Below are 72,089 nucleotides of genomic sequence, written 5' to 3' on the forward strand. Positions count from 1 at the left end.
CCTGGCTGTTGAATTTTGCATGTTTCTTCAGGCACGTTCCTCAAATTGCGTATCCCCTCTCCTGTTCATTGCAGGCTTGTTTTGTTGTTCTTTGCAATTAGTAAGAAGGATTAGTTTTACGTTTTGGTGTCTCATGCTCTTGTTCCTGTTTCTGTTCAGATGGCTCAGTCTGGTGTGTTTACCCTCCCCCTTCACCATCATCTCCTCCTTCTCACCCCTCCCTCACATACCATGCAGCCCCAACCAAGAGGCTGGCCACTGGGTCTGTGGTCACAAAATCCTCCTCTAGGCAGAAAATCTGTACACTTCAGCACTCGCTCCATAACAGTATTGAGAGCTAGTTGACAAATTTTCATATTACCTAACTGTAAAGTGCAATTGTCCGAAAGTCATAAATGTCAAGAATATTGGTCAAATTTGTTCAATAAGGTTACATTATTAACATTTTTTATTATTTATTTATGATCATCAACATTCAGTATTGGGGGGCACGGTGGCTTAGTGGTTAGCACGTTCGCCTCACACCTCAAGGGTTGGGGGTTCGATTCCTGCCTCCGCCTTGTGTGTGTGGAGTTTGCATGTTCTCCCCGTGCCTCGGGGGTTTCCTCCGGGTACTCCGGTTTCCTCCCCCAGTCCAAAGACATGCATGGTAGGTTGATTGGCATCTCTGGAAAATTGTCCGTAGTGTGTGATTGCGTGAGTGAATGAGAGTGTGTGTGCCCTGTGATGGGTTGGCACTCCATCCAGGGTGTATCCTGCCTTGATGCCCGATGACACCTGAGATAGGCACAGGCTCCCCGTGACCCGAGGTAGTTCGGATAAGCGGTAGAAAATGAATGAATGAATGAACATTCAGTATTTCTTTTTTTACTCCTCCACATGAATAATCCGTTTCTTTTAACATGAAGTACGATCTGCATATGTTTTCTTATCTTATGCATGGAAGGATTGACCAGTCTGTTGTTACACTGATAACAAACGATGAAAAAATCTTTAAAAAATGAATCAGAAAATACTGATCAGAATGCAAGAATCCACCCTGTATGGGTCGTTAGTCACACACAGACACACTCACACTCGCAATTTCACACCCACTGGATGTTTAGCCAGTTAACCTAACATCATATTTCTGGATTATGGAAAGTAACAGGATAACTCACACAGACATGCCAAGAAATCTGAGCTCAGTGTGGAACCTAGGGCTCTTAAAGGTGGGGTCTCCGATATTTGAGAAACTCAGTCGGGACGACAAGCTAAACAAAAACAAAACTAAAGTGTAGCCAATGAGCAGAAAGGGGCGTGTCCTGTCAATATGCGGCGGAGAGAGTGTTCAGTGCACATGTGTGACATTAGCAGAAATCGGTTTTAACATTAACATGGAGGATAAAAACAAAGAAAGAAAGCGAAGAAAGGCTTACGATAAGGTAAGAAGTAGGACCGTGTTAATATAGGATCAGCTTTCCAGTGCTGGAGAGAACTGAAGGAGCGGGAAGTTGGCTGCATATTCACAGATTGGAGTTTCCCCGAGTCAATAACTCCTGAGCTAAACGCTGTTACTACACAAATAACACCTCTTTTCTATCGTAGTAATGTAGAGAGGCAGCTACAACCGCGTTTTGTGTAGTAACAGTGTTTAGCTCAGGAGTTAAACTCCAATCTGTGAATATGCGCACTGAACACTCTCTCCACCCATATTGTCAAGACCCGCCCCTTTCTGCTCATTGGCTATACGTTTGTTTTGTTTTTTGTTTTGTTTCTTTGATTTAGTTTTCAGAAGCATTTCTCAAATATCGGAGACCCTACCTTTAAAGCTGTGAGGCCTCTATAGTGTAGATAATTCAACATTATTCAAAAACAACATTAATAATAATAATAATGATAATATTTTTTGTCAAATATATGTAAGCTCCATAGTCCCCAGTTTTAGTTTTAGTGATTAGCACCTAACAAACACTATATTTGCTACCATACTTTATCCCCAGGTGTAAATGTGTGTACATGGTGCCCTGCCATGGACTGGTATCCCATCCAGCATTCCAAGAATAAGCTCTAGATCCACCATTATCCTGACTGGGATAAAGCACTGAAAACGAATAAATGAATGAATGAATGAATGTTTATCAAAGGTTTTATATATAGCATGTTAGTATATGCTCCAGAATATCAGAACCTTGTGGCTCTTACTAAAAGATCAGCAAGAATTTACAATGATAGTTGTAACTAGCTTAAAAGGGAATCCCACAGTCAAGAAGAAGAAGAAGAAGAAGAAGAAGAAGAAGAAGCATATCATTTTAAATGTTAAAACAAGCAAAAAAAAATCCAAAAATCTGACAAACATTCAAGATATAATGGGAGTCAAAAATAACACATACACACATATTGGTGGTAGAGTGAAACATTGGGTAGCAATCCCAGCCCAAATCTTCAGAGTCCGAGGGTTCAAACTTCAGCCCAGGTTACTGTTAGTGTGGTGCTTTAGTATATCGTCGCTGTCGGGCGGAAACCTCGTATGTCCAAATTTGGTCAATTTTATATTTTTTCACATATCGATGCTATTGATCAGTCCCCACGTGGGTCTATTATTTTTACAAGTTATTAACCAATCTAAAGTCTTGAAAATAGCTTGAGCGGAAATCTCATAACTCCATTGACACTTCAACTGTCCACCTCTTCCTCACTCCGTGGGAGAGCTTCGCGGCATATTTCTCCTCAAGAAGAGTCGCAACGAATCAACACGTCTTCTGAGGTACTGTAAATGTCTTCAAAACACTGGGCTCAAAGAAAAAAAATCTTGACCCCCGCTAGTTCTGGTGCTCGTCTGAGGACAGGAATTTAAGGCAAGACAATCCACTGCAACGCGGACTAAAGCCTGTTCACTGCAGATAAGGTACGGCGTTTTTTTCATTTCCTGAAAAATAACGGTTTTGGAGATACGAGGATTCCGCCCGACAGCGACGATATGTTCTTGTACCTGCATAGACTTCCTGTGGGTTCTCCAGATTCCTACCAGCTCTACTGGGTGAATTTGCTATTTTCTAAACTGCTTAGTTAGCCATGTCTATGTGTGTACTAACTAAGGAGTGTCCTCACGTGATGCCCGGTGTTCCCAAGATAAAGCTCTTACTGAAGATGATTTATGTAAATGATTTGACGCATCAATTTTAAATGTCTTAGAATCAGTTTCTAAATCAGTCCTGAATCAAATTCCTCAGTTGACTTTCCTCATCCAAAAACAAATGATCTCTTCCCTATAGAGTGCATTAGCTTCCTTTCGTAGTTCATTTTATTCAAACCACATTACACATTCTCAGGACTGTTTCCATGGAAACCAGGAGGACTAGTAAAGTGTTGAACATATGTATGCATTGCAATATCTCTATTTCCAGCCTTTTCATGCCTGAAACGACAAGGACCAATGCTTTTCGCACACTGAGGTTAAAAGTGTGAAGAAGTGGCTGTGTTTGCTGCCAGACTCAAAGGATGTTTATTTATCTTGGCTGATTCAAATAGATCAATCGATCGCTTAGTTCTGCAATCCCATTTTATTTTGTGAGGCATCCTATAATCTTTCAGTTTACAGTTGACTCGCAGCCTGCATCTGACCTTGTTCCGTCCAAAATCACCTTGGCACAAGTCTCCACTGGGGCTCTGGCCAAGAGGCTTCGTTCAAAATCATTTGTTTGTTGAGGCTTTGTTAAAAACCTCAAGTTTGTTGATTGTCCTTAAATAGGTGTGGGCTGATATTCCATGTCAGCGATATTCAAATTCTATTCAAATACTTGAGTATAAAGGCCAGTGTGTGGGTGTGTAGCTGACATGTTCTTGAAAATCAATGCATAAATTTGGGATGTGCTGAGGGACAAAAGATGTCTATTAATAGGCATCATAGTCCACCTAAACCACTTTGATAAGATAACAGACATTCTAATTCAGAGCCTTTGGGTTCACCAGTCTCTTTTCCTGGCATTCTTGCTATTGTGAATTTTTGACCAGTACTTTTGGGATCAGTGGGACAATGAATTTTTTTTTGCACCGTTCCAAGCTTTATTTTACCGTCATCTTTATTTCTGGCATCATTTAAGACGGTGGGATGGATAGAGGTGTTAATGATTAGAGGGGCAGCATGTCACATATCTTTCATTTCGAGAGGGATCAAAAATGAAACTTATTATAATTTAAATTTCTATAGTTTTTCCATTATATTACACGGCAGTAAGAATGGATAAATTGCTTTATATTTAACTTGTGTGAAGCCCTTAAGACCTGATTAGCTGTCAATTACAAGAAAATGCATTTCCTTACAGGACAAACATGGATATGTGGCAAGGGCGTTTTCAGGAAGTTTAGTGTAAATTATTATATCATGAAAGGTAGAGAGAGTAGAGGCTTTGTTTAGAAAGGTAGAGAGTGGAGGCGAGTCTCCATCCTAGTACATCCCTGTGTTTTGTGTTCTAGAAGCATATGACAGAAAGATTCTGATGCCGATAAATAAAATAGAAAGGGTGGGGTGGGAATGAATGAGACAAAAAGGCACCTAATATTATTTTATCTTTTGGTTTATAGGTTTGTCACTTTAGAGAAAGATCAGAAAAGTTCACAGTACTGCTGCTAGTAAAAATAATGTCTTTCAAACAGTATTTCATAATTATGATATTATGACTTTCTGAAAGACTGTTAATATTGTAGACCATTCAATAAAGAATGATGCACAACAAACGTACACATTAACATATTTAAATGTAATTCAATTATTAATTAAATAATATGAATTATATATAATATTCATTCATCTTCTACCGCTTATCCGATAATTGAATTACATTTAAATATGTTAATGTGTACGTTTGTTGTGCATCATTCTTTATTATATATATATAATTTCTGACAGAAAGGCCACCATAAACACGCAGTGTTTAACCTGATTAATAAATTAATATTTGTTTACATCCACAGTAAATATTATATAAAATGTACAAACCAAATGCAATTAATTTTTTTAAATTATTTTTTTCTGAAATATTTTAAGCTAATTTACATATTTAAAAGCTTTCCACAACTAGCATACAGATTAGCATACTCGGTATTATACTTTTATTCTTTTTATTTTTACAGTATTGTTTTGTGAATTTCTTATGCAAATATTTGGTTTTATTGATTCAAATTCAAATATATATCAAATTTATTCACACATATGTATTATATACATCATATATAAACTGAGAGGTTGTTGGGCCACCAGCAGTGTTGCCAGATTGGACTAAAGATTTCCAGCCCAACTACAGCTTAAAACCCGCACATTTCAAAAAATACCAGCCCAAAATACATACTGTTATTAAAACTGTTATAGAATAAAAACACAATTTTTTTTTCTTATTAAACAACCAGACTAACAAATCGCACATTGGAGAGCATCAGGCTCGCCCCAAGTATATCCAGTGCATCTTTTTTTTTTTTTTTTTAAATATAAATAATAATTTTAATACAACACAAGGTCTACATCGGAAACCTCAGAAGGGGACAACATTTTTTATTGTTCTTGTGCTACTATTGTCAGAACTACAGTTCTTTTCTAATAGGCCAATTCTCGAATCATTTCATTATACTTTTCTTTTTGCATTAGTAGGCTACTTACAAATTGGTGCTTAATTACCAACTAATTGTTTTTTCATATTATTATTATTAAAATTATTATTATTATTTAACTTATAGACCACTGGGCGAATCAACATGAATTCTCGTTTTTTCCTTCTTTTCATTTTAAATAAAATAATGACTGAATGATACACTGAATCGTCACTCGACACTATATCAGCTATTACAGGGTTCCCATTCTTTTTCAGAGATCATTTTCCAGGACTTTTCCAGGACATTTCAAATTTAGCAAAAAAAGACAAGGATCACAGATTCACGGCCTAAAGTAATATGTTCTTCTCTCCAGAAGTCTTAAAAACAACGTACACTTTATGGCTATTACTTAACTATACTTTTAAAGACAATTTGTCATGTGAATGAAATATCAACCTTTATAAAATAAAAAGACCGCACATATTAATACCCTTTCCTTTCTCAGGCCAATGCCGTCATGCATGCTTTAGTTTGCTGTGCATTCCCCTTGCACATGATATTCAGATTAACAAGGTTAATATAACCTGCTTACCCGTCACCATTTGCTGAAAACATTCAAGCACTTAAACCATTCCTGGCACCTGAAACCGCCAACACAAGACAGCGTCATCTGTCACAGCGAGATTAAACAGCATAACAAAAACTCAGCGTCCCTGAACAGACCGCTTTCTTTTACTAACGTTAATTGTTTCGACCAGTTGTAAACTGTTGTACCATTTGTACATTTTCCAGGACAACAAGATTTTTTCCAAGACAATTTATGTTTTCTCTCATTTTCCATGTGTTTTCCAGGACTGGAACATTAGTCATTAATTTTCCAGGATTTCCAGGTTTTCCAGGACGTGTGGGAACCCTGTATTACGTTTCAGAAATGATCAAACATCAGAATTGTACATCAAAATAAAACTGTAGGCTAATAGCATAAACACGCTTATCTTTTAATATGAAGTTAACGTAGATAATATCCCCACAGAACTGATGAAAACGTCTTTATTATAGAACAATTCTAGAACTATTTAATAATAGGACCAACTTTGTACAGTCACAACCAGTTTGATTAATAGATCGTTGAGTCAAATCTCAGGTTTTATGGTTTATGGAGGTTTGAATGTTGTAATCCATGTTTTTAAAGACGGGTCGCTCTCCCATTTCTTTCTGTAGGACTTTTTATATTTACCCCACTTTGGCATGATGATGATGATGATGATGAATGATGATCACTGATGAAGATAATGCAGTTTTGACGATATAACGAATTAGCTTACAACAACCCGCCAATCAAGCTTGAGGTCTGATTGTGGTACCACATGTGGGGATGTGGTAGCTCAGTGGTTAAGGTGTTGGGCTACTGATCGGAAGGTCATGGGTTTGAACCCCAGGTCCACCAAGCTGCCACTGCTGGGCCCCTGAGCAAGGCCCTTAACCCTCAGTTGCTCAGTTGTAAGTCACTCTGGATAAGGGTGTCTGCTAAATGCTGTAAATGTAAATGTGATTGGACAGGATTCCCCTGAACCTTATTGACTAACCTAAACCATACCTAATTTAAACGTCATCCTACATTCATTCATCTTCTACCGCTTATCCGAACTACCTCGGGTCATGGGGAGCCTGTGCCTATCTCAGGCGTCATTGGGCATCAAGGCAGGATACACCCTGGACGGAGTGCCAACCCATCACAGGGCACACACACACTCTCATTCACTCACGCACTCACACACTAGGGACAATTTTTCCAGAGATGCCAGTCAACCTACCATGCATGTCTTTGGACTGGGGGAGGAAACCGGAGTACCCGGAGGAAACCCCCGAGGCACAAGGAGAACATGCAAACTCCACACACACAAGGTGGAATCGAACCCCGACCCTGGAGGTGTGAGGCGAACGTGCTAAGCCACTAAGCCACCGTGCCCCCCGTCATCCTACATTATATAATTTATTTTATAGTGCGTTTTCATTTAAAAATAATAAAGAATACTGTTTATAGTCAAAAATAAAAACCCGCCTGTTGCATCAAAAACCAGTCCAAATTTTAAAGACCCGCCCAATGCATTTTTTTCCGGTTGGACGTGACCAAAAGGAGCCCAATTGTGCGGGAACCCGCCCAATCTGGCAACACTGGCCACCAGAACAGCTTCAGAGCTCAAATCCTCTAGCGTTCCTAATTCGCTGTAGGAATATTGTGTCTCCTGTCCACACGGAGGCGCTGTTTTGTTTGCAGCTTCAGCTCCTCTTAGAAACCTGTTTTAGAATGGAACTTTTTCCGGTTGGAGACGTGGCTCTGCTTTTTTGTACCGCTGCAAGTCAGACTGCTTGAACCGCACAAGAAATTAACAAAGACCGTGTTTTATTAACCAGGCGTTTATTGTTTTTACTGAAGCTATTGGGTACCTTGACTGCTGAATTAAGCACCTTAAGACGGATCCAAAATGGTAAGTTAGTAGTTTTATCTGTAGCTATAAAGCGGAACAGAGTTAGTGAGTTAGCTTGATGCTAACACAGAGCCAGTTAACTCCTGACAGCAGACTGCGCAACTGACACAACTATTCAGTCTTACACTATATACACTAGTATTTTAATAAACAATTTCCTCCAGCACGTTACGTCAAGAAATAATAAACAAAATAAAGGAATTAGCCGGATGTCATAGCGAGCTAGTCATACGTCAATATCGGGTAACGTTAGCTAGCTGTTCGTAGCTCGGTTGCTAATGTAGTTAGCTTAGGTAAGAAAATGCAATATTTGTCATTTTAAGCGTAAATAGTTATCGTTATTTTAACCGCTTAAATATATAAAGCTGTATATCGTTGTATGTTAATGTAAAATATATGACTTTCTGTGTTTAAAGAGTGACAAATGATTTATAAGAAGCTGTGGTGATTTAGCCAGCTGTAGCTAAAAGTCATGTAAATGACACTGATACATATTCAGTACGTAGATATTTATATTCAGATCAAGTTTATTGACACTTAGAATGCTCAGGTACACACAAAAACACACACCATCACACTGTAAAAAAGCCTTTTATGAGACGTTCATTAAAACTGAAACTTAACCTGTTGGCATACATGAAGGATTTATTTTAATTAAAAATGTATTAATAAATACCAGGCAGGAGATCATGAACATGTACTAAATTGAACATCTCGTTTACTTAATATAATTAATGGATTTTTCTCAGATTGGTTGTTTTATTGTTAGCCATAATTGTGTTTTTTATTTATTTATTTATTTATTTATTTTTTATTAATGTTTAGACATTATTTGTTTGTTTATTTTTTAGCAGGGCGCTTTTGAATACTCAAATCTGATTGGTCAGAAGGCGTTGATGAATTTTCTATATAAGGTGTTGATGAATTGTATATTTTAATGAAGTAAAAAGTAAAAAAAAAATCAGAAACTTGTGTACGTTAACACAGACTTTTTAATACGTTCGATTTTTTTTTTAAACTTTTAATTTGTGCTAAAAAAAAAACCATTGTAATTGTTTACAACTTATAAAAAGATGCCATAAAACGCTTGAAGACTGCTGTTTTAGGATAATCATCAACTTCATTTTTAATTGTTTTTCTTTTTTCTTATTCATTTTTAATTATATTTCCACAATCTAAGTTTGTGTTTTTTTAGTGTATATAATTTTTAAAAAAATAACTACTCCTGTCTGTGGTAAGTGCACATTACAACATAGTTTTGTACTAAAAAAATTAAGATTAAAATATTTATATAAATTTCAAAGTCTGGCTCTGTAACAGTGAATTAATATGTAGATGTAAATCATCTGAAGACCGAGAACAATAAACTGTTGCCGGGAGAAAAGGAATTACTGATAAACATCAGTAGCATGAAAATAGTCGGAAATGATCATTAAGCATCGTTGAGACTTTGGCCAGAACGTTTTATGTTATAAGCTTTTCAGTTTTTTTATTTTCTATGGCGTGTAATTAAAATGCCTGTTGTTGACATTAGAAATGTAAAGTGTCTGAGATAGCTAGCTATTTATTTGTTTATTTATTTTTATCATTAAAAAAAGTTATACAAGAGTCAGATCAGAAGATTAGGACTGAAGAACTTCAATAGATCTTGTCTAATAGTGTATTTATTCATGCGTGTATGAATTTTTTTTTTCTTTATTTTTTTGAGGTGCTCTTGGCAGCTGCAGTATGCACCAAGACAGGAAAAGCCATAGTATCACGGCAGTTTGTGGAGATGACACGCACTCGCATCGAGGGTCTCCTGGCTGCCTTTCCTAAACTGATGACCACGGGAAAGCAGCACACCTTTGTAGAGACAGACAGCGTGCGCTACGTCTACCAACCGTTAGAGAAACTTTACATGGTTCTCGTCACCACAAAGAACAGCAACATTCTGGAGGACTTGGAGACGCTGCGGCTCTTCTCTCGTGTGGTATGAAACGATTTTCTGCTTTTATTTTTCTCTCTCTCTCGCTCTCTTTTGCCCTTAATTGTATTCCATTCAGTGTGGGCTTGCAGTGAATATAATCATGTCTGTGATTATTTTTCAGATCCCTGAGTACTGCCGTGTGCTGGAGGAGAGTGAGATCTCTGAACACTGCTTCGATCTTATATTTGCTTTCGATGAAATTGTCGCTTTGGGATACAGGGAAAATGTTAACCTGGCCCAGATCCGAACCTTCACTGAAATGGACTCGCACGAGGAGAAGGTCTTCCGTGCAGTCAGAGAGGTGAGGTGGCTTTGCTTGCTTATTAGGACATAATAATCCTTCTCAGTGTGTTGTCTCTAACAACGGTGTTACGCAGTCCCATGTTTATTTTTTGGGGAAGGGACCAAAAACCTAATTCACTTGGTTAGAATAACTTGCATAATTAGTTAACTGATTAGGTACATTAACACAGATTATATTAGATTTTGTCTCTCTCTTGGTAAATTTAGTGACCAGATGATTTTATTATGCATGTTGTGCTAACAGTTATGTGGCAGCTTTTATTTTGCTCAGTTTCTTCTTTATTCGCACATACTTGTTTCTTCCGTCCTTCAGACAATTCTCATCACGGTCGGTGTATGTGGCGAAGTTCAGAATGTAGTTAATGTCGTTCCAGCACTGAGACCACTGTTAAGCACAATGAATTTAATTTTACCAGATGTAAACTTTTATTTTAGAAATGTCATTTGGCATTCATGTTTCTCCTCTGGATATTGGACCGAATCAATCAGCCACTTGGAACACAAATTTAATAATTAGAAACAGCTCCAACATGAAATCTGTTTTTTCCTCTTTTTTTATTTTTTTTAATTTATTTTTTATTATTAAGTTTATTTATTTTCTGGGGAGAAAAGGGCTACTGATTTATCTGTATCTGATATTTATCATTATTCTCCTCACACCAGACCCAAGAACGAGAAGCAAACGCAGAGATGAGGCGAAAGGCTAAAGAGCTGCAGCAGGCAAGACGGGACGCAGAGCGTGCCGGCAAAAAGGCACCAGGTTTTGGAGGCTTTGGAAATTCAGCAATGAGCAGCTCGGCTACCATCATCACAGACTCGATGATGGAACCAGAGAAGCCTAAATCAGTTCCTGTATCAGTTAGGTATGTGTACTGCTATTTACAGGCAAAAGGCATGACTACATAACAGCACATTTCTTTCTTGCTCAAACTTACTTTTTTGATCAGAATTAATGTGATTGTGTCTTGTTAATGCTTGTGTCTCCAGAGCAAGTGGTCCTAGTAAAGCCCTGAAGCTGGGTGCCAAAGGAAAGGAGATTGACAATTTTGTAGACAAACTCAAGTCGGAGGGAGAAAATATTATCATGCCCAGTGCAGGAAAGAAAGCTTCAGATGTATCTAAAGTTCTCCAGCCTCCAGTGAACACAGAATGGTATAGTTTATTGTCTAACCATAATTCTGCATGATCATTAAGCTTATTTTAGATTTATGGCTCATTTAGTACTCATACATTTCAGTGTACATCTGAAGATAGAGGAGAAGATATCTCTGACCTGTGGACGGGACGGTGGGCTGCAGAACATGGAGATCTTGGGTATTATCACGCTGAGAGTCTCGGATGACAAATACAGCCGCATCCGCTTGCAAATTAACAACAATGACAAGAAAGGCGTGCAACTGCAGGTAATTTCGTATTTTGGTGTTTCAAATGGCATGACGTTTATTTTGCCATTAAAGGCATCTCTGGATGCAAAACGCTTGAGAATCCTTGGTCAAGAGTGTCTGCAAAGTTATTTCTGTAGTGAGCAGGGGTTTGGGGAGAAAAAAAAAATATGCCAACATATTGCTTTGTCTTGGATGTTTTATTGTATATTCTCTTTTTTTGGCTTGAGTACAATGCCTACAGGGTTTAAAACATTTATCTGTGAAAAATCAAGTCAAACTATGTATGTATATATACATATGAATGTTCATGTGTGTGTGTGTATTGTTCTAGACCCATCCTAATGTAGATAAGAAGCTGTTCACTGCTGACTCTGTGATTGGACTGAAAAACCCAGAAAAGTCTTTTCCCCTCAACAACGATGTGGGTGTCCTGAAGTGGAGGCTACAGACCACAGATGAGTCCCTCATCCCTTTAACCAGTATGTTCCTTTTGAATTACTACATGAATTAGTTTTGAATTAGTACTTTATCTATAAATGCATCCCAAAACGTATGTTCACGACTTGCCTATTAATGCGGTTAATATTTTATCTGTAGTAAACTGCTGGCCTTCAGAAAGTGGCAGCAGCTGCGACGTCAACATTGAGTATGAGCTCCAGGAGGAGGGCCTCGAACTCAACGATTTAGTCATCACCATCCCTGTGCCGTAAGTTTCTATTAAAGCACATCCAAAGCTCTCCAAGTGGCACAGCAGAAAAGATTTTGCTTTGTCGTACACTTTCTCTAGCCAATCGTGGGTATCTGTGAGCTCATGTATGAGAAAGCGGGCAGATAGCACATGTTAAACTGCCTTATGTAGTAGCACGAAAAAAGTGGTTGGCTTCAAGTGTCCTGTCCTGTGATAGGAGACAGATGGCTGGTTGACAGTCACAAAGTAAACTGGGGAGAAAAGTAAGCAGATGCAAAATGTGAATAAGAAATGTATGGATTTTTCTTGTATGATGTGAATCTCTCACATGGCTGGTGAATGATCAGTTTTGATTTGTCAGAAGGTTGTTGAAACACTCCACAGGGACAGACTTTAACAGTTGATATGGTGAGATGTTCTCATTAATTCTAAACTAAAACGGAGATGCACTTTTAAAATACTCTAAAACTGTTAGTGCTCCCAAACTGCAGTAATATAAGATAAACAGATGTAAGGAAAACCTTATATGATAACAAGCTATGCTTTGTATCAGGCCACATCTTAAAGGTGGGGTCTCCGTTGTTTGAAAACCAATGTTGACATTTGAAATCACCTAAACAAACACGCCCCTAACACAAATGGGTCCCACTCCTGTATTGATGGCTCCGCCCACACATACATATGTAACCCAGGCAACTAATGGAAAGAAATGTGTCTATCATAGCTGAAGGGAAGAACAATACGATTGCAGATAAACAAACAAGCAAAAATGACACACAGGTATAATCAAGCAAAGGACGGCATATATTAGTTCTGCGTAACAAAGCAAAACCAACGTTACTCACCTATCGAGAAGGAAAAAAGCGCCTCTGCGTCTTAAGTAAAATTGAATTTCCAGAGTCAATAACTCCTGAGCTAAACGCTGTTACTACACAAAACACGGTTGTAGCTGCCTCTCTACATTACTACGATAGAAAAGAGGTGTTTGTGTAGTAACAGCGTTTAGCTCAGGAGTTATTGACTCGGGAAACTCCAATCTGTGAATATGTGACCAACTTCCTGCTCCTTCAGTTCTCTCCAGCGCTGGAAAGCTGATCCTATATTAACACGTCCTACTTCTTGCCTTATCGTAAGCCTTTCTTCACTTTCTTTCTTTGTTTTTATCCTCCATGTCAATGTTAAAACCGCTTTCTGCTAATGTCACACATGCGCACTGAACACTCTCTCTGCCCATATTGACAAGACCCGCCCCTTTCTGCCCATTGGCTACACGTTTGTTTTGTTTTTGTTTTGTTTGTCAGCCCGACTCAGTTTTCTGAAGCATTTCTCAAACAACGGAGACCCCACCTTTAACTAGTATGAATTCTTTAACTACAACAGTGTGTCCTGGCTTTCTTTTTTTTTTCACCCCTTCCTTACACCATTCATCACAAATCTGCAGGGCAGGAGTCGGTGCCCCTGTTGTTGGAGATCTCGATGGCGAGTATCGCCATGACAGCAGGAAAAACATCCTTGAATGGTCTCTGCCTGTCATTGATGAAAACAACAAGAGCGGAAGTATGGAGTTCAGCATAGCCGGGAGGCCAAACGACTTTTTCCCATTGAACGTCTCATTCGTGTCTAAACGCAACTATTCCAACATTCTGGTGAGTCGTAGTGTTTATGGTGCTGTTGTGTGATACTTATTACTTTTTAATAAATCATGAAAAACAAATCTATTCCCTGTTATTATAGGTGGCCAAAGTGACCCATGTAGACGGGGACAGCCCGGTGAAATTCTCCACCGAGACTTCCTTTGTTGTCGACAAGTATGAGATACTCTAAAGACTTTTAAAACGAAATGTTTCTAGCCTGCCTGCCTACCTGTGTAACAGTTCGGACACAGTACAACCAGAATGTCCAAGTCTCTCCCAGTGGCGTGCAGCATTTGTGTATTTGTTTGTATGGCAAAGGAAGTTATATATGTTTATATAAAATTAATCTAAGAGGTAAACGAACCACATTGTAACAAAAAAAACGGACGGACCTCGAGCTTTGTGACTTGAAGCCGAGGACACTGTTATCATCACACCATGAATCTGGATCATTGAGTCTTCACGACCCCTCAAATAAATTATAGGAGCAGCTTGAGAGTTGCCCTAGTATAATATATTTTCTATATTGTAACCTCACAGAGCCACACATTCTTAAATATCGTTCTTGAGTAATGACTTTTCCACCCAAAACGAATGAAAGAAGAACAGGAAGTTAGATTTTTTTGATTCTTGGCTCATTCATAATGAACTGATGTTGGCTCTGTGTTGAAATATAAATAGCTTTTCACTGTGTTCTATAATTGAGATGGCAGTTATTTTTTTCCTTTTTTTTTTTCGACAAACTTCTTACCATTTTATTTATCAATGCATAGAACTCCCATCTAGGACAAAATCTTGTTTTCTGTTTGCTTTTTAAACAAATTCTCTTCCTGCATCAAATTTCCACCTTTATTCTTTGTTTTTCACAATAATACATCAGTCACATAAATCTGTAGCAATTAACGTAAAGGCAGAAACTGCATCCGATCGAAATGGTTTCTTCTGTGCCGATAGCTGCTACCTTTTCTGAAGAGTATTTTAAATGTCTTTGACACTCTGGACGAAAACACTGACATGGTCCTTCTTGTAACCTGTCATTTTCAATCTCAAATCTGTTAAATTCACTTGCGCTGGGAAAAATATGTTCACTCTTTGCTCTAAATTTGAAAGTCAAATTCAGAATTTAAGTGAAATTTGATGATTTGTAAGATTTTAAGAAATTTAAATCAGCACTTAAATCCATCAATATTATCCAACAATACTAACATACATCAATATTAGGAATTCCCAATGTATCATATGTTTTCTTCAGCCTGATTTAATACCAAAACAGTAGAAGTCCTCTGATATGTATTGATTTTTCTTGAGTGGAAAATATTTTCTCATCGATATCATTTTTGTATCTTCCCGAAAAAAAAAAAAAACAACTTGTCGGATGTTTTTGAGGGGGTTATTTTAATATCCAATGGAAATATGAAAATGATAACATTCCAGCTTACAATTTCTTGTTTTGATATTAAAGCATATTGCTTGAATATGAATGTGAGGTGTTTCATTAGTTGTCCTTAAAAAGTGCTTACTTGATGAATGAACCGTTATATACAATTGCATTTTTTTTTTTTTTTTTTTAAAAACCCAAACTATAACATTTTTGCATTTTCTAGGAAATTGTAATGTATCTGATTTATCAGGACGTCATTTAAGTACTTAATATTTACAACAAATTTGACAATTATTATTAAACAGCCCCATCATTTCATCATTACTTGGGTAGGTTATCAGGTTCTGGAGCTCACAATTACTAGTCATTTTATTATACACTTTTTTTTTTTTTTTAAATCCCTCTTTTTCACTTCTCTTACTAATATTTGCAACTTGTCCTGACCATCTTCAAACAAAGGTTAGAGACATATACAAAGTATAGAGATTATACAAAAGATATAATATTAGACTTGTATTTAAATGTTTTTGTATTTATCCCCAAATGAAAAAGCCTGAGGTGACTGTGGTGATGAGGAAAAACTCCTTTACATGGAAGAGGAAGAAACCTTGAGAGGAACCAGACTCAAAAGTGAACCACCTCCTCATTTGGGTGACACTGAAGGGTGTGATTATAAATATACAGACTGGGGGTTGTTGTCCTCAAAGACCACATGTAGTTTGGCATCTTCTAGCACTTTTATATAAAAGTGAACGGTATTAAAAAGAATAGAACATTTTTTTAGTATTATCATAGATACTTTTACTGACATCTTTCTTACTCAGTTAAATATAATGAACTCACGGTTAACTCACAAGTCCACTTCACATTTACCGTAACACGTGGTAAAGTTAAATTAGTCTCAAATAAATAAAGAAAAATTTCATGCACTGTATCATCACAAGGTCTTGGTTTACTTTGCACTTTTTTTGTGTGTAATGGTTTAAGAAATATACAAACTGTAAGAATCCCTTCATGTGAAATTATTTTTTACATAATTAAATAATATTGAAATAATAAATGAATTCATATTTAAATACATTCTCTAAACAATATTTAATCATTAAAAAACAATGTTCCAAATATTGAAACACATATTTGACATGGAACAAATAATATTTGTCATTCAACTGAATCAAATCAGAAACTATAGCAGATGCATGAAAGTGAATCATCTCTGAATATTTTGAATCTATTAATACTGTCACGTTATAATAATTTAATAAAGACAAAATGTGGGTTATTAGAAATAGGTCCGTATATTATTTGGGACTATAGGAAAAGGACATCATTATTTATTAATACCTTAAAAATCTAATGATCTTTGATCGTATTGGACTTATTACGTTGGCTTGTAGAAGAGTCAACATTTTGTTTTGCTTATTCTTCTTAAAAAAATGTATCAAGAGGAACTCTTTTGAGCCACACGCATAATCGGATATGTTGTACACCCTGGTCTGACATTTGTTGCTATTAAGTGATCCAAGTACCGGTACTTACGGTACCGTGTGTACTCAAATTGGCCTTTTTTTGCCAAAGACACCCATTATAAACTTTAGAGGTTTATAACTCAGCAAGCTTTCGAGCTATCTAAACCAAACTCGGCCAGCTTCTTTAGGGTGACAAAGGTTTAAATCGATTGTATCGATTGGCCAAGCCCCGCCCCCAAAATATGCAAACTCAAAAAACTTTTCACAACATTGACATGTGACGTATCAAAACACTTAGCACAACGAGGGGAACTGCGTCATGGGTATTCGGATGTCGTCACGTGACGTCACGTGCAGCCCCCGAAATAAAAATAAAGACCACAAAATGGACACGTGACATATCAAAACACTCAGCACAACGAGGGGAATTGCGTCAAGGGTATTCGGGTGACGTCACATGCTCGTATCCGCTCACCTCCAAAAGTATTGGCACCCCAGCATACCGGCCTTTGGGAATACCGACAAGCCAAAACTTTACAAGTCTAGTTTTACATGCATTAATACATGACCTGGCACCCTATTTATATCCGCAGCAGATAACTATAAGAAATATAATAACTAATTAAATAAAACAGCTGCTTGACTTGAGAATCACCGTGGTTGTAAAAAGAGAACTATTTTGGGGGACGCTGTAGCTTTAAGACACGTAAAGACACGCCCACTTCCGGGTTGTAACACTGATCTATGTACTCTTTCTGAACATCTTACAGTTAAACTCTGTTGTAAACAGAAAACAACAGGCGTTATAATGATTTGCATTTTACTTGTTGCAGGTCACGGTACTCTTTTAGAGACGCAGATTAAGGTACAGAGCTACAGTCTTTATCATATAAATGTTTAACATTTAGTGGCATGTTTTTCTTTGCACCCATATAAACCTACTGAACACCTCATTTACTTCACTGCATGTCCCATAGGAGGACATTTACTTTACAGGGGAACTTTGGACTAGAAATGTCCTGGGACAAAGTGTTACTGATACAAAAAAAAAATATATATATATATATTGTATATTTTGTACATATATATATATATATATATATTATCAGTAACACTTTGTCCCAGGACATTTCTAGTCCAAAGTTCCCCTACAGCGGGGCACGGTGGCTTAGTGTTTAGCACGTGTGTACTCCGGTTTCCTCCCCGGTCCAAAGACATGCATGGTAGGTTGATTGACATCTCTGGAAAATTGTCCGTAGTGTGTGACTGCATTAGTGTGTGATTGCGTGAGTGAATGAGAAAGTGTGTGTGCCCTGTGATGGGTTGGCACTCCGTCCAGGGTGTATCCTGCCTTGATGCCCGATGACGCCTGATATAGGCACAGGCTCCCCGTGACCCGAGGTAGTTCGGATAAGTGGTAGAAGATGAATGAATGAATGAATATATATATATATACACACACATATATATATATATATATATATATATATATATATATATATATATATATATATATAGCATTAGACTATAATATATATATAAAATTAGACTATACCAAATAAGCACTTTTAGCTTAACTTACACTCCTAGAAAGTTTCTAGAAGCCTCACTCTTTCTAATTCTTGAAGATTTGGACACACTTTGCTTTGTTTCACATGCCTGTGTTATACAGAGATATATAAAGAGTACGAGAAGCACATTGTGCTCTCTCAGGAGCCAGATAGATGGTATAAATAGATAGAGTTGTAGAGGTAAATTATTCCTAAAGACACAAGCAAGTAGGCATAGCTTTGTACTTGTCTTCTTTTTTTCCTCTTCTGCACAAGTAGCATGTGATGTATCATTGTTCTGTTTGCTCTGTAAAACTTAGACTTTTCCTTGCCTCTGGCTTGCTCATTAGGAATAAATTTAAATTCAAAATTCATTATCTGTATATTTCACTAAAAGCTGCTTTGTGACGATGCCCATTGTTAAAAACGCCCTGCAATTCAATTTGAATTGAATTTTAAATGTCTCTATAGCGTTAAAATAACTCCCTGATGCAATATTAGAGGATCACACCCTCATCTGGGTTATTCCAATGTGCTCTGGATACTCTGGATATTTATCTACAGTAACCACTTTTGTCCTGGTCAGGCTCGTAGTGTATCTGGAATCTATCGTGGAAAAAACTGGACACAAGGTGGGAATGTACCTGTCAATCACTGGGCATTTAACACATGGACAATATGTGAAACTCTTTCCAGACACTCATCCAAGCTCAAGAATCGAACCAAGAATCCTGGAACCGTGAGCTGGCAACAATATTGTTTAGCTTCTGCATCACTGTAGGTTGGAAAAAAAGTTTTATGGTCATCAAATCTGACCTTAGCTTCCTCATTTGAATCAGTCTCTGACTAATGTCAGTGATTTGAATCGTGCAATTGGCACAAATGATACAGGAATACAGAAATCTGGGAATCGAGAGGACCAGGAAACATTTATCAGCCGCAAAGTCTGCAAGTCTGGGGTATTTATTTTTCTAGTATAATTAGATGTGAATTTTGGACGTGCTTCATCAGTGTGTTATTCAAAAGCAAAAAATGAAAACACCTCAGATGACCCTGCAAAAAGTTCTGCTAATGAGGTGTACAATTATGTTGACTTGATCCATCTGCTGAACAAACATTCATCTAAGAAACATTACTTGAGCTGATAATGTGTTGGGGTGATCGTGGGTCAAGAGGCAGTTTAGGATCCTGTTTACCTTTTTTTCTCTTTTTTGCAGAATGATGTCACAGGCTTGTACACACATCTAGCTGGAGTCCCAAAAGCATTGCTACCTGGTGTTGGGGGGAAGAAAATCCTAGATTTCTGGTGGGAAACCGTCAACATGTACGTTACTTCAAATTTAATTGTTATTATTTTGAAAAGACGTTTCTGTCTGCTATTTAATCTATCTCGTGTTTTACAGGCGACAACTCTTTAGTGAAGTCTATTTAGTCACAAATGCAGACAAGTAAGTACATTTTTATCATTTGTCCTGGTATTAAATCATTTTTTTCAGTTTAAGTTGCTTGTTATATTGAGGTAGTTTTTATAAAAGACTCTTTAAAACATTGAAGGTACAAACATTATGAGCGTTGGGCAACTGCCAATGACTTCCCAGTGGAGAATGTGGTGAATGATGGTAGCACCACTTTGGAGGACCGGCTTGGGGCCGTCGCTGACTTGGAGCTGGCCATCCGAAGCCGTCATCTTCAAGACGACATCATGGTGGTATGGCATGGACTCAATTTACTTTTACAATTACAGCATTGAGTATTTTCCTTTATTTTTCAAAGCATGTTGTGCTTGTAACTTTTTAGTGTGGTTTTGTGGTTCTAGATTGCAGGAGACATGCTATGTTCTGATCAAAACTTTGACATCGCTCAAGTTATTAGTTTTTTTCGGTCTAAGGTAAGAACAACTGCTGCTTAGGCAAATTATGAGCAATAACAATGGAGTAACATGACAAGCTGTTGATATAATATAGTGACCAATTTCGAAACCAGTATTTTATCAAGTTAATGATAATGTTATTAACTTATTCTTTTTTGCTGCAGTTTCACCTGCAGTTACTTTTTAGACATGTAGAGAGTATTTCACAACTGAACGGCTCAGTTAATCACACTTGTGATTCATTTTTCAGTCTGGAGAGTTGGCTATATATTATGAGCTTGAAGAAGGGGAGAAATGTTACACCAGAGGCATTGTAGAAGTATGTCCAGATACTCATAGGTAAGGGTTATAAGTCTATAACTGTTTACAGGAAGTTGCAACCATACGATTTGAAAGAAAATATGGTATCATCAGACACTTTGGTTAATAACATTCATCAGGTGTCTGTTCTTGTAGTGTAATATACTTTTTATTATTATATTATTATAGGCAACCTTTTGCAGATTTAGAGTAAGACTCTCATTATATATTAATATGCTTTAAGTAATTCCAGTGTAGGAGTTTAGTCTGGATATGCAGATGGCACATCTTTTACTACATTGTACAAGGACGTGATGGTCCAGCGGTCTAGGCACTGGGTTCCTGATCAGAAGGTCGGGGATCAAGCCCACAAGCTGCTAAGACATCCTTGAGCAAGGCCCTTAACCTCACCTGCTCCAGGGGCGCCGCACGATGGCTGACCCTGCGCTCTGACCCCAGGCTCATAATAGACTGGGATATGCTAAAACGGGGGCAGTCGTGGCCTAATGGTTAGAGAGTCTGGCTCGTAACCCGAAGTTTGTGGGCTCGGTTCTCGGGCCGGCCACGACTGAGGTGCCCTTGAGCAAGGCACCGAACCCCCCCAACTGCTCCCCGGGCGCCGCAGCATAAATGGCTGCCCACTGCTCCGGGTGTGTGTTCACGGTGTGTGTGTTCACTGCTGTGTGTGTGCACTTTGGATGGGTTAAATGCAGAGAACGAATTCTGAGTATGGGTCACCGTACTTAGCCGTATGTCACGTCACTGTTGTAACTGGATCATATATTTTTTAGGATCCAGCGTTTCCTTGAGAAGCCACAAGAGGGTGTCACAGCATCTCGTCTGGCCAGCGTGGTCTTCTACTGCCTCCGAAAAGAGACACTATCTTACCTCTCAGACTTCCTTCTCAAGCAGCCGGATGTGGAATACAGGACTTTTGGCAGGTTGTGGGTCAGTGCATTGCTTCATTTTTAAGCAAAAAAAAGAAAAAGAAAAAAAAACTGCAACAACAACCTCAAAGTGCTGAGAACTTGAGAAACACAACAATTAATTACTATGACATTTAGGTTTACCTTATTGGATTATTTGCAGCTGACACTGCTTGTTCTATTCATGTACCGGTTCTTAGGAATGGCTTATAAATGAAGAACAATTACCTGTGTATGGAATGAAGCTACCGACAGGGTTCCAGTTAATCGGACAAGTTGTGAGTTTGTGATTAAAATGCATAGCCTTGACGTCTGTTTTTCAGTTAATTAGGTGCATTTTAAAAAACAAACTGTTTGTATTAGTGCTAATAGTTGCCATAATAATCATATTAATCCAAAGATAATTATATTTCTCTTACATTACAGGGTCTTTCTGACTACACAAAATGGCTTGCACACTACACAACTAAACAGCAAGAGCTTCCAGCCAAACCTATAACATTCCGCTCTTATGCCAGGTTGGTGATACACACACACACACACACACACGGTCTAGCTGGAATCTTTTCAGTCCTGCTTTATCACCGTTTGCCCTTCCACAGGGTAGGGCTTATGGGAAATCCCTCTGACGGCTTCCATGGCAAAACCATCGCCATGACCATCTCTAATTTCTGGGCCGAAGTGACACTGATAGAAAGCCAATCTCTGGTAAATTATATAAACTTTATAAATTCTAAGAAGACATAGCCTGATTTCCTTTGAACTCCTATAACCTGTTTGTTTTTTAGGTCCTCCTTCCTCATCCTCTGAACGATCCCACTGAGTTCGGCAGCCTACAGGATCTGTTTCGCATCAGCCACAAAGAGGGGTTTGTTCTTTTATTTCCAGTAGTACTTCCCGTCTCTGTTTGCTATGTGTGCAGGCAATATATCCTGTATGAAATGGTTGTGGTTCAACATTGGCTCATGTTCCCTTTGGCCAGGTATTTGGGAGGTCTAAGACTGTTACAGGCCACCTGTAAGAAGTTTTATCAGTTCTGCTCAAATCAAGGGTAAGACACTTCATGTCACACATCTCAAAAATGGAAGCGGGGTAGTATCATAAACACCTGCCATTACTTACTGATACAAGAGATTTAAGTATTTAATAGACTTTTCCAGAAGGGCTGAAGCCTTTTTTTTTTTTACCGATTTGTTAAAATTGTATTAATTAAACATAATGGCAAACCATGCATTTAGGTTGTAACTTACAAAACAGTCCTTTGCTTTGCAAAATCGACATTGTCTGGGTATGAAATCGATCAGATTCTGTAACAGATTTGCAGAGAATTTCATCTAGTTGTCAGTGATTAAAAAGTCAATTTCATACACGTGGGAACATCATGCACATTATCTAAGACCATTATCTAAGTCTGCTATTTTTTATTTTTTTTTGCCAAATCATAGATTGAACAGGCTGCTGGTGTGTTGCTGTTTGTTTACAATCTTCTGCAAGTTTGCATACAGAATGAAACTCTTACATAAATGAACACAATCTCACTGACACCATTATACTGTAAGTAAAAGAGCACCAGACCAGGCTTAATGATCTATGTATCGAATGTTATGGGAACTTATTGTTATTGTTATGTGGCGTTCCTCATTGATTCATTGGTGTCCTATCGTTATGTGGTGTTCCTCATTGATTCATTGGTGTCCTATCGTTATGTGGTGTTCCTCATTGATTCATTGGTGTCCTATCGTTATGTGGTGTTCCTCATTGATTCATTGGTGTCCTATCGTTATGTGGTGTTCCTCATCGATTTCTTTCTGCCGTTTTGCTTTCTGTTTCTTTTTCTTTTTGCCTTTCTGAGTGTGCCTGTACTCAAACAGAATGTGACACCTTTTCACCGAACCTACTTCACTTCCATGCCATTTTTGCAGCAAACATTAAACTACATCTTCCTCCTTGTGTTTGTTTTATGCTGCATTCAGTGTTGAATCTTACCAGTAATATGTCTGAAGCCAGACTACCTACTTTAGCTGACGCTGTGTGTTCAGCTTCTACAGCAATCGTCTGGAACTGCCGAAAAAAAAAAGTGTTGGAAAAACATCCGTTTATCTAAGCGCCTATTATTCAAATCCAGAACTAAACAATCTACTATACATCCATGAATAGCTTTCTCCTGTGTTACAACCAGTTAGCTTATTTCTTCAGTACAGTTTAGTTTAGAAATTTAGTAAAATTTCCATTCTTTTCTTTTTTTTTCAGTAAAAAAAGCAGTCAAAGTCGTAACTTTGTGACCTTTAGTATACAGCCTAAAAATAGGCCCTTCTATGTCATGCTCATCCCCTAGCCATTCTCTTGGATGTCAACTTTCCTTGTTAAAACCTTTGCAATTGTGTCTGCTATTTTATTTCCTACATGTACAGGAACCCATTTTACTGGTGGAGTATATTTCAATTAGTGAATCTACATGTGTATTAAATTACTCCCTTCAACAACTCCACTGGCTCCCTCTTAAACACCGTATAGATTTAAGATTCTTCTCTTCACCTTTAAAGCCCTTTATAACATTGCTCCACCAAACCTTTCAGATATTATACAGTTCTACGCGCCCTCTCTCCTGTTCTCTGCGCTCTTCCTCATCAAGGCTCCTCATTAAACCCCCCTGCTTGTTTAAAGGTGGGGTTTCCGTTTGAGAAATGCTTTAATGCCTGTGTTGGGACGCCAAACAACAAAATAAAAAACTAACGTGTAGCCAATGAGCAGAAAGGGGCGTGTCTTGTCAATATGGGCGGAGAGAGTGTTCAGTGCGCATGTGTGACATTAGCAGAAAGCGGTTTTAACATTTACATGGAGGATAAAAAAAGAAAGAAAGCGAAGAAAGGCTTACGATAAGGCAAGAAGTAGGACCGTGTTAATATAGATTCAGCTTTCCAGCGCTGGAGAGAACTGAACGTCTTCCGCGTGAAACGGAGCTAAACCTTTCACGGTACAACACACAGTACTACAAAAACACATTTGTATTACCATAGTATTACTCATTGAGTTCATTTATTGATAAAAAAATATCCCCTCAGTCAGCTGCCCCAACAGGTTCCGCTATAATACTTGTCTGGGTTATACTTTGGTTATACTTGTCTGGTGTATGTGTGGGGCGGAGCTATCAAAACAGGGGTGGGACCCATTTGGGTTAGGGGCGTGTTTGTTTTGGTGATTTCAAATGTCAACATTGGCTTTCAAACAACGGAGACCCCACCTTTAAATCGCCTTAAATGATTGTCTTAGATAACTGTTTTTTTTTAATATTGTTTTATTGTTCTTTTCTGTTATTTTATCATTTATTACCTGTTTGAATTTGTATGGTGACCTTGAGTGACTTGAAAGGTGACTAAAAATAAAATGTATTATTATTATTATTATTATTATTAGCTTCAAAAATGAATATGTTTATAGTCGTTCGAAACAGGAATGCTAATGCATTGGAATTGTGTATTGGCCCAAGTGTACAAATACAAATATTGGTCTCATTTAAAGGGCTTGGCTTATGGTTTATTTATAAAATGACCTTAAGATGTAGAATCTAGGTTTCTTGTTGTTCTTTGATGTAACCCAAAGAACATCTTAAAGAAATTCTTAATAAATAAATTTAAAAAAGAATATAACTGATATCTTGATCTCCTTATTATCCGGACAGCATCGCTCTTACCAAGCAGAATTTCACTCTAAAGTATGATACCAACATTCCACGGCAGGTGGTGAGTTCAAATAATTCTGCATTGTTCTCTACAGATCTTTCAGTGTATTGCTTTCTATGTTGCTTATGTACAGTAATGCATGTTTCTGGTCACTTCCAGGGCCTAGCTGGCAGTAGGTAGGTATTCTTCACCAAAGAGTTTTTGGATATTTTACAATAAATTCATTAAAATAAAGTCATTAATCCTCAGTTGTATTTGCATCGAAGAATAAGACCTAGTACGCTGCTTGTACATTAATACTTACATTTACGCTCTGTAATTTTACCGGATTTCTTACTTGTTGTGTTTTATCTGAAGTGCAATTGTGTCTGCTACCTTGAAGTGCCTAATGAAATTTTACAACCTCACTGAAGATGTAAGTACACCATTTTTCCGCGTACAAATCTTTAATCTTAAAATCATGCAGATTTAACTGAAATAATAATAATAGTGTCTGTTGTTAGGATCTACCCAAACCAATCCGAGCCGACTTTATCCTGAATGTAGAGACGGACGAGCTCTTTATCACAGCCGGGTTGCAGGACAGAGTGGTACAGGTTAGTCTTGCATCACTCAGTAAATTCTTTAGTGTTAACTCTTTTTCTTACTTTATTGTATCGTGATGCTCTTGCAGGTGTATGAGGGTTTGGTGTACATGGACTTTAACAAGCAGATAATGGACAAGCAAGGTTATGGTACTGATTCTAAAAACATTTCTTTGTACTGCTTATTACTAAATGTATTTTAATGATCACAGATTAGATATCTCTTTGGAGAGTGGCATAGTTTGGCAATATATAGTTCAGAAATGTGGTTTTATTCAGTATAGGTTGCATTAGGTGGATTGGCTATGCTCCTTTTCTCTCAGGTGTGAATGTATATCGTCGCTGTCGGGTGGAATCCTCATATCTCCAAAACCGTTATTTTTCAGGAAATGAAAAAAACACTGTACCTTATCTGCAGTGCACAGGGTTTAGTCCGCGTTGCAGTGGATTGTCTTGCGCTAAATTCCTGTCCTCAGACGAGCACCAGAACTAGTGGGGGTCAAGATTTTTTTTTCTTTGAGCCCAGTGTTTTGAAGACATTTACCTCAGAAGACGTGTTGATTCGTTGCGACTCTTCTTGAGGAGAAATATGCCGCGAAGCTCTCCCACGGAGTGAAGAAGAGGTGGACAGTTGAAGTGTCCAATGGAGTTATGAGATTTGCGCTCAAGCTATTTTCACGACTTTTTTAGTTGGTTAATAACTTGTAAAAGTAACAGACCCACGTGGGGACTGACCAATAGCATCGATATGTGAAAAAATATGAAATTGACCAAATTTGGACATACGAGGTTTCCGCCCGACAGCGACGATATGCACATGACACTACACAAGTCATTGGTCCTGTCCAGGTTTTGTTCTCACCTTTCCCTATTTGTCCCTACACTCACTATCCACCATGGAAACTACTAAAGATGAATGATTGAATGTTTTTAGTTTTGTTTACTACATACACTGCAAATCTAAATATTTTATACCTGAATAGGAATTTACAAAGAAAGGTCTGTAATCTTCATCATGAATTTTGTGATTCCCAAAGTACCAAAGATTGAATTTTCATTTTTTTTTTTTTTTTTAATAATTATTATTTATTTACTCATTACACAATTAGAACAATGTATAATGTAATCTTTAATGATTATAACCAAGTATAAAAGTTAAATAAGTGAGGAAAAACATGCCTATATTTATGTGTACAAACTTGAGTGTGTGCAAAAGAAAGCTTCATATATTTTCATAATCACATAATGAAATGTTTGTGTGCATTATACCCAGTCTAAGACTTCACATATCTGGAGCTTGATCCTATCTGTATATTTAGGGGAGTACATCTCTATGGATATGACCAGTCTTCCCACGTTTTGGTTAGCTTACCTGAGGGATCCAAGTGACTCAGGCCGCATTCACAGCAATGTTAGAGAGCGCTGGCTGAAGGGTAAGTACACTGAGCAAACACAAACTCTTGTGATATTGACATAGCTTTCTTGATCATCTCTTTATGTCCCTGTTGTCTTTGACTAGGTGAACCTGAAGTATTAGATGCCATGAAACGCTTTGCCAAACTTACAGACCAGGCCCGGTTTGTTCAAATTCTTATCTACATTTAGACCATTAGTTTAGATATTGTTAATCATCCCACTCATAGATCATGTTGCCATGTCACAAACCATTTAAGTGTGTTTTCTTGTTTCCTCCCACCTCCCTAAGATGTAGATGCACTGATCCTAGGTGTGAAGGAGTGTGTATGATTAAGTGTGGGGTGTGGGAATAACAAATAATATATAGAACGAAACATAACCTGCATGTAAATAGCAGCATGGCACGACTGCACTTTATTCATAAACCATCTCAGCCTGCTGTTCTGGCAAAAATCTGACAAGCAGCATCACACTATAAAGCTGTAGCTGTGCTTCATTTTAATACAAACAGGAAAGATTTTGAAATACACTGGTATGAGTATAGATATGTAGCTTAAGTGGCTAGAATTAAGGACAAAAAAATTACAAATAGTTCCCCATTTAATAGTGTTTGGATTTACGCTGTAAAAAAAGGCCATACAAATAAATAGATAAAGGTGTATATATAGCAAGTTTTATACAGTATAGCTTATAGTGTATCTAGAGTTATATAGATATATGGTCAAAAATGTATGGACATCTGACCAAAAGTTAAAGCATTAATGAGGTCAGTTAATGAATTTGGGCTAGGAGAGAGTCCTGGGGTTCTGCATGTGTTCCAGTTCATCCCAAAGGTGTTCAGTGTTCTTGAGTTCTTTCACTCCAACCTTGTCTTAATGCATTCAGCATGTCTTAATGGATCTTGTCTGTGCACAGGTGAATTTTCATGCTGGGACAGGTTTGGGTTTCTTAGTTTTAGTGAAGGGAAATTCTAATGCTACAGCATACAGCATCATTATATGCAATTGTGGGTTTAAAACTTGGTGGCCAATGTTTGGGGAAGAACCGCATGTGGGTTTGATGGTCAAGTGTCCACAAACCTTTGGTCATATAGTCTATCTAAAATCATTCTTTATTTTTCATTAACTATGATTAAAAACAGAATTCTCTTCTAACTATATCTCTGCTCAATCATCATAGTCTTCCCCTGGCTGCTTGTAAAATAAACACACTTTTGTTTTCGTCTTCTGTTTTATCTACTTTAAAAAGTCATTAGAGATATGCATTTATTTTCCAAAAATATATTTCAATATACAATTCACATCCACTGTTCATAGCAATAATTTTAGCTGATGCGCGGGCAATGACAGCACTAAATAATGTCTTGAAATAGAGAGACGTCCCATCCAGGGTGTATCCCTGCCTTGCACCAAGTGTTTCTGGGATAAGCTACAGATCAGAATAACGCAGTTACTGAAAATAAACAAAGGAATTATTGCTTATTAATAAAGGAACAAATTGCTTTGTTACAAGATGATTTTTTTTTTTATGCAGGGAAGCTTTTGAATCCAAGGACTGGCCAAGACTGGCCCAGCTTATGGATGAAAACTTTGAACTGAGACGGTAAGATCGTTCACACGTACATCTAACCATTCCCACTCATGATATAGTGTGAAATGCATTTTGAACTACAAATTAAAGCTTTCCATTTTTTCCCCTGCAGGTCTATTTACACTGACGCCTGTTTGGGAACAGGAAATCTTCAAATGGTACAAATGGCAAGACAGGTAAAGCATGACGAGGATGTAGATTTTCATAGATTTTGTGAAGTTTTTAAACCCACTATTTTAATGTGAGCTAAGACCTTACTTTAATTAAATTCTAGCTAAAAGCTACAAAACTCCATCTCTGTGTGGGCGTGTCAGATTACATAATGAATGGCAATGGCATCTCTCCAACAGAGTAAACAACATAGAACCCAATAATGAAAAAAAAAAAAGCTTGGAATGACAAAGTAGAATGAAGAATGTGTCTACAGTGCTTTTGTTGTTCTTGGGTCGAAAACATGAAGAAATGACAGGAATGTCATTTCTTGAACCTTGCAGCAATCTTAAAAACAGAGTGTGTGCTTCGTTCATGCAGTTTCCAAATGGTTTAAAAAGCTACACTATTTAGCACAGGAAACTGTATGGTTAATGCTTTTGGTTTAAAATTAGCCTTGATGTTTTCCATTTGTACTAAACTACTGTGAACTAAACCACAGGCATCACCATGCCTTGCCTTTTATAATACTAGTCAAGGATGTAAATCGGTGCACATAATTGTTCTACCCTCTTCGGAAACCTGAATGGTCATCAAGTCAAGTCAAGAAGCTTTTATTGTCATTACAGCCATATATAATGGTACTGTAGTTGTACTGTAGTTGAGTCTTTGGGCTATCCGTTGGCTATTGGTTCGTCACACTACCAACCAGCAAATGATAACCCTCATCTGCTTTGCTGTATCCTGTCAGTTTGGATAAAATCTTGGGCCACATAATATATATATATAAGCATAGATATTCTTGTGAAAAGGAACTAAATTAACAGGGAAGATGTCATGTCTATATACCTGTATTTGGGGTAAAAACCAAACCTAGCTTAAATAAATTTGACATATTTATTGAAGATAAATCCTGCTTTGAATGTTTTCTTGTCTTTTGTATGCGCATACAGTTTGGCTCTGCTGTGAAATTACCTGGTAGTGGTGGTGCTGTGGTGGGCCTGTGTATGGATTCTGAACGTTTGGTAAACTTTCTTTCTTTCTTTCTTTCTGTACAATATTTCATATATATGACTATGTTCTTTTTTGAGAAGTAAAATGTGTCATAAAAACTATAATTAAAATATTGATAAAGCCTATACGATTCCTTAAAGCAGTGCTAATATATGTGTAGTAAATAAACAATAAATGTGTTGAAAATGTGTTTATAAAATCTAGTGCGTGAAATATTTTATACACAAACATTATGATGGTTTGCTTGTCGCACCATTAGGTGGAGATGAAGAGAGCATTCCAGGAGGCTGGCTATGTTTTCTGCCTAGTTGTGCCCCATAGTCCATTGTAATGTGTTGTGTAGAAGGAATTATTTTTGACAACATACAGTATTACAAATTAGATTGCATTTCTGTGCCAAACACTCAGACGTTATCCAGATTTAAGAGAGAATAACCTCTTGTAAGAGGTTATCATTACAGACTACGGTGTTGACTGTGGCATGTGGACAGTGTAACCCTGGCCACATATAAGAGTCATTGTGCTCCTGTTGCTGTGTTTTTCACGCAGCACAAACAATTGTCTATTTAAAGTGCTATCAATGCCAGCATTGTACACCCTTCCTGTCCCTGTGTCTCAGTACAATAATGGCCTCAAACTCTTAACCAAAATGTTGAGAGAGTGTAATGTATTCTGTATGTAAATAGGATTTTTTAAAAATATATATATTACTAAAAATCACAGTGTAGTTGCACATATGGTTGTAAGTGCAGATTTTATGTGAAAATCATGTGAAGCTTGAACCAGTCCCATAATTTAATGAAAATGTTATTACAGCATGGAATGACGGAGGATACAATAATAATTATAATGATGATGTAATTCATTTTTTATTTAAAATGCTTTCAAGACAAAGAAATTCAAGTCACGGTAGTTATTTGCTTTTGATCATGTGTCTATTCTGATAGTTTAATGTACTGTGTATTTTTTGCCGGATCAAATAACATGATGGTAATATTTAGCAAACATACAAACATACAAAAGGTAGATAAGAGTTTATAAATTAGGTAACAGAGCTTCAAGATCTTCAGGAAATTGAAGTGATGCACCTATTTGTTGAACATCTGGCTTGTAGAATATTTCAAATATTTGATAGGAATTAATGCATAAATACACAATGCTAGGAAAATGCTTGATAAATGCTTCGTAACTCGTGAAAATAGGCTGAGAGAGCAGAAACGAAGTCACTTCACTGTCTGTGGTTACATTAAAGTAGGTGGCAAGTATATAAGTATATTGGTCATTTTTCTATACACATAGATTTAGCTCAAATCAGTTACTTCCAATTTATTTCTTCTCACCTATATGCAAAAAAAAAAAAAAAAACGTAAGGGATTTTATTATTATTATTAATATTAATAATAATAATAATAATAATAATAATAATAATAATAATAATAATAATAATAATTGACTGGGTCAGGCAAAATATATAGAAAATAGATGTCTAAATATTTCTAAATCAGCGTGACACAAATGACTTGCTAATTCTGGAAATCACTCATATAAACTGAAACTTACTGTTCACTGTCACCCTACACTTATTTTTAATAATACTTAAGGATGTGATACAAGTGGTCCAGGGTATATAAAATGGGTATTGGTATTGATGTATATGTATATGAAATACATCAAGATTGAAAATGTTACATGTCAAGATTACAACCAAATTAGATTTGTGGACTCAAATATGTAATTGTGATACAAAAATCCAACGTTTTGAATCTTACACATTTGAAATAAAACTTTTCAATAAAACAAGGTGAGTTCCAGGCTATTTTTTCCACTTGGATTACTGACCAGAAGGTCATGAGATCGAATCCCCTCTCCACCAAGCTGCCAGTGCTGTGCCCCTGAGAAAGGCTCATAAACATCAATTGCTCAGTTGTATAAATTGAAATAAAAATGTAAGTCACTCTGGATAAGTGTGTCTGCTTAATGTGATGTATTTTACTGCTAACAGAATGTCCAAACTGCCTCGGTACTTGGCATACTGCATACTGCTGTACTAAATAATACACCGAGCTAGTACGCCACCGTGTGGTGTTAGTTCTGTAGTAGATGGTGTTGGGCTTGGTGAAGCTGTATAACGGTGTGTTTATTACAGTAAAAGCGCCTGGACGCGCTCCGCCTCGCAGTAACGGGGGAGGAGGGAGACCAACATGGTCAGACCTAATCTGAAATGATCTCTGTAGCTCTACCGACTGGCGTTCATTTCCCCGATCGTTAACTGAACTGTCATTTGAAAGCATGGCATCGAAAGAAGACATTTATTCCAAAATTATTCCACGCAGACTTCGGCCAAACCGACACAACGCTGTTAAACACGGATCGCATTTGGACGTGTTGTTATCGATGGGCTTCCCTCACAACAGAGTGTAAGTGTGTGACTGTACTCCGGTGCGGTCCGTAAAATGCTTATATATTCTACCTGTTTTATGGCTTCTTATATCTGTATCAGTGTTTTTATCTTTATATATGTTTTATGAAAAACTTTTCATGGCTGCTAAACAATGACTTTGGAGATTAGCGACGATAAATCTTCCACTTCAGTGCACTTATTCTTAAAAATAATTGAATTATTATTTTACTTTACATTTATTTAAATCAATAAGACTTAGTCTAATAATAAAGTTGCATTCTTAATTATGCTCTGGTTAAAATTACAATATTTATTTCATTGTGAATACTTCAGGAAGACGTAAAGGACTTTTCTGGAAAGGTTTATTGGAATATATTATTTCTAATCAGGAAAATTCCATACACTGTTGTTATAAATATTTTGGCGCATTTCCCAGTATTCTGTAAGATACAAATATAATCCAACATTTAATCCAACCAACAAAAATCCTGTTATGAATGAACTTGTAAAATGTGATGAATGCAGGTGAGCTAGAGATTTAGGGAAAAAGTGATATAATATTTCATTTAGCATGCATATAAGGATTATATAACATATTAACTTACATACAATCACTGCCCACTTTATGAAGAACAAGTGTGCACGTGCACTTTCTTCCAATTCAATCACGTGCCAGTGGTGCAATGCATATACAGATATAGACAGAAGTAACGATTAACCTGTATTTACCTGTATTTACTTAGTAGATTAGATTCAATGGTCTTTCAACTCCTGGCATGGAGTTCAAGGGAAATTTGTTGACCCCATGCACATTGTAGCATCAAATTGCTGTTCTCGGGTGAGAAGAGTAGGACACAACGTGGTCTTCGGCTCTTGTAGCTCATCCCTAAAAGTTTCTTGTGTTGTTAGATACTTTTCTGTTCACTACCACTGTAAAGAGTAATTATTTTAGTTACTGTTGTCAAGCTAACAGGAAGACAACAGTAACTAAAATAATTACTCTTATTACACTCCACTTTATATTAGCTTTTAAGAGCTAATATAAAGTGGAGTGTAATAAGATACACTCCACTTTGTGGATGTATAAGATCGAAGTAAACCAAATCTAAAACTAATAAACCTATTTCTATACATTTCTGCTAATTTCAAGCTTTAAAGTTTTTTATTGTATTGTGAGATAATTTAGCATCTTACTACAAATAAATGCTAAAACTAGTATTATCTGCCAAAAGAACAAGACTGTTTCATACCTTAAAATTATAGAACTTGGAAATAGTATATAATAGAACAATGATATATTTTATAATAATAAATATTAGCAGTATTTCTAGTGGTATTTAGCTGTAATACTGGTGGTATTTCCAGTCAGTAAGTTGTAATCTTCTCCACACTTGAAAAAAAAAAATATTTTGGTTGTTGTTATGGAAAAGCAAAAGTGCAGTGGGTGGTTGACTCAAATCCAAGTCCCATTTCTTGTTTTATTGGCATACACTGTAGAAAATCTAAAACTCCACTGTATAGATTAGCACACAATGTTTGTGGATGTTATTTGTTGTGTTATGAAAAAGTAATTTGCGGTAAGTGGTTGAACCTAACCCAACTACCATTTCTTCTTTTCTTGATTTCTTGGCACTGTAGGGGATCAGAAACTCCCTCTATTCCAGTTTTACCCAGCTAGTCATCTGCTTTTGACCTTAGAAAATGTCCATGACTGTGAGATATGTCAGAACTACAGTCAGTTTACATAACGGAGAATGTATCATGTACATACGAAATAAAGGGACATGCTATAATAGGAAATTAATTAATCATCGATGGGTTAGTGTGATGCGTTTCCACTTCATAGTTGACTTTTTCCTCCTATAAGAGCACTTCCTCCTATTGTACAACAGTTTTCAAATTATTATATAAAGAATGACAAATCGTACTGTTTACCTGTTTGTGGTCACATTTTAATGTTGTGAAACTTCAATGAAATGAGTTTGTTCCTCTTATCACTTACGTTATAGCAGTTGTAAACAGTTGTGCCTATAGAAATAGCTTTAATGGAGAATTATAATATAGAAATTACTTTCACCATATAAAGTATTAGCTATTTTCCTTTGTTGAATGTTTTATTAGGTGCCTGCCACACTGTGACAATTGGCAAAGTGACAATCCAAAAAAAAAGTATCACGATCACATATAAACCATTTATAGAAATCTATATAGAAATCGTTTTGTTGTGGTTTGATGTTTTTTTTTTTTTTAAAGCTGCATGGTAAAATATGTACGTATATATATCTGGATGTGTATCTGGAATTATATGTATATATGTATCTGGATCGTAAATATGTATCTGGAATTATACTTCCAGATTGCCACATTTCTACTCTTGCTAACAATGCATTAACAGAGCGGGTCTTTTCAAGACTGGTTTGCTAGTAGTTTGTTTCATGGTCAGAAACTTCCTGCATTAAGGCAGTAGTGAAAATGTTTTTTTTTAAATGAGTAAACTATTTGAGTGTTTAAGTTGCACGTTAAGCATTGTACTTCTGTGTGGTATGATTCATAAGCCGACCAGATTGCTGTAGGAAAAAAGTAAACAGAGGAAATAGAAGCGGTTTGGTCTGAGAATAATGGAAAGACACCATAAGTGGCTCTCACACATCAGGTCTGACTCCACCCACTTTACTAATAGAAATGCAGCTCACAAGGAGTTTTAGTTCTATAATGAATTAGACTTGTAAATGAATAGCATCTTGCTGTGTTCATTTCAGTAGTTAGTTTAGACATAACGTGGCCCTTCCTTTTTTCTTTGTTGTTTTTACCCACGAGTCAACTCGTGCTTTTGGGACATGTCAGAAAATGCCTCTTGAATTCTGACTCACTTTTCTGTTAATTCTTGCATCGAAGAGAGATTTATAGTAAGCATTACCTCAGAGTTTTTAGCATCAGTCATAAAAATTGTGCCTAGCATAAAGTTACTCCGATCCCTAAAATATCAGGAAACAGATAAGAAAAGGTAAAATTGACTTTTTTGTTGAAGAAAAAGAATGTGTTCTGATTGGTCTAGGAATAAATCCATTGTGTTTGCAGTCTGCAGATTGAAGAAAAACCACCCTATGCCACTCTAATCTTGCATTTCATCCATCAATCCATTCTCTACACCATTTAAGCTTGAGGCAACTGCAGGGTGCAACCTGGACAGGATGCCAGTCTATCATAGGTCACAACTGCACACACAAAAACACACACTCACATACAGACAATTTATAGATTCCAATCAGACTACAACGCATGTCTTGGAACTGGGTAAGGACATCCCAGAGGCAGGGGGAGAACATGCAAACTTCACACCCACAGTTTAGGCAAGAATTGAGCCCTCAACTCTGTAGGTGTGAGGAAAATGTGCAAACACACCATGGCCCCTGCATTAATCTTATTATATGCTAATATAACATTGGCTTTCTTAATTTATTTTGTATTGACATTCAGAATTTACTTTTTTAGTTTAAACTTCTTTTAGTTGAAATTTCTTAACGTCAATACATTTATAACTACTTGAAAATGCTGAAAATGGCACCAGTGGGATTTAGTTTTATCTTTCATTTTCTAAAGAAAGAAGCCTTGACTTTTTGCACATACAATACAGCACAGTGAAATGCTTTTCTTCACGTAACCCAGCTTAGGAAATTGAGTTCAGAGTGCAAAGCTAACCAGAAAGGGCCTTGTTCAAGTGTCCAGTAGCAGCAGCTGCTTGGTAGTACTGGGGCTTAAATCATGACCTTCAAATCAACTACACAGTGCCTTAACTCTTTGAACCACCACAACAGCAGTACCTTATCCCCTTCTCATTTGTATATTTGTGTGCTTACTACTGTATTGGAGTTCTCATTAATATGACATTTCATAGTGCTGGAATATGGTGAGGAGAGTTTTTTGTGAAAGCTGACCATTATGTTTGAGATTGTTTTTTTTTTTTTCTTTCTTCAACACGAAAATGTCCACCAATGAGATCAGCACGGCAATCTCTAAATCAGGCGTTAGTGTTAACGACCCAATTTTTTAATCATGTGACCCCCTATGGAGTCATAACCCATAGTCTGAGAACCCCTGATGTCACAAATATATCAACGTAAACATGTTAAATGTTTCAGGATGGAGATTTCCTTTGAGCTTTAACACAGACACTTATTAATACCCCTTTTCATTATCTCAATTTTAAAATATCGGCCCATTTTATTGTTCTCCCAAATGAAAAGGCAATGCCCCATATTTGTTTAAAAGAACTTTCAGAACTCTTACTTGTTCAAATAAGACACAACCTAAGAGTCTGATAAGAGATTGACAGAGATGTTATTGGATGCTTAATATCTAAATGTAGGATGGAAACATAAGAGCAGATAACATCTGTGCTCATAACCCCATGACATAGCCACAAGATGCTGTCTTTCAGTCTTCATTTGACACAAAAGTATTTTTGCCTTAAGAGAGTCTAAAGCCTTGCAGCTGGTTTTAAAGGCAGTTATAATTTCTTAATTTTATGAATGGATCCTATCTCTTAGCCTTTGCTTTAAACGAAAAGGAAACTCTTTCATTTGATTAACTTTCAATTGTACATTTGTTGTACAATCCTTCAGGGGTTCAATGTATGGTTAAGGGTTCTTAGCTTCCTAAAAAGGTTCAAGTTGGAATCCTTTAGAAAGGGAAACCCTCAGGTCCGTTAAGGGTGTAAGTGGTTCTCCAAGAACCTGACTATGACTTCAATCATTTTTGTAACTGAAATGACCAAATATTTCGGCAGTAGAGTCTATCAAAATACTAAATGAAAGCAGAGTTACATCAAAACATATTCCTTCTGCTGTTCTCCTTCTTTAGGAGAAGTTCCCTCAACATTTTCGTTACTGTAAATCTCATTAGCTTTTCGGTAACGTCTTAGATAGTTTCTTTTTTACTTGGATTTATGAGGTATCAAAGCAAATATTCTGTCTGTTTCAACATCTTGGGCAACAAGGTCTAACATATATATATAATTTTCCTACAAGCAATGACATTGAGATCATGCTTTGTCATTATGGTTTAGTTGGTTGGCTGCTGTTGGTTTGCATCATGAAACATGACACACATACCACTGCAACTGGCTCACTTTACTTCACTATTATTTCATTAAGTAAGCGTATCATTGATGTGTGTCTCCAAGTCTGGCTATTTTAGTGTCTGTTTTTTTTTTTTAAACCAAATGGTGTAAACTTTGGTCTATTGAAGACTTCTTGGTTGAGACCAGCTGTAGGCTGGGCAGCATTCACAGTTGTGTTGCAGGTGTTGTGGTTCATGTTTTTGGATGGACAGCTGTGTGCCTCTTGTCCCCTCACTCAATCCCTGATACGATCTCATGTTTGGCAGACATAGCAGCTGTTGTTTCATGGGCTGTAGTTCAGCCAATGGAAATGTGCTTGCACAAGCCCCATTGCTTCTGTTCCATGACATACAAACTCAACGTTCTTAGAATAACAGAGTCTGATGCAGCTGTACACTCTGACACCAATATCAACTCAGACAATTTTAGCAATGGTAAAAGAAAAACAACAACAACACTGAAATACACTGGCAAGCTTTGGTAAAGGTTGCCTTTTTTTCCCCCAGTTTGCTTCACCACCATCACTGTAAAGAATGTATTCGCCAGAGTTTGTGTGGGTATCCTCTCAGTAGTGAGTCCACCATCTGTGTCTGCTATGCCCTTGCCAAATAAAGAGAGTCTGTCCAAAAGTGAGTGTCCTTCCAACCTGCTGCTGCATTGCCTCACTCTCAAGCTCTGGCTGCTGAAAAATATATCAGAATATATCATATATTTGTGTTTGTACTTCTGGGCTTTTAAATGATGCTACAATCAAGAACATGGCCATTTTTAAATGGAAAGACTAGTAGTATTATCTTTCTGCTTGGAGTACAGCTCATCATATTACTATCATAAGCAGAGATTCTGAACAAGAATCTGAGCAAGACATCTTATTTTTATTTTTAATTTTAGACCTTTTGCCATGTTCCTTGGCAGATTCCATACACTATTATAAGAAATATGTCTGTAAGCAGATCCGAATTTAGTCAATCTGCCAAACTAAAGGAATCAGTATACATACAGTTCTCATGCTGATTTTAGAAAAGCTACATAACACACTTTAATTAAATAATCATTTTGTCATAATGCACTTCTAAACAACTGTGTATTGTTTCAAGTTTATTTTTTATATAGGAATATAGATGAAACCCCCTGCCCTGCTCTACAGTTTTAGCATGGTTGTTGATTGAATCAAATATGCACCTTAAATGACATTTTATGCTAATAATCTGCCATACTTACTACCAGTACAACCTTATAGTATGATCTTATTACAGTCATGAAGGAAAAGCCCTTTGGCACAGTTTGGCTTTTGTTTGCTTTTGATGGAACTGTACTGCCATAGCACCTCCAGCATAACACAGTCTTAGTCCAGAAATGGAAGAAAGGAAGCTTGCGATTTGTTTTTAAAAACATAGCTGGTGCTGATGGCCAAGTATAATTAGTGTAGAGGGCAGATTTATTCATACTTTGCAACTGCAAAGTGTCTTTCAGATGGACAGTATCCCAGAGCAGTTAGTATCTGTGGATTTCTGAATGCTGAGAAGATCATAGCGATGGACTTAGCAGACAGAAGATTATTATAGTTTTTGTATTTTATCTCTCTTTGTGAACATCAAATATATTTAAAAACATGTATATGAAGAATGAATATATGATCCTAGCCTAGTGTGTATGTGGGGTGGTTATGAATAGAACTTCTCTTTCATTTATCACAATGCATCAATTTAAACAGGAAGCATAAGGATGCCGGGCCTGATGCCGAGAGATTTCCCTTCTGAAGAGCAGCAGGGAGAAGGTGTGGTAGCGTCTACATGGACAGCTGTGTGGGGGTGGAAATACATAAACGTAAACGTAGGGTGAAGGTCAACAATCTCTCACACTAGAATATATATATAAAGATAAAGATTTTCCAATAAACAGTCAGTTAGGCATAGTTCAGGCAGATGATGCAACATTAGATAAATATGAGTCAAATGTCACCTTGACAAATCTAAAATGCTAACACTGTCACTACAGATGCAGAGTGCAATTGGAGTCATTTAATCATGTGCTTTATGGTTCAGAGGAGGCTTGCATATGGATCGAAATTGTCTTGATGTTCTCCATCTGTAGAGCACAGTATTCATGAGGCTTGCATATGGAGACAACTTATGTGAAGGTCTCCAACCATCTGTTCAGCCTGGTTCTGATGATGATAAGCTCTTTTCGATGACATTATGTTGGTAACAAAATGCAGCAAGATAGTTGATTAATCTAAAGGTAATATTTGTATATGCAGTGTAACTCATTTAAAGCTAAGATGTTTTACTTGTTTATTTCTGATGCTGTGAGCAAACGTGGTGATCTGATCCATAAACAGGGAAGAAACTTGGATTTGAGAAGAATAATCCAAAATTGACTTCTTAGGTGCCATTTACTCTGTCAAGAATGAAGGGTTCACTAAGTTAAGCAAAAAGAGCAACCTAAAAATATCATTTATAGTCAAACCATTGTTTGCACTTTTTTGCTAAAGATGGTGCAGTTACTATTTTTGCACACTTTGCACTACATTTTCCAAACCCCATTATAATATAATAATAATAATAATAATAATAATAATAATAAGAAGAAGAAGAAGAAGAAGAAGCATTACAAGAAGAAGATTAAAAAAAAGTTAAAAAATTAGATTTACACAGTAAATAGGACAGTAAATAATTACATTTGTACAACATTCAATGTAATCCAATACAAAACGCTTCAATACAGCACCCTGTATTTTTGTGTGTGTTTTTAGTGTAAAACATTTTACCAAAGGCAATAATATGCCTTACATAGTTCCTTCTCATTTCTTAAATATATGTTGTAGCTTCAGTAATATACGGAAACAAAGTTATGTAAAAGAGACATCTAAGCCCCGGTAGCTACCATTTGACACCTAGTATCCTGATCATTTAAATAAATAATAAATAATTAATCTATATTTCTGTTAGTATTTACTTAAAAAAAAAAAAAAAATAGTAATTTATAATCATTTCCGTGAGGAGAGAACTTTTGACTGCTTTTCCTGTCCCTTCTTACAAATTTGAATACAAATTAAAAAGTATTAGCAGGAATCTTTATTTTTGGAAGATTTGGCTGTCTGCTTAACCCAAACTCTGTAGTTAGATTTATTCTCTGGCAAATGCTTCAAAATTCTGAAACCATATTTGCTAAAATAATGTGTTTGTCCACACCACAAACCTTGACATTTTTGTAGTGGTTTAGCCAATATTCCTTTACTAGATTTTTTTTTTCGGTTCAGTTAAGTTTTATTTGTATAATCACTTTTAACAATGGTCTAATTAATTGAACAAATGTCTCATTATAAAAAATTTCACATGTATACCCCTATGCTATCAGTCACGCAGTCTTAATGTGAGTATGGTGAGTATGGCATCGTTAGATTTTCAAATGTTTGTTCCTACTTGTTTAGACAAGTACCTCACCAGTAAAACAGTCATGTTTTATTCTATATTGATAGACATAAACGGATGTTTAGAAGAGGGCTTTTGATGATCACAGCCTTTTCTGCTTTATTATAAGAACGGAACATTATAATACGTACCAAACCTCCCCACATTTGTGGTTACTTTGTTTTTTCATGAGTGGAAACTGTTTCAAGAAACAGGACTCATTTGAGTGCTATATCACTACAGAAGACCCCTTTCATATCCTTTTAGACTATTTTACAATTTTTGTATTGCTGATAAGTGACTTTTGAATAAGATTAATTCTCCATTATATTTCATGGAAATTTAGTCTTGAGTTGGTAGAGCTTCAATGCTCCTGTGTACAGTTGGGTAGGTTGTTCATATGGGCATTTTATTTGAGTATAACTAAATCATATTACTTTTCCTTTTACTCTTTTACATTTTCTTAAATAATTTAACTTTATTACACTTTGTTTTGATTATTTCTGATTGAAAATATCATTTACCCTGGGAAGACTCTATGAAACTTATTCATCTACTTGTTATTTAATTTTAAATAATTAGTCACAAACTAAATAAAGCTGATTTCCATGCAAAGTCTACACAGCTAAATGTTTAGCAATCAGTAGCAATGTCTGATACAATGGAGACAGTTAAGCACCTCTAACCGAGTATATGTGAGCTAAACCCGTTCAGGTAACCCATTAGCTAGCTGAGTGAGCTAGATTACTAGCCAGATCTATGATGCTATGCAGTATGAAAGCTCTGTATAAAACCTAAGATGCCATTGTGGTAAATACATATTAAAGCTTCTACATTTTTTGAATAAAATATTGGGCCAAATATGTAGCTAGAAACATGTATGAAGTAAAATATGCTAGCTAGATTTAGCTAGCTAAGGAATTTAGGAATTTAGTAGCAAGCTACTAAAACCTCAACAGCATTTGGCTAACTTAAGTTTAGCTAGCCAGCTAATATTATCTTTCTTGGTTAGTTAACATAAATGATAAAATGATTAATTTCACTTTTACTCATGTGGAACATTATAATATTTTTCCACCACTGGTTAGAAGAAAACGATGACTCTTTAATCAGTGTTTACTGAAGTTTCGTGTGCTTTATATCTGATTTCATGTTTCTGTGCTTAGCATGAATAAGGCAAATGAGTTCTCAGAGTAATCAGGAAGTGTGGCCTTTCTGTCAGTGTGCTATTGTTAGCTTACCACTATGGTGTACACATAGATGAGAAATTACTGATGTGACTGTGTTGTATGATGAATCCTTGTGTTTACATTAAACTTATTTGGGTATTTTAATGCTTAATGCCTAATTTCCACCTTTGTGCATATTTCACAATTTGCTTGCCACATATCCATCTATATGTCATTTAGAGAACAGGTGATCACAGATGTTTTGCTTCCATTTCTTAATTTAGCCACATAAAAATAGCAAACCACTGTTTTGATAATTCACATGATACCACTAGCTTTCGGTGTAACTTGTACACTGTCTTTAAACGAGGTACGAGGTTTAAAAGTGGACCAGGCATATAAAACTGGGCTATTGCTGAAGAATTGAACTCTGTATGTTTTATAGGTTTTGTTTTAGAGGCACTGAGAGACTAACCTTTAAGGGAAGCCATAGCAAACTGTGAAGTTTCACTTCAATAGTCAATAAACCCACTGTGAGAGAGCTCTGGATGCATGAAATCTTAATGCACTCACGCAATATGTAACTAACATACTAATTTTATGTAGTCTGGAAGGGAAGTAACAACCACATTTAGAATTGTTGCACTACCACCGCCATTATTTACTTTTTTTCATGTTAACAGGTGTGTCAGTTAAAGGAAACTTATTGTAAAGCAGTACCATTTGCACAAATGCATTCTGCAAAAGAAGTAAAAAAAGGTTCAGCTATTAATATGCTGTAAAGCTCATTCCCTTGTTATTTTACTAGGGCGTTGGATATGACACACTTTCTCATAATTCAAATCATTCTTTGCTAATTATCTCATTAGGGAGCATGCATCAGGTCATACAGCATTAATTATCCTAGATATACAACATCCACTATGAAACAAGTCCCTGTTGGAACCAATCAGATGTCGTAGAGGAAAGAGAAGAACATACGTTAAAACTATGTCCTGGTATGAATGTAGGGTTTTTTCTGGCATGGCTAAAGAATAAGGCTTTCACTTCCACACTGTCAGTTCAACTTCAGTTGACTACTTTTTTTTCCGTGTGGCAGGGAACAGCATATTACTTTGCAGCCCATCGATCTCAGTGTTATAACATTAGATAAATTCCTTCTAAAATGTATTTTTCCTCAAATTTCAAATTAGAATTTCAGATTTTTTTCTCTGTAAAATTTGTTCTGTTGTCATATCAGATGCTAATAAGTGACCAAGGACGACCTTTTGCAATTGAAAACAAACAAACCAAAAAAAACGTACTGTGCAAGGGAACAGTATCTGCTCTCCCACATACTTTGACTGTTTCGACACACTGAAAATCAGAGATGTGTTTTATTCATCTTACAGCTCTTTCTGTCAAACATTCTCAATTTTGTCACCAGCCATGTTAAATTAAACACTGTATACAAGCCCTAGTATGTCATGTCTTTGTGATTGTGAGTCACATCATGGAACATAGAGTATCACTTCTTGGCTCTGTAGATTCATGTCCGCCTACACAGTTTTAGTCAGCTCAAGCACGAACCCCTCCCATGATAAGCCATGTGCAACAAGAAAAAGAGAGAGTGTTACAATATGCCAAAGAAACATCTATGTTACTAATGTTTTGCCTTGTGTTTGTTATGTTTATGCTGCTCATTTGATGTGGGGGTTAGAATTAATGTGACGTGACAGATAACGGATGTGGAAAATCAATATGGCGGCCACAGTGCCTTAAAAAAACAAACAAAAAAAAAAACAAAAAAAAAATTAGGTTATTTCACACAAGAAAATTTCCATTCTCTTAGAATGAAAGACGACGAATGATGTTTTTTCTGTCCATTTATTGAGTGCTGCTGTCTGTCCATGTTGATTACAGGTTGAAGGCACTGGTTTCTACAGGAGGCAGGAATGTACAACTTGCATGCGACTGGTAAGACCGCTTTTCATTTCCTTACTGCTGTAAGCAATTATACAAAACACATACTGCCCGAAAAATTGGATTCTTCCTGCTGTGTTCTGCTGCCTCCCAATGGCAATACCGTGTGCTATGTGACACCGCTCCTGGAGGATCACAGCACAAACATATTCTTTCTTGTCTGTGTGAAATGTGCATTTTAAAAGCAAGAAATGGGTAAATGAACTATGCATAATCTGCTGAAACATACTGTTCTGTCATGTAAAAATGACAGAAGATTACTGAACATTATGAAGGATCATTCATATGTCAAATGCCTTGAATGACACCTTGATTTTGCATTCTTATGCCTTCTAGTCCTCCTCTAGATATTTGGTATGTGCATTTCCAGTATGCTGTTAGAACAGCAGTAACAGCAGTGCCACTTGGTCCCAGTTTTATTCACTCTCAATTATGGAAGGATCAATTATGGATTTAAAGCTGAAGTCTTCCAGTATTGCAGATTATAGGGAATTTATGTAAAGAAATTGAAAAGAATGTTAATTGCTCTTGAGCAGCATGGTGGCAATCCTCCCCATGTCTGTGTAAATTTCCTGTAGGTTCTCTGAATTATTTATCCCACAAAATTCATTTGGAAAATCTAAATCTAAATTGACACCAGAAGTGAATGCGTGTGTGAATGTATAGTGAATATAAGTGAATGAAATTTTTTTGAATTACTTATAGTAACATAACCATTATTTTCTTGATATAGTGTAATGATATTATTGTGATCTCCTCTCTGCAGGCTTTTCTCCCATGTAGATGACCCTTTTCTGGATGACCCCTTACCCAGAGAGTATGTACTGTACCTACGGCCTAGTGGCCCACTTCAGAACCAGCTGTCTCACTTCTGGCAGCAGTCACGCCTCACCTGTGGCAAGAACAAAGCCCACAACATATTTCCTCACATCACACTCTGTCAGTTCTTCATGGTGAGCTTTTGTTTAGATAATATTTAATCGATGCTGTATGTATATAGGTTGGCATGGTGGTCAAGTGTGTAACGCTCCAAGATTTCCAGTTTAATCCACAGCTTAGTTTATTAGTCTATGTGTATTGTGTCTGCCTTATGTCTGTGTGGTTCCGCTCTCAGTTTCATCCCACCTTCCAAAAGCGTTCGGGTGACTTACTATAATTTTAGTGTAACTAAATAAACTGACTTCAGTAAGGCTACTGTAAGTGATTCCCAGTGTTGAAATGTGTATTTACTTTACTGTTCTTAGTGGCATTTCTACTACTGTATGTACCGTATACAGCATACACTGATCAGTCGTAACATTAAAACCACTGACGTGAATTGTATAACATTGATTATCTCATTATAATAGCACCTGTCAGAGTTAATGTGTTGGAAACACAAAGAGAGCAAGACGTTGTCTTGGCCTCCAGCTTCTCCAGCTTTTCAATCTAATCAAGTATTTCTGGGAGAAACAAATTCAATCCATGGAGGCCTTACCTCACAACTTATAGGACTTAAAGGATCTGCTGCTAAGCTCTTGGTTCCAGACACCACAGCACATCTTCAGAGGTCTTGTGGAGCCCATGCCGTGACTGGTTAGCTCTATTTTGGCAGCACAAGTGGGATCTACACGATATTCTTATATTCCTGTGCTTAAAGCTATTGCAGGATGGATGTCCAATTGCTGTTCTGAAAACAGTGTTGGCTACGTAGATAATTGTACCACTTTCGTGGGCAAGGCTGGTCTATTAGGTCAGAAAGGTGTCCACCCCACTCCAGAAGGTACTGCTCTCATTTCTTGCAGCATATCACATAGTTTTAGAACAGGCCCAGTCAGTGACAATCCAGAGCTAGGGCCAGGGAGCAGACAAGCTATGATGTATCGTCACCCAGGGTTCACAATTTAGAGACTGTGTCTGTTTCCCGAGCTAAACAAAAATCTATAAACACTCAGAAAATTAGTTTTAGTAACCTTATTAGTATAAAATTTGATCATAGTGAATGTACAGCCCGCACCTTTGATCTGAAGATGAAGATCTCTTGCATCTAAAGCACTTATTGTTAATGAAATGGTTACTGATCAGACGAGTTTAACCAAATGGAAGTATGACTGGAAGTATGACTATAAATTTTATATTTATTACACCTCCTCCCCTGCCTGTTAAGATTGGCGAGGAGGTGTAATAAATAAATTTTAATAAATAAAATTTATAGTCATACTTCCGCAGTTATCTCAGACCATTATCTTGTTTCATATAAAATGGGTCTTAGACGCAATATATGCAATTTACCACATCGCCATGTTAAACGTACATTTATGTCTGATACTGCAGAGAGATTTACCAATAGTCTTCCAGAATTTCCATCCATGATTGCATCCCAAATTTGGATAGCAAAAATAATTTTTTATTTAATACTGTAGCAAAATTAACTAGGAGTAAAACCACTGTGAAATGCATACCATCAATATGTACAGTAGCAGCAATGACTTCATGGAATAGTTACAATGGAAATATTTGAAATATCAGGGAGAAAATTAAGACTACTCTTTTAAAACCAAAAATTTGATAGATAAGCCTCTAGATAAAAAATATTACTGTTCCTGATCAGCTGATTTAATTTCAGTCATTTCTTTTTCATAATTATCAACCTGCATACTGGATCCCTTACCTACATGTTTCTTCAAACACATACATTAATACCAGTAGCTACTGAACCCCTAAATAATAAATAATAAAATTATAATAAAAATAATAAATTCTTCTCTTGACACTGGCTATGTGCCTAAATCTTTCAAATTAATGGTTATCAAACCCCTGATTAAAAAAACAGACCTTGTCCCCTGCCAGTTGCCTAACTATAGGCCAATATCAAACCTCCCCTGTATTTCAAGGATGCTAGAAAAGGTTTTAGCTCAGCAGTTATTCTCATACCTCCATGGAATAACATTCAGGAAATCTGTCAGTCAGGATTTAAGCCTCAAAGTGGTAAATGACCTACTACTACCCTCTGACCAGGGTTGTGTCTCCTTGCTTGGGTTACTTGACCTTAGTGCAACCTTTAACATCATTGACCATGCTATTCTTCTTAAGCTAAAAAATGTTGTTGTTATGGAGACAGCCCTCTTCTGGCTCAGGTCATATTTGACTGATCGTTATCATTTCGTAGATCTAAATGGTGACTTCTCTGAGCATACGAAGGTTATGTTCGGTGTTACACAAGGCCCACTGCTTTTCTCCATATATATGTTACCCCTTGGTGCTGTTATTCCTAAAAATGGTATTAGCTTCCACTGTTATGCTGATGACACACAGCTATATATTGCCTTTAAGTCAGATGAGAGACATCAGCTTATTAAGATTATGAAGAATGTTAAAAGGACATTAGACAGTGGATACTTTCTCACTACTTCCTCTTGCTTAACTCCTGCTTTTTGATTACAGAGTAACTCTGGATGGTCTTTATGTTTCCTCATGTGCAGCAGTAAAATACCTTGTGATTATTGACTCTGGTCTCTCACTTGAAGCTCATGTATATGATATCACTAGGGTAGCCTTCTTTCATCTTAGAAATTTTGCTCAGATAAGAAATATGCAGAAATACTAGTTCATGCTTTTGTTACTTCTAGGTTGGCTTATTGTAATGATTCCTTGTCTGGGTGTTTAGTAGGAGCATGAAAGAAGACTTCACGCCTACTTCGATCAATGGGACAGGCTATTTGGTAGTACCTCGAGTAGTAAAGGCTACAGCTGGTGGCAGAGCTTTCTCTTACAAAGCCCGACAGTTATGGAACAACCTTCTATTTAGTGTTCGGGACCCAGATACAGTCCGGTGTATAAGTCGAGGCTGAAAACAGATTTGTTTAGCCACGTTTTTTATGAACCATTTTTAATAGGCAAAGGAGCAGGACTGGAGGGTTCAAGGCCATACAGTAGAGTGTTTGGTGAACTGGGATGTTTGGATGCTGTCGAATTGCAACTCTCACAAGTCGCTCTAGTTTGCTGACTGTTAAGTGGTTGGACGCTTTATGTTCCAGGAAGCTCTCATGTCTGTCACCTTCTGACTACTTCTGCCCACCTTCTGAGACCCTACCTGCACTTTGATCTTTGTCTTTAACCATCACATGATTACAAGCATACCTAATATTTGTGTTCAGTATATAATAAACTCAGAACTTTCACTGATCTTTTTGGTTGCACAATTCCACTCAACTATAAACTGTTGTAGAAAGGACATTATTCACATTTACCTATATCTATTTACATTTACAGTTCTCTTCTGAGTCTGGTTCCTCTCAAGGTTTCTACCTCATATCATCTCAGGGAGATTTTCCTTGCCACCATCATTTCATTTTAAACTTTATATTTTTTTTTCTGTGTTTCTATACTTCTATGAGGATGTCCTTTGTTAAATACGATATACAAATAAATAGAATTGAACTGAATTGAAATTAGGCAGGTGGTTTTAATGTTACGGCTTTTCGGTTTGTAACAGAATATGAAGTGAAATTAGGTAAATGCTATTTACTGAACTCTGCAAATATATATATATCTTTGATGTGGTCATTGTACCAAAACTTTTGTACCAAAAAGAACCATTTCTATTAAGCTGTTTTTGTAGTATTTTGGTTCTACTTTGCTGGTGTTAATTTGAGTAGTTGACAATTACCATGGGTTGTATACTCATAATGTTCTATGTTAATATGCTAATGTTTATATTTCTCACATTTCTTTCTTGCCCAGTGTGCAGACAATAAGGTGGACGCTCTGTGTGGGGCTTTGCAGTCCACAGTCAGTCAGTGGCGAGGTCGCTTCCCTAGCCCTTTGCCCTTAGAGCTCTACACCTCTTCTAATTTTATAGGCCTCTTCGTTGAGGAGCAGGTGGCGGAGACCCTGAAGAAATTTGCTTTTGACTTTGCTGCAGAAGCTGCTGCTAAAGCAGGTACAACATGTTGTTTAAAGAGACATTGATTAGATTTCATTTTTTGGAGTTAATATATAGTATATTGGCAATTAATGAGAGATACACCGATTCAGTACAACTTGTATTAGGCTTAATATATGCATACAAAATTTGGTATTTAGCAACCTCTTTCAAAACTTCTAGTTTTTTTCAAAGACAGAAAAAGTGATTTTTTTTTCCTGCACAGTACATTTTTGTTTCCCTCTGTTTCTCTCCTTCCATGGTTCTCTCCAAATCAAATTACTAACTGAAAACTGCCACCTTGATGAATCACATATGAACTGTACCACAATAATGGATTGTTCACTGATTTAAATGATTACTGTGAAACTTCACAACATTTGAAAGGAAATACGCTTGAAAGGATGTGAGCTAATGGAAACTTCTCATCATCTCGCAGAAGTACAAGTGGAGCCACATAAGAAGCAGCTGCATGTGACTTTAGCCTACAACTTTCCAAGCAGCCATTTGGCTTCTTTGGAGAAATTGGCAAGGGGAATTGAAGTCAAGCTCAGTTGTGATTGGCTTGCTGTTTTATTCTCTCGGGACATCAGATTTGCAAATCATGAGGTAGGTTTTAAAGAGTAATTCACAATTTGAAAGACAGCCAGACAAACAAAATGTTTCATTGTCTAAATATTCTTCTCTTTTTGTTTACAGACTCTGAAAGTGATGTACCCATATGTTCCTCAGAATGAAGATGAGCTGGAACTGATACCAGGGGATTTTATTTTCACCTCTGCTGTAGAGCATATGAGCACCAGTGAGGGATGGGTGTATGGTACCTCTCTGAGCACTGGGCTTTCTGGGCTGCTTCCTGAAAATTACATTAACCGTGCTGACGAGTGCGACACCTGGGTTTTCCACGGGTGAGCATGTTTAACACTCACAGTCTGCCTTTTGACTTAGTAGCGGGTAATATGATTGCACTTAGAGACGTTCATTCATTCATTCATTTTTTGTATGCAGTCGAACTGGATCTTATTCCGGAAACAGGGCAAGAAGTTAGAGACATTCACATACTAATTACACACATCTGCACTTTATTCAATCCACACACACACACACACACACACACACACACACACACATACACACACACACATTCTATATGATGCCTGAACAGATCATTTTATTTCTATTTTTTCTATTTCTACTATTATTATTACTATTATTATTATTACCATTATTTTCTACTACTTTTTATGTCACAGACAGTTAAATGCCATGTATTAATGTGTATGGTTATGTATGTGACAAATAACATTTCACTCATACATTGACCCTGTGACCCTGAATGTTTTGTATCATATCAGTATCTGTTTGCTGTATCAAGGTCAGGTTACTCTTTTTCATTATACACAGGTCGCATTCATTCTTCAGTGCCTTGCCTTCAGAAAAAAGCAACAAAGAGAGCAAAACACTGGATGGGCTGCTCAGCATTCAGTGCCTAGATAACTCAAAAGCTGGAGACTCATCTATTATAAATGTGGTCTGCCAGCCTATGCAGGTGCCATTTTTATAATGAATATATCTTGTTATTAAATAACATAATAATAATAATGTTAAATGCATTGTATGCTATACACACATATACATTGAATTTAAAAAATATGTACACATTAATGTTAAAATGGCAGGTCTTTGTGATGTAATAATATGAAACCAAGATAAATCATGTCAGAGCCTTTTCCACCCTCAATGAAAATCAGAAACTTTATATTGGAAATAATTAAAAATGTGAAACTTACAGTAACCTAGTTATATAAGTAGGCAAACCCTCAAACTAATAGTTTTTTATTTTATTATACCACTCTTGAGTAAACGTATACTGTATCAGCATGGCGCATCCTTGGAAAAAAACGTTTTAGATCCATCAAATTAAAATCTTCCGTGCACAACCACTTAAGATCCCTACAGATCTTAGTTGGATTCAGGTCTGGACTTTGGCCAGGACATTCAAAAACATTGATCTTCTTTTGGTTAAGCCATTCCTTTGTTAATTTAGATGTATGCAAGTGAAATTCTGTTTCGTCTTCAGATTACTATCAAACTGACAATTACTTTGAGCTTGACTGGATGTGATTGGTTTATTCTGAACACAGCCACACCCCCAATTATAAAAAAAAATGCACACTTATGCAAGCAGGTTATTTTATTTAACTTGTAGTATTTTTTCTAAATTCTAGTTTTTAGCTAAAATGTTTTTAATTGTTTTGGAAACATTTTAGCTCAGGGTAGAAAAATGTTGACATGAATCACTTACATTTATCTTGGTTTCTTTTTTTTTTTTTTTTTAACATATCTGCCATTTAACCTTCCATGCTCACAGATGAGTCTTGTACAATCAAGTAAAGCTGTGCAGTCTGACTGTAGAATACTTTGTGTTGGTACAGGTACTCAGAGTTAACAGTCACACTCAATCCCCTAAAAGAACCCTGTTTGTTTGTCGTCACGGAGAGAGGATGGATGTAGTGTTTGGAAAACACTGGCTCTCACAGTGCTCAGATGCAAAAGGTAGTGGAACCTAAATCACTCACACAAGCTGTCTCTCTCTCATACATACACATGTGACTTCAGTCTAATTTGGTCTTTCTGCAGGCAGATATGTGCGGAGTAACCTGAACATGCCTCCGTTTCTGCCTGCTTGGGGTGGAAACCGAGATTATGACATGGATGCTCCTATTACAGTGTTTGGGGCAATACAAGCCAGGACTGTGGGTCTGTGATAACTTTTTGCTCTACGGATTTTTATTTGTAGTTTCTTAAAATAAACAGTTCAGAGAAGATTTGACTGAATGTGTGTTACAGGTGAGGCCTTACTGGAGAATAATACTACTATTGAGTTTGTGTACTGCTCGCCCAGTCTCCGCTGTGTTCAAACAGCTCACGAGATTCTTAAAGGTAATTGCTTAATTAAATATTACTATCCACTTTCCACTATATCATACAGTGATGTAAAAAAAAAAAATTACAGTCTATTTTGATCCAATAAATTTGTATGCATTTGCAATTTGTGAGACAAGTGTAGGTTTTTCTAGAAAAGTACTTAAATTGTACAGTAGTGTTTTGAAGGTCAGGAACACTGTCATTATTTGACTGAATTTCCTGGATGGATGGATGGATGGATGGATGGATGGATAGATAGATAGATATATCATTCAACAAATTACTTACCATATGTATGTTATCTATTTTGAAATATATACTGATATCTCACCAAATGGTTATAGACCACTCATCTCATCTGTGAATCTGGAGTCACTGGGATGACTCACTGGGATGATGTTAGATTTCACCAAATCTATTGTCATAAAACACAGCTAAATTTAATCATATACAATCCTAACAACTTGCACCCATGCTTTTTATTACCAGCAGTATTAACTTCTGTAACTGTGACTCTTAACTGAATATTAGATTAGATTAGATTAGATTAGATTCAACTTTATTGTCATTGTGCAAGGTACATGTACAGAGCCAATGAAATGCAATGAAATATCCCAAAAATTAGCCTGTATCTTATGTGAAATGCCAGTGAAAGATTTCTGACCAGTCTCAAAAGAGCACAGAACATTATGCCAGTCACATGGATCTGGAGCCTATCCAGGGATACTGGGCAGGAAGCCAATCTATTGAAGCACACTACACATAGATATATTTACATACACATATTCACACCTAGAGCCATTTAGAGTACTTAACCCACCTACTGTAATGTTACCTTATGCTGTAATATCATAAATGTGTAATTACATGGATTTGCCAAGAAATAAAATGGAAGAAAAAAAATATTACAGTGAAAAATCATAGTGTCAGTGAACGCAACGAACAAACCATTGACCAAGGATCTAATCAGTTCACCTAGAAAATAAACCCATAATATTGTTCCTCAAGGTGGCACTATAGGTATTAAATTGATGACTTAGGATGGCCAATGTGAGACCGTGTCATGATCTAATTAACATACAATATAAATTATTTTTTTTTTAATATTTTAAATTAAATTTAAATTAATTTAAATTATTTTTTTTTTAAACATATTTTATTATGTTTTTTTGTTGTTAAAAATACATGAATGCGTTTAAACTGTACTTGATGTAAACGATGGTTTATTTTGATTGTGTGTAATAAATACCTAAGTTTAAGGGTTGAGTATACACAGAAAGCATGTTTACCCTGTTTTCAAAGCACAATGTTGTTTTCGCCATCTTTCTGCCTTTCTATGTACAGGTATGAAGCAGGAAGGGAAACTGAGGATGCGAGTGGAGCCAGGGTTATTTGAATGGACAAAATGGGTCTCTGGAAATTCATTGCCTGCATGGATATCTCCTGTAGGCCTTTCTGCAGCCAATCTCAGTGTTGACACAACATACAAGTACAGACAAATCACCTGAATATTATTTTATAGCATTGTATTTTATATCTACATACCATGCAAACACTATCCAAATATTGATTATAAAGCATCAAAAGAAGTATTTCTATATTCACAGACCTCATATACCCATTACTAAACTAAATGTGTCCGAGTCCTATGACACCTACATGAGCCGCAGCTACAGAGTGACCAAAGACATCATGGCATCTTGCAAAAATAAGGGTGAGTGCCAAATAAATGTGCGTCCTTAATCATTTTATGGTTGTGATACATGCAAGTGCTCAGTAATCTTGTTTTTTTTTTGTTGATAGGAAACATTCTTATCGTGGCCCACGCGTCATCTCTAGAGGCCTGCACCCGCCAGCTCCAAGGCCTCACCCCACACAACGCCAAAGAGTTTGTCCAAGTCGTCAGGAAGGTGTGGTTTGTTCTTTTCTTTCTTTCTTTCTTTCTTTCTTTCTTTCTTTCTTTCTTTCTTTCTTTCTTTCTTTCAAAAATAATTATTTTTATTCTGTAAATAATGATGGAGGCACGGTGGCATAGTGGTTAGCACGTTTGCCTCACACCTCCAGGGTTGGGGGTTCGATTCCCGCCTCCGCCTTTTGTGTGTGTAGTTTGCATGTTCTCCCCGTGCCTCGGGGGTTTCCTCCGGGTACCAGGGTTTCCTCCCCCGGTCCAAAGACATGCATGGTAGGTTGATTGGCATCTTTGGAAAACTCTCCGTAGTGTGTGATTGCGTGAGTGAATGAGAGTGTGTGTGTGCCCTGTGATGGGTTGGCACTCCGTCCAGGGTGTATCCTGCCTTGATGCCCCATGACGCCTGAGATAGGCACAGGCTCCCTGTGACCCGAGGTAGTTCGGATAAACTGTAGAAGATGAATGAATGAATGTAAATAATGACACATTGTACCGTTTCCCTGTTTGTGGTGACGTTTAATGTTGGGAAACTTCAATGAAACAAATTTGTTCCTCTTATCACTTACCTTATAGCAGATGCAAACAGTTGTGCCTATAGGAACAGCTTCACCTCTGAAAGAAAGGAAAGCCCTAACAATGGAGACTTCATCAAAATATTACAAAATAGTTTCAGCATATCAAATATTAGCTATTTTCCTTTATTGAATAATGTTTTATTTTTTTAAAGTGTCTGCCATACAACTCTCAGCAAAGTGGCAAAAAAAATCTCTGTTTCTTTCTTTCCTTCCTTCCTTCCTTCCTTCCTTCCTTCCTTCCTTCCTTCCTTCCTTCCAACCTTTTAGAATATTATCTTATGATTAGAATATTACCCTATCTTTTGATCTTTTGATGTCTCTTTTAACTGTAGCCTCTCTATGGACATACTTCATTTTGGAAAAAAATGAAAATGGTGCCCATGGTGCACGATGCATCAAACATGCTCACACATTTCCATAGGAAACACTTGGTTTAACTCTTATGGCATTCAATGCCTGTTTGCCAGTTTGGTATTACACAAACTATTTGATCATGACTAATCTGTCTTTTAATAGACATCTTTTTCTAGTTTGCTGTGTTCTATCAAATTTTCCTACCAAAATGATGCTAATACTAAAGTGTTAACTTCTCCAACCAGATCCCTTATCTTGGTCTATGTGCATGTGAAGAACAAGACACTGGTGTGTGGCAGCTGGTAGATCCACCTATCCCTCCCCTCACACATGGACCCAATCACTGCTTCAGCTGGAGAGAGACTTTACAGCAGGAATGACATTCCCGGACCTGTCTGCTAACAACTCTGGAGGGCTGTGCATTCTGAGTCTTAGGTGCACTGGAACTCTTATCAACATCTATGTGCTTATGTGATTAACCCCTGGGACAAAGTTTTACGTTTACACACAAAATAGGGACAATAAACTGATGGATATATTTATTTAAATATGTGATTATGGATATTTTGAATGCATGGTATTCTCAGGGCATTGGTAATCACTTTTAATAGGTGAGGCACAAGTTCAGCGGCACAAATGGCATAATTCACCCAGACTTTCTACATGAATGAATTTGGGGACAGGAGCATAAAACAGCTTGAGTCTTGTGTAAAAATTTTTCTTGATCTCTCAGAAATCATGATTGGCAGAATAATATCTGCAAATCTTTTAGCACTTTTGATAACAATGCTATGCATATTAACTCGATCAAATTCTAACATTGTATTAAGGCACTGCTTTGTGATTTACTTAAGTTCTGTAAGTCAATAAAGACACTTCACTTACAAGCAACCTAGCAATCATTTAAATCTATAAATATTCTGAGGTCCTGCCACCTAAATGTTGGTTAATTACAAGGAGAAAAGCAGCTGGTGTCCTTCCTTAATGAAGGCTAAATGTAATGACGTGTGATTAATGTCTTTAATTCCAAGGATTTTTTTCGGTCTGCATGCAAAAAACCAGATGACTGATATCAAGTCCTATATCAAGTATGGAGGCTATTATTTTGACGCCTCAATGAATATACAGTTAAATGCCACAGTTTACTTTGGTTTCTTTGTGTTTTTTATTTCCCCATCAATATATATTATGAAGTATTCGGAAATGCTAAGAGGAAATGTGGTCTTTAAGGACAACTGTATATTAAATTAGGGTTTCCTTTTGAGTCTGGTTCCTCTCAAGGTTTCTTCCTTTACCATCTATGGGAGATTTTCCTCACCTCAGTCACCTCAGACTTGCTCATTGGGGATAAATACAAACACATTTACATACTGTATATCTATTTTTGTAATATATTAATCTTTATTGCCTCGATGCCGATGATGCCTGAGAGACTCCCCGTGACCCGAGGTAGTTCGGATAAGCGGTAGAAAATGAATGGATGAATGAATTAATCTTTATATTAACCTTTTGTTTTATGTTTATGTTCTGTAAAGCTGCTTTGAGATGGTCAATTGTTAAAAGCGCTATACAAATAATCTTGTGACAACTTTCTGATAATGAAAGGTCATTTGTAAAACATATCTCACATTAAATGTCTATATACAATATTATAAGTCTATTATAAGTCTATTTTACAGTAGGAAAAATGTGCTTTTTACATCTTCAGGTTGAGTTACTTATTGTGATATTCTTGAAGTGATTATATGAGTAACTGTACTATATACGTCCTTACATATTAAAGCAATCTGGCCATTTTCCTTGGACCTCTCTTATCAACAAGGTGCTTAAACCTACAAAACTGTCCTTTACTCAGTTCAGACTATTCTGTGGAAATATGCATTTTAATTCAATTTTATTTATTAGACTTTGTCTTAAAGCAACATTACAGAACATAACATTCTTGTCATTTTATTTTCTTTAACCCTATTTATCCCTAATGAGCAAACCTGATGTGACTGTGGTAAGGAAAAAAACTCCCTCGGATTGTATGAGGGAAAAACCTTGAGAGGAACCAGACTCAAAAGGGAACCCATTCTGGGTGACACCGGAGAGTGTGATTATAAATAATGTCCTTTCTACAGTCATATATAGTCAATTTGGTGTTGTGTAACCAGGAGCTCCTGAGCAACTCATAAATGAGCTTGTCATTAACTTCTCTGTACCAAAGTCTTCAAATTCTCAATGATGGAGATACAGCATATGTAGAATGTCATCATTGGGTTGGCAACTTCTCTTCGAATGTCTGAAATCTTCATGAAGCGGAATCCAACTGGTGCTCGCCGTGTCTAGTGCGATAATAGTATACTAGTATAATAATATTCACAAGAGCCGTGGATGAGATAAGCAAAAATAGTGTTTATTGCAAAAAACAGCAATCAACCCGAGATCTATTCATCAAGACGTCCCAGAATGATCTGATCTAATACCCCAAAATACCCTCAATTTATAGTATACCATTGATGCTCCTCACATATTTTCTTCTAAATTCTCTATTCAAACATTTTCCCATTTACCCTCAAGTTTAGCTTTTGCATTTACCATTGTTTTCGGTCTTCTTTTCAAATTCCCTTTAGCTCCAGTTTTAGGCCTGTAGCTTTGCTATTATTTTAAGACACCGATCTGTGCAGATCCTTCCTGGGACTTTTTTACAATTTTGGGATACTTTTATATTTGATGTGTTTAATTTTTCCTACTTACTGTAGCTGTGTGTGCAGTGCCCATGAATCACGTACCGTCTTTGTATTTATAAAGCATATAACTCGTGTGTAGTGAAAGCCTTGTGCTCAGATGTACTTTACACAGCTATTTTATACTTTATATATTGTATATCTGCTTTCTACAGCTTTTGCCACGGGATCTTCCTTCTCTCATAAGCGTGGTCGTCCTGACCCTGTACAAAGCATGTGACTGTGGCTCAAGCTTCTACACAAACTGAGATGGCCTAATCTGATCTTTCTCCTTCAGCCTAATCTAACAATCCTATTGCTTTGAGTTCCAGTGAAAAGTAAAGATGATGCCTATGATCCCATGTCTAGTCCCACTGACTACATTCCTACCATTTATACTATTTAGTTTAAAGAAAATGTGTCAAATTATAGCATTTACACACTTACATTGTACTGTATATGGCAAAAAGATCTTTAAAAAACCCCACAAAAGTGTCACGCATTGGCCCCAACTCAGAATGGCTATTCATACTGAAAAAGGTACCATACTGTAACATTCAGGCCCTCATAACCAGACAATAGTGTAATAGATTCTTCCCACAAACCAAACAGAACTGAACTATGCCGAGCATGCACGTACTGTATGCACACACACACATACACACACACACACATGCACACACAAACACACACACCCCCAACTGTGTGAACTGCACTATACTGTACAATCACTCACTCAGTTGCGGTTTTGCACACCACATTTCAATACCTCAAAACTGCTGCTATTACATTAGTATGTATAATTTTACTTAAACCATCTCTCATACTATTTTTCTAGTATTGCACAATGTATTGTATAATATACAGTATAATAAACACTGGTCGGCGCTATTTTGTGTAGTGTTTCGTATTGTCTGTTTGCAGTAAGGTTGCACACGTTGCACTTTGTGTGGCTAGGACAACTTACTTTCAAGTCCTTAGCTCTGTGTTGTTTTATGTAGCTTCATGTCGGTTTTTGTAGCACCATGATCCTGGAGAAACGTTTCATTTCACTGTGTACTGCTTCATCTATATACAGTATGGTTGAAATGACAATAAAAGCTTCTTGAATTATTGACTCCTTACACATAACTCTTCAAACATACAAATGAATAATAGTCCTTTGCACGTGACCCCCACTGTGAGGCCACTGATCAGGGAAAGCCTTAATCACAATCGTAATTTTAAATCACAGAAATAATTGGATTGGATGGGATGAGTGTCAGTATTTTGCCACAACGTTAGGTTGTGTATGTCTTTGCAATCAAACACAGTCCTTTTTAGGATTTCCTACAAATATTATGACACATAGTAGTCTGAACCTGTCTCATATGCAAAGAAAAAACAATTATTAAAAAATATGAAATATTCTGAGCATTTATTTTTAAGGGTTGACCTAATTAGAAACACGGTACAGACGTCTAAATCACTAGGGGTCATATATTAAATTTGTGAGGCAGAATATTTTGGCTTGGACAGGAAATCATTATTCTGCATTCATGTAGCTGTTTGAAATGATGGAAATGAAACTAATTGGAAACTCACAGAGGGATTTAAACACCACAAGGGCATTTAGAGTCACTGAAGGGTTTAAATCTGTTGGTCAGGTGCACTACTTAATGCTCATCATTAAAAAATACAAAAGCCCTGAGATTTAAACTGAACATATTTGTAAAAGATAAACAGTGAATTATATGCCATGAATTAAGTTTTGTCTGTGAATATACAATAGATTTCAGCAGTAGTTTGCTAACTTAAGGAAAACGAAATGGTTAGAAATCATTTGTACTATATGAAATCAAGTCAAGTGGGTTTTCATTGTCATTCCTCTAAATAGCTTTATACATTGGAAAGAAATGTTTTATCCAGGACCACAGTGCAACACACAACAGTATTTAAGACTACGTAAAGTGTAAATACACAACAGTGTGAGACACGTGCAAAACAATAAATACACAGAACGCTAAAAATACTGAACACGGGCAGTAATTGTGAACTACTAGAATTGTAGCAGGTATAGGTATATATGTAGAGTAATGTATTTAGCCATACTGTGGTATATCGGCAACCAACCCAGCCACTGAGGGGTTAACTATTAACACATAAAACCTGGGTTCAATCAACTACTGTATATGTATCGGATGTATAGGACAACAAGTACTGGGTCATATTGGGTTAGGTGTTTGGCTATCCCACTGGTTATCCACCTACTCAGACATTAATGCACAAACGCACAAATCCCCCTTTGTTGTGTTAATTGTTGTGTTAATATATACGCACACACTCAGACAGCCATACTGTGCCTACCTTACCTTCCTACCTCATACTGCGAGCCTTGCACTGGACCACTAATTTACAATTAATGCACAGTTAATGTTTCCATCTGCACTGACTGTAGCATTTAATGTTTGCATTGGTTCACTGGTTTTATACAATATAATACTGCACTATTACAGTTAATATTTGTTCTTACTTAAAATTCTAAGATTTCTGAAATTCTTTGTTTATCCTATGCACCAATGCACTAAGACAAATCCTTTGACAAGTAAAACCACAGTAATTGGCAATAATTCTGATGTGAGTGCTGGGAGCCAGCAGGGTGTGTAAAGTGGTGGTGGTAGTACAGATGATTCTTTACCTTCTGGCAGACCACAGGAAGGTGAAGAGGACATAAAAGGGTTGCGATGGACCATCTGTATTGCTGGGGGCTTTGCGAATGCAGCTGTTATTGGTGAAGTGACCATGGTGGGTAGAGAGACCCCGATGATCTTTTCAGCTGCTCTCACCACCCACTGTAGGGACTTGTGTTCAGACACTGTGCACTTCCTGTACCTCAGAGTGAGACAGCTAATCAGGTTGATCTCTATTGTCCTCGTGTAGAAGGTGCTGAGGATGGGAGGGGCGAGTCTGGCTTTCTTCAGCCTCTGCAGAAAGCGGAGGCACTGCTGGGCCTTCTTGGCGAGGCTATTATCTGAATGAATAAAAAGCTTAGAATTATTTTCAAATATTTATTTATCAAACTAGGTCCTGGTGTGACTCAATTGTACATTGCTGTAATTACATTAACACATGTAGCTCAATTTAATTGCATCCCAGGACCAGTATGGTGGATTTGGAACACGTTTCTGTTTTGTTTTATTAATAAATATGCAATAAATGCATCCAATTGTGACAAATAACACAAAGTAAATGAAAACATGGTTTATTCAGTGCACTGCTGCCACATGATTGACTGATGAGATAATTAATAAATAAGCAAGGATATAGATATTTATAGATATTTTTATAGATATTTTCAGACCAGTGATGCATTTTAAACTTGCCCTGAGTTTGTAAAGATTTGAAGCATCTTTAATCTCACTGTAATGAACCTGACGTACTTTAGGAAAAATCCTTACTGGCTCATTACACAAGATGTAAGCAGGCCTTTTCTCCCTATAGTTCTCATTTGACACCTGTAGTATTTCAATGTATGAGCAGTTGCATTTAGCCTGGATTTATGGCAGTGATTGGTAAAATTCAATCCTCTAAAAATTCTAAGCATTATTTAAGAGCTCTGAATTCATCTAATAATGCTCTGAGTGTTCTTTTCAAGCTTTTAAACTTATTTGTGATTGATTGCTAATTATCAGTGATGAAGCCTCTAGAGTCCCCACTTTCCCATTCCAAGCATGTGTCACTATCTTTAAACTCTTTGAAAGGGACTATAACTTTCATCCCCTTGACTCAGCTGCCCCCTGGAAGAGAGTCGATACGCAGCCGAGAGACAGTTGAGTGATCATTGATGGCCTTTGCCAATACTGGAAATTGCTTCTCAACAGAAATAAACCACCTGACACATAAATGTCTAGCTCGGTTTTAATAGTACTGTAGTCACCACTCAACATGGTTATTGCTGTTATTGAACCTCTTATTGGGTATTTGTTTAATACCTTCCACCCAATGCACTTTGCTTGACAGATCCATGGACCTTAATTGCATGACCATTGATTTCAGCTCCAGTCAAAGAAAGAGAGAATGTGGAGGAGAAAATGCCCTCCTAAAGACTGGACATATATAAGTCTTTTCAGAGCAAGCGAGTGAAAAGGCGATGAAGGAGATATCCAGTGGCTAGAAATGTTCTTTACCAAATTGCATTTTTTTATCTGACTATTCAGTTCTTTAAAGGTTAGTTATGAAGCCTGTTTTCATGTTTTGTTTAACAGAGGTTAGGGCTGTCACAGCTGTAATGGAACTCATTTGCTTTGCTCGCTCAAGTGGAACTTTGAGGAGAACTGAAGGCTGTCGTGGACGTGCACAACATTAATAGGTGAGTGATTCAAATGTGTTTTGAATCTTTTCTACTATACGAGCTCCTATGACCAGTAAATTAATTGAGAAATAAATGGTTGATAACCTGTTCATGTAAATATTCTTTGTATACTTTACATTCTGCATATTCATGTGTGTGAGAAAAAAAAAAACATTGTTTATTTTGTTAACATTGTTAATCGTTAATTATCACTTCCCACAGCTTCCTAGTTACTCTTAACTCATATTAAATACATCATGTATTGTTTTAAATAACAATTTTTGAATGTTCACTGACTTGTGTGATACCCAGATTTTACTAGTAGTCTACAAAAAAGATCCAGCACTTTAAACGCTTGTTCCGTTCAGTGCCAGTAGGAGGCAGTAGAGATTTACATCACCAGTCCTGGACAACAGCATATATATACAGTATATAGTATTAGTGTGTTCCTTGCAATTTACCGGCCTTCAGGTTAGTGATCTGATTTTTGTAAAGCAATTTTTAAAAGATTCTGATCACATATACATGGTTATATTACATTTAGAGATGTGACTAGAGATGTGGTTAACAAACTACGTTTTATTTTCCATTGCAGTTTTTTTCCTCACTGCTCAATACTGCCATCTATCTGACACTGAGGGTAATTAGTCAGTTCTTAACCTATATGTATTTTGAGTCATTTTGAGACAATTTCCTTCTATTTTGTATGTTTTTTTAAGCCTTTTCCTACGAATTTATGTAAAATAAATGCAATAAATTCTTAAACTCTTTAATGTAGATAATCTGTGTTCTGATTGGCTGACCAATTAAGATATGAAATAATGACACTTTAAAGGTGCCCATACAATTTGTAGTTTGTCTGACACGACATTTTATAAATCGAAGGTTTTAATTAAATGGCAATGATTGAAATTTGTAAGCAAATCTATACCTGATCCATTAGTAGTGTATAGTGAGTACGCATGTATAACATAATCATATGAACTCATTTTATTCCAGGTAAACTTTCTTCACAGGCATCACAGCAGTTCTGCTTCAGATAAACTACTGTACATCCATTCAGTGTTATGACGCATTTCACATTTCTGGCAGGATTGTTTTCTATTAGTCACAGACAACAACTCGTCCTTCATGTCTCTCTAACTATTTTTCCTTTACGGTTAAATATATAAAGTAGGGTTTTTCTTTCCTTTATTTTATGAAACATAATATTTGCTTGCTACTCATCTGTTAAGTGTCACTGAAATTAATCTTGGAATCTCTTAAAGAATCCAGAAGAGCAGTGGAGCCCATTTACTCACATATATTACATGGACGTTTAAAACTGGGAGTGCATCATGCCTTCTGCAATGCCAGACCTGGCAGTGGCGAGTAAAAGCTTCCTGAGAGGAACGAGACACAAAAGTGAACCCATGCTTATCTCAGTACATTTACATATATTTACATTTACGACATTTGGCAGACGTTCTTATACAGAGCCATGCACAAAAGTGCTTTGAAGTCTGTATCGATGAATACATTAACACTGGTTCACTAGGTTACAGACTTAGGATAACCATTAACCTAAAACACTGTCCAGAGTTTTGTGTGTGTGTGTGTGTGTGTGTGTGTGTGTGTGTGTGTGTGTGTAAAATACACAAATAGAACAAACAGCGGAAAAAGCGTGGCTCAGCTTTTCGCACATCTTGAGGAAGTTCATTCCAACAACTTGGTGCCAGAACAGAATAGAGCCTTGCTGTATACCTACCTCTTACCCTTAGAGATGGTGGGACCAGTCGAGCAGATCTGAGGGAGCTCGGTGCAGTGCAACGAGTGACAGGAGTGACACCAGATGAGAGATAGTTAGTGAGAAATAACTAGTTAGTCAAAAATAAAAGAAACTACAGTCCAGTTAGGTGTTACATCAAGAAAAGAAATACTTATCACCTTTTATCTTAGACAAAAATTAACGAGTAGTAAACAATAACAGGTATCATTACAGCCATAATATGTGACAGGATAGATTTCTACATTTGTAGTCGTAAAATGTATTAGGTTTAACATGTCGCTCTGTTATGATCAACAATACAATCATTATGCAGTAATCTTATTCTCAGTAAAAATTCACATACACTTACGATGCATCCAAACAATGCATCAGCGTTATTTTTCTATAGTGTAAATAACAGTGCCACGATGTAACTAGAGTAATACTGAAAACACAAGGTTTATCCACTTCAAAAAGCATATGCATTGTCTATGAAGATGGCAAAGTTGCTGCTAGCCAGCTAGCATATTTAAAGTCTGTGATCTTATCTTCATTAATTTCTCATTTTATAATTTGGATTCTTTCAAATTTGGCTTAACCGTTTTTACATAAGTAGATTATATTATAAATACTGAGGTGGATGTCTTGTATTTCATTGAAATAGTAATGAAATGTTTTTGTCTTTACAGTTTTAGAGGTAACTCGATTTTAAAATCCTGTAACTTGATAAATATGTGGTCAGTCCGAAGAAAAAAATATTCTGTATAATTTACATAAAAATATTATATCTCTCAGCAAAACATTATTTCATTGCTTATAATAAACTTAATGTAATCAAGTGTCTAATGATTAAACTGAATGATGCCGAGTGAGCATGAACAATTCACACTGAATTTCCTCTGGGATCAATAACGTATCTATCTGTCTATCTATCTATCTATCTATCTATCTATCTATCTATCTATCTATCTATCTATCTATCTATCTATCATTAACGTAAAACAGTTACATTGAGAAAGCTTACAAGGATGTTGGCACTGATGGGAAATATAATTGTAAAATGAAATTTAAATCATTAATATGTGTAGTTATGAGACTTATAATATGTGGACTTATTAATATGTGGAGTTAATGAGACTGTTGTATAACACGAGCATTGTGGGATTGATTATCAACTCAGGTGAGATTTTATGCTGGAATTTTAAAAAATACATGATCAAGTTATTTTGGATATCAGAAAACAAATTGTGTTAATGTTACTTAATGTGAATTAAATACAATAACCTATTTTTCAGTGTATCTATACAGCACATAATGTCAGCATTTGATCATTTTAAAGGTTTTTTTTTTGGCTTTCACAAAATTCAAGTTAGTTGGCACTTTCATATGCAGAATTTTCAAAGCCAGGAGTCTTACAAAGGTCTGGTTCCACAGCATTCGATGAGCCAAGCATCTCATTAAAAACTGTATATTTGGGATTAAAATAGAGTGTTCCGTTTTGATCTCATTACAATTATCATCTGGCTTTTTTCCAAATCATACATTGTGAACAATATATTGTGAGAAATGCTTTTAAATTAATAATTAGTAATGTAAGTTTATGCGATTGTTTAAGTTTAGTTTTGCATTTCAATGTGACCAATAACAGCAAGTCCATTTTAGCCCCGAACGTATATATTTTTAATGAGGTGTTCAGGTCATTGAATGTTGTGGAACCAGACCTTTGTAAAGCAGTAAATCTTCCAGCTTTGTTCTGCTTGTAGTTTTTGTAAAGAGACTATCCAGCCTGTTTGACTGCTTAGAGTAGACATTAAAAGTAACTAATAGGGCTGAGGGCTTAGGGCACTGCTTGCTTACATGCTAGGGGCTCTTAAAACTTTTAATAGGCTTTATATTCAGGCTTTGAAGTGTCTTGAGCTTAGTGCTTTTATTTTGGTCACCTTGTTGACAAGCCTCCACCCCTTCCTCACCTTCTATAGACCGTATTGTTCTGGTGCAGTCTACGCACCACCTTCACTTCAGTGCAAGTGCTCTCATCTGCCTTTGTTGCCTGTGGCCTTTGACCTTTCTGACAGATCTGCAGGCAAAGCAAAGCCCTCCACTTTTTAATTCCCCATTCCTGCAGACAGAGGGAACAGACAACAGCGGTGTCCAGCTTAACCCCCTCCATTCCTACATATACCTTCAAAAAAATGTATATACTCTTGAACTGGTTTCATAAATAACCTGGAATTATACTGCTTTAGTATTAAATCAGGTTTTTGAAAGGATTGAACTCTCCAGGTTTACACTCCTTCATGTGCACTTACTGTAGATCTTCATCTTCAATTTCTCTTGTGGTACCTCGGATTCCACTTACTACTGTGGGTGCTGGATCTTTTAGTTATGTTGCCCCCCTCCTATGGAATTCTCTTCCCCTCGATGTACGCAATAGCGAGTGCTTGTTGAATTTTAAAACACGTCTTAAAACATATATTTTTATTCAGGCTTTCTTTCATGCTTTATTGAGACTTAAATGCACTTTATATGTATATGCTGTTTGTTTGTTGTGTGTTTTGTCTTATGCAGTGACCTGTATATTGCTTGTAAGGTGACTTTGGGTGTTCTGAAAGGCACCATGAAAAAAAATGGGAAGCACAGTGGCTTAGTGGATAGCACATTCGCCTCACACCTCCAGGGTCGGGGTTCGATTCCCGCCTCCACCTTGTGTGTGTGGAGTTTGCATGTTCTCCCCGTGCCTCGGGGGTTTCCTCCGGGTACTCCGGTTTCCTCCCCTGGTCCAAAGACATGCATGGTAGGTTGACTGGCATTTCTGGAAAATTGTCCGTAGTGTGTGATTGCGTGAGTGAATGAGAGTGTGTGTGTGCCCTGCGATGGGTTGGCACTCCGTCCAGGGTGTACCCTGCCTTGATGCCCGATGACGCCTGAGATAGGCACAGGCTCCCCGTGACCCGAGGTAGTTCGGATAAGCGGTAGAAGATGAATGAATGAATATTATTATTATTATTATTATTATTATTAACAACTTGGATTTACATTATAGATTTAAGTAATAGTAGTAAAATATTTTCTACTGTTTCTTTACATAGCATGTTCAGACATCGCTCTATTATACATTTTCAAAGATGCTACAGGCATTTATTATAATTTTTTTTAACAATGGACAAGAAGAAGCTTGACAGAAATATATAAATTATAAATAAACATAAATTATACATTTATTTAGTCATCCTAATGAGCAAGTCAGTGGTTACCATGACATGGAAAAACTCCTTGAGAAGACATTAGGAAGAAACCATATAGTGTGATAATAAAATAATTTCCCTTTCATAAGTGTCAAATATGGTCAAAAGGTGCAATATTCTAACTAGAACATTTATTCTATATAACGTTTTAATATAATGTCTAATTTAGAACTTCTCTGCACTTCAAGCACTTAATCTTCAAGTGGTCCACCAGAAAAAGAGAACCAGGTTGATTAACAAGAGCTGAATATTGTGTGTACGTCGGTCGACACTGCTGTCAGTAATGAGCAGCTGTGGAGTGACAAGCTGAGGTCAGAGAGAGGGATAGAGGGAAGAAGTGATGAAATTGACAGGTTAAAAGAACACACTCTTCTAGAAAATGATGTTCTCATCAACTTGTTTTGATCTATAATAAAAATATATTAAATATCTGCAGGTATTGTTTGCGGAAGCACATAATAAAGATTAGCAGTGTTTTATGCTATTACCACAGAAATGCCATGGACATTTCATCTCCAATAAGGGATGCTGATAAAACTCAAATATTTGAAATGTGTTAAAAAGCTGATTAGATATTTGCTTATATTGTTTTGGCTTCAGGGTCTTATAATAAAAATGTGTAAAAAAAAAAAATGGCAGCATTACTGTAATTGAAGAGTTTATAGCACAACAGATATATAGGGGTGTACACAAAATTTAGTCTGTAACTTCAAAGATCCAAAGTTACACTAGATAGACAGAAGTTTGTGGACACATGATGTGCTGTTTAAATGGCCTCCATTCTTCTGGAAAGGCTTTTCTCTGGACTGTGGAGCATGGCTGGTAGGATCAGTCATTCAGCCACAAAAGCATTAGTAAGCAAAGGCTCGCCCCAAGGCATTGTAATGCTGGAAAATGTTCAGGCTCCTTAGTTCCACAGCTTCTTACTTTGTTGTGACGGTTTGTCTTTACTTGTAGTGTACTAGACCTTTAAGATTATTGTAATTACCCCCCATATCATTTTTACATTTAAGGTTGCTAGGCTTTTCTACACCAGTGCTGTTAGGGAAGTAGTTTTATACTCTCTTTAAAGCAAAAATACAGCCTTCGTGCACTAAATTGACAGAAAATACAAATTCTTTATTTGCTGTTAATTACAATGAAGTGTAACATGAAAGCAAGAGGCAGTTGTTTTAATATTTAGACCAGCAAATTGGTAGTTGCTGTAAGAATGGAATTTCAAATGTTCCTCTTGTGCCCATGTGTTTTACCTCCTGATTCTTCAACCCATCTCTGGTGTATACCTGCCTTGTACACCAGATCCACTGTTATGCATTACCCTGACTAGTCTAAAGTGGATACTAAATCTGAATGAGAGGTTTGAACTTTAAATGAAGTTTTAGCTAAAAATGAAAGTATCGTATGGTTTTTATTAATCTGGACTAATCAACAATTGTGTGGACCTCACCAACTTCTATGAACAAACAACTTCAGGTGACAACAAAAAGGCTAAACCAATATAAAGACCAAAGAGCTGTTTGCTGGAGAAAAGTAACCCATTCTGAAGCCTTGAAAAGAAACCAGTCATAAAAATTGTACAAGCATTAAATACAATAAAATGCAATGTCTTGGGATAGGAATAAACCACTGGTGTACTAATAAACAAACATCTCACATCTCAGCCAAGGAGAACAATAGCAGTTGAGAGCTGTGGAAAAATCTAAATGATTCCAAAAAACAATAGTTAGTGACATCACCAACAACCTTCACAGGGCAGGGGGATGTTGAGAAGATGTTGAGAGCTGAAATATAAGGTACAAATCTCTCATCAGCAGTGAAAGAATGAAGAGGCTGGAATTAATACAGAGACAAGCCGCAAAATCTCATTGGTGAAGCAGGGTGTAGGTAGTGTCATGGCTTGGGCTTGCATGGATGCTTCTGGAACTGATTCACTAATCTTTATCCATGATGTAACTCATGATAGCGGCAGCAGGATGAGTTCAGAAGTCTACAGAAACATAATGTCTGCCAATTTACAGAAAAATGCTTCCACATTGGCCTAAAACACAACACAACAAAAGAAAAAAGTGGAAGAGATTGTCAATTATCCTTATCCTTAACCTTATTGAGCAGCATTTTACATCCTATACAGGGGGAAACTTCCCAAAACAAACAAACAACTAAAAAGAAGCTGCAGTACATTATGTAAAAGGAACACAAATAAAGAATGCAACAGTTTGGTGATGTCCCTGGGTCCCTGGCTTGATGCGAGTTTTACAAGCAAGGGATATAACCCTTTTTTCCTGTATTTATCATTTTAATTTTGGTTATAATATACCAAATTTATTAACATCTGTATTACTGAGTCAGTACAAAACAATTTATAGTTCCACATATTATTTATTGGATGTTACTTTAATTTTACATTTTTTTTTCAACCTCCTGGTTTTCACATGCAAAAAAAGCAAGTCTTACAAATAATAGGGAATTAAATGCATTGTACTTTAGTAATACTACTAGAAATAGTGTATAATGTTCTTTATAGTACACAATGATTTCAGTGAAATAAAATTTTACAGTCAAAGGTCCTTTGTCAGCTGTGCAGGGAGAGTTCATTTGAGGCTGTGTTAAAACCAGAGTCTGTTTAAATCCCTCACTAGACCACATGAATTGACTAAATATATATTTATTGAATGACTAATCAGTGTATCATTTTTATCCATCCATAGTGCAGGCTGCATTTTACACTGAGCTGTACGACTGAGTCTTATTAAGCCCGTGAAGCCTGTTTAAAGGGAGAGAGGGGTATATGAGAGATGCAGGGAGGGACAGAGGCAGAGAGGAGGTGGGACCCAGAGGCTAAAAAATAGGAAGTCCTATGTGTATAAAAGTGCGTCTTTTACTTCAGAAAATGCTTGCTGAGGCTTGCTTGGCTCCCCTGAAACCCAGCCTCTAAATAGGGAGGTGAAGTTCTCCTGTAGATATTTTCTTTTGTAGCACTCCACTGTCTAGCTCTCTCTCAGTGTGTGCCTCATCTTTTTTGACATCCTGCTGAGTGGGAGGAGGGATGGACAGTGGATTCATCTGAAAAGGGAGAAACAAATGAAAAAAGGAAATACAAAACAAGTGTCTGGAGAGGTTTCCCACCCTTATACTTCCTCTACCACTGAGACATGGAAGAGACCAGAAGGTATGAAATTTGAGGAGGAAGGCGAGGGAACAAATCTGTACTGTTCAGTTTTGATCACTAGTAAGGGGTAAGGGGTGTTAAGGGAAAGAATGCCTGATGTTTTAATATTTGACCTGACACATGATCTTTGTAGACGTATTATACTTTTGTGTATTTGTTGGCAAAAGTGGGTTAATACAGTGATTGGAATTGTGCAGTAAAGTGGGTGTACCCATGAACATGCTAGGAACATTTACACTAGGAAATGATCCAGTGCTTTAAATCTTGACTATATGGTAATACTGCATATGTTCATATATGTTTCTGTGTGAGGAGTGAAGAGTTGTGATCTGTGATATAACAATAGATATTTCACTTGACTGTGGCTGTGCGGGTGTGACACATGGTACTAACATGCTTAATTTTTTGTATTTTAACGTGTAATATTTCAATGCAATTATTTCATTTCAGTGCGATGTATTATTATTATTTGTAAAATAGCTATGGTTACTTGCAGAACAGTTGTACATAATTAAGTGACAAAATGATTTTCCCTATGTATTGTCACAGCATCCTTGTTACAGTGTTATTGTCTTTTAAATGCACACAATCACTCTACAACTTTATGACAAATCCTTGTTCTTTACCTCATGGCTCTTTGCCTAAGATGGCCCATAGAACAATATTTTTATGCATAGTAGCTGAATAAGAAGTCTGTCTGTGGACTTTTTTAAGATGCATACTAGTAAAGTATGAAGTATGGTTTGAATTACTTGAGTAACTCATGTTTCAGTTGCCTAACAAAATCCGTTCAATTGTTTTCAGTCTGAGAAGTGTGGAGAATTTCATTAAAATGGGATTTCATAGACAGCTGGGTCCATAAGTACTGTATATGGACATTGAGATAATTTTTGTAATTTGGCAGCTGAACACCACCACAATGGATTTGTAATTAAGTAATCAAGATATGTTTGAAAAGTAGACTTTTGTGTCCAGCTTTTATGTCAATGGGTTTAACAGGAGATTCCATTAATATTGCATTAACCGTTTATGAATTCTAACCATTTTTTACAGCAAAAGTAATTGGGAAGTTAATTGATAAGCAGTTTTATGGTCAGATGTAACATGTCATTATTTCACACATATTAAGAATATAAAAGGTCTGGAGTGGATTCCAAGTGTTAAATTTGAATTTGGTGAGTATCCATGCTTCAGTATCCAAGTATCCATGCAAGTAAAGGATGCTATCATTAGGCTAAAGAAAAATAAACAGACGTGGCAGAATGGTAGCAGAAAGTTTAGGAGTGGCGAATTCAACTATATGGTACATTTTTAAAAAAAAGGAATGTGCTCAGCAACACCAAAAGGCCTGAAAGACCACGGTAGACTAAAATAAATGATTGCAGAATTCTTTCCTTGGTGAACAAACACCCCTTCACGACATCTAATCAAGTCAGGAACACTCTTAAGGATGTAGCTGTATTGTTGTTAAAGTTACCAATCAAGGGATGCCTTCATGAATGTAAATACAGTGGGATTACTGCAAGACGCAAACCACTGGTAACACTCAAGTAAAGAAAGATCAAGTTAGACTTTGCTAGAAAGAAGCCAGGAAGACTCTACAAACAGATGAAACCAAGATTTTGCAGAATGATGGGAAGAGAAGAGAAGGGTTCATGAACCAAAATTACCTCATCATCTGTCAAACATGGAGGCAGTGTTATGGCTTGTGAATGTATAGCTGCCAATTTAACTGGGACACTGGTGTTTACTGGTGATGTGACTGCTTATAGAAGTAGCAGGATAAAGTGTATATAGCTGTAGATTCTGCCCAGACGGAATCATATGCTACAAAACTGATATGACAATGCTTCACAGTACAGATGGGTAAAAAGACCCAAAACATGGAATGTCCTTAAATGGCCAAGTAAGTCACCGGACCCCAACATAAAATCAGCATGATACTAAAGACAAAACTGAATTCAGAAAGATTCTCAAACAGAACTGAAGACAGACACCATGCAGTCATTATGCAGTCGTTACAAGAACATACAACCATAAAATACAGTTACACAGTGAAATACACAGAATCTATTTAGGTGAAAGAGGTACGGGGAATCAGTGAAGCATGTGACTTTAACATGTGATGTGCTAAGGCTGCTGGAAAGTAGTGTTCTGTGCTGTATTTGGCACTGGCTTGACAGAACCTACCTCT

The 72,089-nt window shown here is 36.7% G+C and overlaps 4 protein-coding genes across 5 annotated transcripts in view; 3 read left to right on the forward strand and 1 right to left on the reverse strand.

Moving 5' to 3' along the window:
* Window positions 1-155, reverse strand: part of dixdc1a (DIX domain containing 1a) — an 8,532-nt gene extending 8,377 nt beyond the window's left edge. For both annotated transcript variants that reach the window (XM_060888724.1, XM_060888723.1), the window contains exon 1: window positions 1-155. This exon is cut by the window's left edge and continues 416 nt beyond it. The gene's annotated coding sequence lies outside the window, so the exon portion shown is untranslated.
* A 7,734-nt stretch (window positions 156-7,889) lies between these two features.
* On the forward strand, window positions 7,890-15,514 carry arcn1b (archain 1b). The gene is made up of 10 exons (XM_060888023.1): window positions 7,890-8,054; window positions 9,763-10,026; window positions 10,145-10,324; window positions 10,990-11,189; window positions 11,314-11,478; window positions 11,564-11,729; window positions 12,043-12,190; window positions 12,309-12,417; window positions 13,841-14,045; window positions 14,134-15,514. The coding sequence occupies exons 1-10, from the start codon at window positions 8,052-8,054 to the stop codon at window positions 14,221-14,223; spliced, it is 1,530 nt and encodes a 509-aa protein (XP_060744006.1). The 5' UTR covers window positions 7,890-8,051; the 3' UTR covers window positions 14,224-15,514.
* A 2,099-nt stretch (window positions 15,515-17,613) lies between these two features.
* Window positions 17,614-31,763, forward strand: gkup (glucuronokinase with putative uridyl pyrophosphorylase). Its single transcript, XM_060888415.1, has 23 exons — window positions 17,614-17,748; window positions 19,651-19,757; window positions 19,837-19,881; window positions 19,988-20,141; window positions 20,250-20,321; window positions 20,554-20,642; window positions 21,395-21,551; window positions 21,730-21,807; window positions 21,956-22,047; window positions 22,132-22,237; window positions 22,318-22,397; window positions 22,512-22,580; window positions 25,209-25,269; window positions 25,369-25,385; window positions 25,567-25,624; window positions 25,713-25,805; window positions 25,883-25,943; window positions 27,113-27,226; window positions 27,313-27,370; window positions 28,743-28,811; window positions 28,912-28,975; window positions 29,903-29,974; window positions 30,223-31,763. Exons 1-23 carry the CDS (start codon window positions 17,692-17,694, stop codon window positions 30,292-30,294), a joined length of 1,845 nt encoding a protein of 614 aa, XP_060744398.1. The 5' UTR covers window positions 17,614-17,691; the 3' UTR covers window positions 30,295-31,763.
* A 386-nt stretch (window positions 31,764-32,149) lies between these two features.
* On the forward strand, window positions 32,150-55,583 carry ubash3bb (ubiquitin associated and SH3 domain containing Bb). The gene is made up of 14 exons (XM_060888637.1): window positions 32,150-32,380; window positions 43,968-44,021; window positions 44,794-44,980; window positions 48,750-48,948; window positions 49,370-49,539; window positions 49,630-49,838; window positions 50,335-50,479; window positions 51,366-51,486; window positions 51,571-51,690; window positions 51,781-51,873; window positions 53,203-53,347; window positions 53,466-53,572; window positions 53,662-53,768; window positions 54,942-55,583. Exons 1-14 carry the CDS (start codon window positions 32,253-32,255, stop codon window positions 55,074-55,076), a joined length of 1,920 nt encoding a protein of 639 aa, XP_060744620.1. The 5' UTR covers window positions 32,150-32,252; the 3' UTR covers window positions 55,077-55,583.
* Window positions 55,584-72,089: the final 16,506 nt, after the last annotated feature.

Source organism: Tachysurus vachellii, chromosome 15 (assembly GCF_030014155.1).
Source record: "Tachysurus vachellii isolate PV-2020 chromosome 15, HZAU_Pvac_v1, whole genome shotgun sequence".
Taxonomy (NCBI): Eukaryota; Metazoa; Chordata; class Actinopteri; order Siluriformes; family Bagridae; genus Tachysurus; species Tachysurus vachellii.

What these genes read in the sequence shown, in the direction of transcription:
- arcn1b (XM_060888023.1), top strand. An exon ending in CCTCCAGTGAACACAGAATG is followed by an intron (nt 11,479 to 11,563) that starts GTATAGTTTATT and finishes CATACATTTCAG; the next exon opens with TGTACATCTGAAGATAGAGG. An exon ending in GTCATCACCATCCCTGTGCC is followed by an intron (nt 12,418 to 13,840) that starts GTAAGTTTCTAT and finishes ACAAATCTGCAG; the next exon opens with GGCAGGAGTCGGTGCCCCTG.
- gkup (XM_060888415.1), top strand. Translation starts at nt 17,692, where the DNA reads ATGATTTGCATTTTACTTGTTGCAGGTCACGGTACTCTTTTAGAGACG. An exon ending in TTAGTCACAAATGCAGACAA is followed by an intron (nt 19,882 to 19,987) that starts GTAAGTACATTT and finishes AAAACATTGAAG; the next exon opens with GTACAAACATTATGAGCGTT. An exon ending in GTATGTCCAGATACTCATAG is followed by an intron (nt 20,643 to 21,394) that starts GTAAGGGTTATA and finishes TATATTTTTTAG; the next exon opens with GATCCAGCGTTTCCTTGAGA.
- ubash3bb (XM_060888637.1), top strand. Translation starts at nt 32,253, where the DNA reads ATGGCATCGAAAGAAGACATTTATTCCAAAATTATTCCACGCAGACTT. An exon ending in GGCTTCCCTCACAACAGAGT is followed by an intron (nt 32,381 to 43,967) that starts GTAAGTGTGTGA and finishes TGTTGATTACAG; the next exon opens with GTTGAAGGCACTGGTTTCTA. An exon ending in AATACAAGCCAGGACTGTGG is followed by an intron (nt 51,691 to 51,780) that starts GTCTGTGATAAC and finishes TGTGTGTTACAG; the next exon opens with GTGAGGCCTTACTGGAGAAT.